Here is a 72,089-nt window from a genome sequence, read left to right as displayed (position 1 = left end):
GTGGTTCTGCACGTGGTAACCACAGACCACTTCTCAGTTCCTATGCTTCCTGGCTGATGTTTTGGTCACTTTTGAATGCTGGCAGTGCTTTCACTCTAGTGGTAGCATGAGACGGAGTCTACAACCCACACAAGTGGCTCAGGTAGTGCAGCTTATCCAGGATGGCACATCAATGCGAGCTGTGGCAAGAAGGTTTGCTGTGTCTGTCAGCGTAGTGTCCAGAGCATGGAGGCGCTACCAGGAGACAGGCCAGTACATCAGGAGACGTGGAGGAGGCCGTCGGAGGGCAACAACCCATCAGCAGTACCGCTACCTCAGCCTTTGTGCAAGGAGGAACAGGAGGAGCACTGCCAGAGCCCTGCAAAATGACCTCCAGCAGGCCACAAATGTGCATGTGTCTGCTCAAACGGTCAGAAACAGACTCCATGAGGGTGATATAAGGGCCCGACTTCCACAGGTGGGGGTTGTGCTTACAGCCCAACACCGTGCAGGACGTTTGGCATTTGCCAGAGAACACTAAGATTTGCAAATTCGCCACTGGCGCCCTGTGCTCTTCACAGATGAAAGCAGGTACACACTGAGCACATGTGACAGACGTGACAGAGTCTGGAGACGCCGTGGAGAACGTTCTGCTGCCTGCAACATCCTCCAGTATGACCAGTTTGGCATTTGGTCAGTAATGGTGTGGGGTAGCATTTCTTTGGAGGGCCGCACAGCCCTCTATGTGCTCGCCAGAGGTAGCCTGACTGCCATTAGGTACCGAGATGAGATCCTCAGACCCCTTGTGAGACCATATGCTGGTGCGGTTGGCCCTGGGTTCCTCGTAATGCAAGACAATGCTAGACCTCACGTGGCTGGAGTGTGTCAGCAGTTCCTGCAAGACAAAGGCATTGATGCTATGGACTGGCCCGCCCGTTCCCCAGACCTGAATCAAATTGAGCACATCTGGGACATCATGTCTCGCTCTATCCACCAACGTCACGTTGCACCACAGGAGTTGGCAGATGCTTTAGTCCAGGTCTGGGAGGAGATCCCTCAGGAGACCGTCCGCCACCTCATCAGGAGCATGCACAGGCATTGTAGGGAGGTCATACAGTCACGTGGAGGCCACACACACTACTGAGCCTCATTTTGACTTGTTTTAAGGACATTACATCAAAGTTGGATCAGCCTGTAGTGTGTTTTTCCACTTTAATTTTGAGTGTGACTCCAAATCCAGACCTCCATGGGTTGAAAAATTTGATTTCCATTTTTTTATTTTTGTGTGATTTTGTTGTCAGCACATTCAACTATGTAAAGAACAAAGTATTTCAGAAGAATATTTAATTAATTCAGATCTAGGATGTGTTATTTTTATGTTCCCTCTATTTTTTTGAGCAGTATATATAAATGATACTGTTAAAGCGGAGCTGTCACCTCTACTGAAATGTCTGTTTTAGCAGCTACTTGCATTCACCATATAATAACAATTCTGGAGCTTCGGTTCTCATGACTCTATGAAATGCAATTCCTTAATTATTCCTGCTAAAAGTTATGAATGAATTGCTAGCAGTTTGCAATAAAGGTCCAGATGAGTGTTACCAGTTGGGGGTGTCTGTGCACCATGTTACATTCAATCAGTGCTGCCATTGGCAGACTGCACAGGGACACACCTCAAACTGGTAACACCTTTAGTACAAACTGCAAGCAATTAATTTATAACTTCTAGCAGGAATAATAAAGGAATGGCACATCATAGAGGCAAAATAATAGATACTCAAGAATTTTTAATACATGGGGAATGCAAGTAGTTACTAAAACAGACACGTCAGGAGAGGTTAAAAGTAATCTTTAAGCAGAAATGATGAGATGAGACCAAAGTGGGTTTACCTCTTTAAAGGGGTTTGCAACAATCATGTGGAGTAGTCAAGGACATCATGGCGACAGTGCTGGAAATAAAGAGTGATAGGGAGCACCAGAGAAGTGGCGCTGGAACAACAGATCATCAGACAGGGGAGCAAGGCTTCTTTTGTTATGGCTCCCTGACTTAACCTATATTTTGGGGGTTCTCAGAAATCCCCTTTAATAATACTGACTCAGGGGCATTACTTTTCCTCCTTTCATTTTAATGCATCTTAATAAAATGAATTCTATTCCCCAGGTATGCTGGGTCAAACTGATCATCCTTACAAATACATGGCTGTGCATAATATAGTGTTTGAAAGTTTGTCAACCCTTCAGAATTTTCTATATTTTTGCATAAATTCGATCTAAAACTACATCAAATGTTCACACAAATCTAAAGAGTAGATAAAGATAAATCAAACAAATGAGTCCAAACTCTTAGACTTGAAATTTTATTTATTGAGGTAAATGGTCCATTATCACATGTCTTTGAATGGCAAAAGACTATAAACCTTTAGGACTGGCTGATAATTGAAGGTGAAATTAAAGTCAGGTGTTTTTTTTTTAAATTAAATTTCTTTATTGAGAAAATCAGTAAATCAGGACAATTTGGAGGATGCAACCTCCGGTCTGAAGCAACAAATAACAATGACGTCACAATATACAAATCTGAATGCATAAGCAAAGGTATCATCATATATTAGTACAGCCCAGTCCATAGGGCCGGGTAGCCAGAAAGAGATGGTAAGGTATGGGTGCGAAATGCAAACAAATAATGAGATGTGAAAATGGAGAGCAGAAACAAATAAAGGAAACCCAATGTGGTGGAGGAAAGTGTGGACCTCAACCCTTAGGTTATATTATATGGCAAAACGTTTAAATTCCTGAATGTTTTCCAGTCTTGCCATGTTCTTGTGAAAGTTTGGAAGTTTCTCATTTCCCAGGAGGAGATTTCCTCAAATCTATGGATTTGGTCAACTTTTGAGAGCCATTGATCTATAGGGGGGGTTTCTGTAGAAAGCCAAAGTCTCGGGATGAGGAATCTGGCTGCGGCTATCAGGTGTTTGAAGAGGCCCAGGTTAGAGATTTTATGTTTAGAAGGGGAAATGTTTAGAAGTGCTATCTCCGGAGAGGGGATAAAATCCGCTCCACAGATATGGTTGCAAAATTGGAATATTTTCTCCCACCATGATAGGAAGTTTGGACATTCCCACCAGATATGTAGATAGGAGCCTCTCTCGGCTAAGTCAGGTGTTTTTAATCAGTGAGATGACAATCAGATATGAGTGGGCAACCCGTAATATGTAAGGAACAGGAATCTATCAAAGTCTGATCTTAACAACACACATTTGTGGAAGTGTATCATGGTACGAACAAAAGAGATTTCTGAGGACCTCAGTGGAAGAGTTGTTGATGCTCATCAAGCTGTAAAGGGTTACAAAACCATCTCTAAAGAGTTTGGACTCTACCAATCAATAGTCAGTCAGATTGTGTACAAATGGAGGAAATGGAAGACCATTATTAGCCTCCCGAGGAGTGGTCACACCAAGAGGAAGGCGTGTAATAGTCCACAAGGTCACAAAGCAAACCAGGACAACCTCTAAGCAACTAAAAGCCTTTCTCACATTAGTTAATGTTAATGATCATGAGTCCACAATCAGGAGGGCACTGAACAAAATTATGTGCATGGCAGGATTGCAAAGAGTAAGCCATTGCTCTCCAAAAAGAACATTGCTGGTCATCTGCAGTTTGCTAAAGATCACCTGGATGAGCCAGAAGGCTATTGTAACAATGTTTTGTGGACGGATGAGACCAAAATGAGAAGCATTATCTTTGGAGATAAGAAAGCACTACACTCAAGCATAAAAACTTCATCCCATCTGTGAAACGTGGTGGTGGTAGTATCATGGTTTGGGCCTGTTTTGCTGCATCTGTGCCAGGACGGCTTGCCATCATTGATGGAACAATGAAGTCTGAATTATACCTCTAAACTCTAAAGGAAAATCTCAGGACATCTGTTTGTGAGCTGACTCTTTAGAGAACATGGGTCATACAGAAAGACAACGACCCTAAGCACACACGTTGTTTTACCAAAGAAATGTTAGAGAAGAATAGTATTAACGTCAAAGAGTCAAAGATCAGACCTTAATCCAATAGACATGTTGTGGAAGGACCTGAACGAGCAGTTCATGCAAGGAAACCCAGCAACATTACAAAGTTGAGGCTGTTCTGTACGCAGGAATAGGAAAATTCCTCCAAGCCAACGTGCAGGACTAATCAACCATTACTGAAAACATTTAGCTACAGATATTGCTGCACAAGAGGGTCACACCAGTTACTGAAAGCAAAAGTTCACATACTTTTGACACTCACAGACATGTGATATTGGATCATTTTGCTTAAAAAAATAAATGACCGAATCAATTATTTTTGGCTCATTTGTTTGAGTTGGTTATCTTTACCTACTTTTAGGACTTGTGTGAAAATCCGATGTAGTTTTAGGTCAAATTTATGCAGAAATATAGAACACTCTGAAGAGTTCACAAAATTCTTAATCACCACTTTCCTGTCATACGAGAAGCGTTCTTCCAAATCCTTATCCACCTTTAAGCACAGGGGACAGCACAGAGGAGAATGCTAAAAAGCTGGCATCAAGAGCAGTTCATATGAAAATGTGCCAATCGGTGGGTCAGTCTTTCACAGTGATAAAAATAACTGGTATGTGTGAGAGACTTGTATATCCTGAGCGCAGGGTACACGGTTCAGATTCTTGTCAAGAAAACCTCTACATGTCACTAAACTATTTATACTACTGCTCTAACTTCTGACCCACTGTAAACTATGATTAAGGGCATATCACAAGCTGGGTTATGGCCAGGCAAACAAACATAGTATCACTCCAAACTTCCGCTTTTTTCAGCACAAAATTGCTGACACAGGAAAAGGTCACTTTCATAATTCAAGCTGGAATCTCGTGGTTTCCCGTGGAAATGTATGATCTATAGATGAGCTCTTCTTCCACAGGCCAAAAAGGTCTTTGAAAGTGAAGGCCATTCCTTTTTACATGTCTGATAGGCTTTTTGGAAAATGGAAATGGTAAAAGGTTACAACTTTCATATACATTTAACATTTGATTATACTTCTGAGAGTCCAATATATATATGGCATGTTTGAAGTCTTATTTTAAAGAGGTTTTCTGGAAGTAAAATACTAATGACCTGTTTATTCATGACTTAGATGCTGATGACCTATCGTCAAGATTAGGGATGAGCGAACCTGAACTGCAAAGTTCAGGTTCATACCGAACTTTGTGAGTTTGGCTGCCTGGACCCGAACATGGACTTTTTCACTGAAGTCCAGGTTCGGTGTTCGGGTGATTTTATTATTTTCCTTTATAACATGGTTATATTGGAAAATAATAGCATTCTTAAGACAGAATGCAAAACAATATGGCCATTCAGGGGTTAAAACACCCCAAAAAACTATTCACCTCCTCCACTCGATTGGGCTGCAGCAGCGTCTTCTATCTTCACTGAACAGGACCTGCCAAAGGACCTGCGATGTGCGCGATGACGTCACCGCACTCACCATGTGGTGATGTCATCACGCACATCACATGTCCTTTGGCAGGTCCTGTTCAGTGAAGATAGAAGACGCTGCTGCAGCACGATCAAGTGGATGAGGTGAGTTGTTGTTGTTTTTTAACTCCTAAATAGCCATATTGTTTTGCATTCTGTCTTAAGAATGCTATTATGTTCCGATATAACCATGTTATAAGGGAAAATAATAAAGTGAGGTCCGGGTCCCCATTGACTTTAATGGGGTTCAGTTTTGGGGTCAAGTTTGGGTCTTGAAATACTCACCTGTCCTCTCCTCCTTCTGATGCTGCCACCCCTCTGGCTCTTCTCACAATACAGCGCTGTGTCCTGGTCCTGATGTCTCACAGCATCAGGTCATAGTGCAATCCTACATGCACTACTTCCTAATAAAGCTGTATGCTTTCAGGACATAGGGCAGTGCTGGGTGAAGAGGACCAAGGATTCACCGGTCCCTGGACCTCCTATCCTGTAGTATTGAGCACTTTTCCTATTATATATAGCTAAAATATTACATAAGATCGGTAATGAGTAAGGGAGTTGACTGTTGGGATCCCTACAATCCTCAAAATGACAGTGCCACAGGGCTAGTTGATCTCTGCTGCTCTTTCACGATAAGTTCCCAGGCACTGACTCTGCACTGATTGTGTATTTGCTGTGCAATCTAGCAGCAGAAATCCAAGTCGCATGTAGGTGACCGACAGAAACTTCTGTGTAAAAACGACATCAAACCTTATACTGTACATCAATCGTATGTTCAAACAGATTTCAAATCGGCATGGAAAAAATCAGTGGCCGTATGAATGAACGGCCCACCATATTTCCTTTGGAAACAATGGGGGCAGGAATTACACATGAATTACGGAGTGAAATCAGTGTGATATTTCTGCTGTGTGAAGATACCCCTAAGGCTCATGCATACTGTGGAGATTTGCTCTGGTAGACAGGCTTGCGGAGGCAGTACAGAGGCAATGACAACGTCTTTAAAGGGCTTCTGTCACCCCACTAAACTCTTTTTTTTTTTGGGGGTACTTATAATCCCTATACTGCGATATATCTATACATTATGTTATTAATCATTTTTGTTCTGTAGATAAGGCAAAAAACGTACTTTTATAATATGCTAATTACCTGTCTACCAGCAAGTAGGGTGTCTACTTGCTGGTAGCACTCGCAAAAAACCGCCCCCTCCTCCTGTTGATTGACAGGGCCAGCCGCGATCTCCTCCTCCGGCTGGTCCTGTCTGCATTTCCAAAATCGCGCGCCTGTCTTGATTCGGCGCAGGCGCTCTGAGATGAGGAGGCTCGCCTCCTCAGCACTCGCTCAGTGCGCCTGCGCCGATGATGTCACCGAAAGAGAAGACGTCATCGGCGCAGGTGCACTGAGGGAGTGCTGAGGAGGCGAGCCTCCTTCTCTCAGAGCGCCTGCGCCGAATCAAGACATGCGCACGATTTTTTGAATTGCAGACAGGACCAGCCAGAGGAGGAGATTGCAGCTGGCCCTGTCAATCAACAGGAGGAGGGGGCGGTTTTTTGCGGCTGCTACCAGCAATACATAATGTATAGATATATCGCAGTATAGGGATTATAAGTACCCCCAAAAAAAAAATATATGAGTTTAGTGGGGTGACAGAAGCCCTTTAACTTAAACAGTGCAGTGTTTTATTCACACATACGTAAAGTGACAACAAAAAAGGCAGTTTCAGGGAAAAACAGTCACCTTGATTCTGGTGTTTGTTCACACCAGGCTGCAGCACATAAGTCCTTGGGTGAAGCAGAAGTCCACGTGCTTTTTCCCAAACAATATAGCAGGCCTTAGTCCCGGCCCAAACTCTCAGGCTCCAACACCCAGACTGACAAAGCTCCACTATCAGATGGAGGATAATCCACCTAGCTAAGACTGCTGGCTGGTTATTTATTTTTATTTTTTATTGTCTATTTTATTTTATTAAAGTAGTATTGGTAAACAATTACATATTAGCATTGTCCATCATTGTTCACTTAATACAGGAGTCATGAGCAAAGAAGGAAGCTTTTGAACAATAGCATATTCAAACATTGGAAATAGGTAGTAACAATGCCAAAGACAGTATTAGCCTTAAGGTATGTACCCAGGTACACAGATAGCAAAGTTATATATTCCGTTAGCCATATATCAACTCCCCCTTGAAAAAAGAGGAAAAAAATAAATAAAAAAATAAGTAAATGGCAGGGGTATCAACACTGGACACGACACATAGGGGGAGGTAATCAGGGCTAGGTACCACAAACTCTACGAACTTGGCTCAAGGAAGTCGTCCCATAATTGCCAAGTTTTCTTAAACTTATCTATCTTGTTAGAGATACTAGCTGACAAATATTCAATTTTTCTGACCTCGACGATATTTGTAAAAAGGTCAAGTTGGGTAGGCGGGTTAGTTTTCCTCCAAAATCTCGCAATAAGGCGCCTAGCTGTTGTCAAAATGTGCAAGGTTAAGAGCAGAAAATGCTTCTTCAATGGCATCGGTGGCATGTTTAATAAATAAAGAAAAGGATCAAGTGGAAACCTGATATTGAGAAGATTGAAAAGAACCTCCTGCACCATTTTCCAAAAAGGCCAAATCAGAGGGCATTCCCAGAAAATATGTGTATGAGATCCTTCACCCGTGACACATCTCCAACATCTATCTGAGATATTAGAGTTAAGGTGTTTTAATAGTTGTGGGGTATAGTACCAGAACATTAACACCTTGTAGGAATCTGTGGATGGCACAGTTAAGGGGTGGGGGTCTGTGGATGGCACTGTTATGGGGTGGGGGGTCTGTGGATGGCACTGTTATGGGGTGGGGGGTCTGTGGATGGCACATACTGTATATAACACTGCCATCCACAGATCCCCCCCTGTAACAGTGCCAGCCACAGACCCCCCCCCCCTGTAACAGTGTCTGTCATCCACAGATCCCCCCATAAGTGTCCGTCATCCACAGATCCCCCCATAAGTGTCCGTCATCCACAGATCCCCCCATAAGTGTCCGTCATCCACAGATCCCCCCATAAGTGTCCGTCATCCACAGATCCCCCCATAAGTGTCCGTCATCCACAGATCCCCCCATAACAGTGTCCGTCATCCACAGATCCCCCCATAACAGTGTCCGTCATCCACAGATCCCCCCACAACAGTGTCTGTCATCCACAGATCCCCCCACAACAGTGTCCGTCATCCACAGATCCCCCCACAACAGTGTCCGTCATCCACAGATCCCCCCATAACAGTGTCCGTCATCCACAGATCCCCCCATAACAGTGTCCGTCATCCACAGATCCCCCCATAACAGTGTCCGTCATCCACAGATCCCCCCATAACAGTGTCCGTCATCCACAGATCCCCCCATAACAATGTCCGTCATCCACAGATCCCCCATAACAGTGTCCGTCATCCACAGATCCCCCCACAACAGTGTCTGTCATCCACAGATCCCCCCACAACAGTGTCCGTCATCCACAGATCCCCCCACAACAGTGTCCGTCATCCACAGATCCCCCCATAACAGTGTCCGTCATCCACAGATCCCCCCCATAACAGTGTCCGTCATCCACAGATCCCCCATAACAGTGTCCGTCATCCACAGATCCCCCCATTACAGTGTCCGTCATCCACAGATGTAAAAAAAAAAAAAAAAAATACTGTCTGTTACCAAAAATCTTTTTTCAATAAATTGTACAATAATTGTACATTTGAATATCTACTTGCCATTATTCTGACTATGTTTCTGCTTTCAGAGCTAGTTATTACTTACATTATTACAAAAAACAGTAATAATTGAATGCAGTGACAATAATTTATGATAATAAAGAGTGGACACATAGTCCTACAGATACAACTGGCCCTTTGAGGGTGACGAAACTGCTGATGCGGCCCCCGATGAATTTGAGTTTGACACCCCTGATATAGAGCATGCTGCAATTTTCACGCAACACATAAGTGATGCGGGAAAATCACCGCTCGTGTGCACAGCCCCATAGAAATGAATGGGTCAGGATTCAGTGCGGGTGCAATGCGTTCAACTCACGCATCGCATCCGCGCGGAATACTGGCCCGTGTGAAAGGGGCCTTAAGAGTCGTTTTCCACTTAGTCATATAGGAGTGTTTAATAGTTGAAGATGATAACATAGAATATATCTCTGATATGAGACCCTTGGTTGTGTTTTGATAGCTTACATAATTTCTTAAATTATGTGGGAGTAGAAATGCTTGAGGAGTTAAACAGGGTGGAGAACAAATGCCGTATTTGTAAGTATTGATATCTGGAAGATTCTGGTAGTTGGAAGGATGACTGTAGCCTATCAAATGGCAATATTCAAAGGGTTCTATGGTCTATTATGTCTGCAAAACGAAATAGTTTGTTGGAGAACCAGGGCCTAAAAAAAGGAATTTGCATACCCATCGGAAACAAGGGGTTAAATAAAAAAAGTCATGGAAGATTTTTCAGGGGCTAGGGAGAATTGACGGTTACATTTTTGCCAAATGTGATATGTAAGAGACATTGGTCCCAACAGTTCTGGTACTAGTGTAGTTGGTAGTGGAGACCATATAAGTGAGTTGGGATGAACAGGGGCTAAGCATAGTTTTTTAATTTCCAACCACCTGGAGTAGGCATATAGGTTGGCCCAAGCTGGTAGTCTCCTAAGATGTGTGGCCCAGTAATATCTCGTGATATCTGGAGCCGCACACGCTATTTGATGTCTCTTCCCATTCCATATGAATCTCAGCATACATCTTTGAAAGGCCTGCAACTCCTTTCCAGGTACAGGGACTGGAAGGGTCTCAAACAAGTATAGTAGTTTAGGCAAAATGGTCATTTTTACTGCTGCTATGCGACCTAATAAGGATATGGGAAGAGGCATCCATTTGTTCAAAAGGGCCCAAACTTCACGGAACGTGGTTGGGAAGTTTTGAACATACAAGGAGCCATAAGGGTTAAGTTTATCCCAAGATAGCGCAATGCTGTGTCCTGCCACCGAAAACGGAAGTTAGCTTTAAAGTTGTTTAAACTATCAGGGTGGTAATTAAGGGGGAGAGCTTCTGTTTTTGCGGTGTTAACTTTGTATCCCGACAACTTCCCATCTGTCTCCAGTAGGTGAAAAAGACTGGGAAGTGAGGTATGTGAGTTTTTCAATGTAAGCAGAATGTCGTCTGCAAACAAGGACAATTTAAACTCCACCTTATTAACCCTCACCCCATGAATGTCAGGATGGGCTCTAACGGCTGCTGCAAGGGTCTTGATACAGAGAACAAAAATTAATGGGGACAGCGGGCACCCCTGGCGTGTACCGTTATATATGGGAAAGAGTGGGCGTGGGACATTTTCACTGTAGCCGTGGGTTTGCGCATATAACACTTGCAAGGCAGTAAGGAATGGACCAGCAATGCCAAAGGCCTCCAGGGCGGAGAACATGAATGGCCAATTTAACCGCTTTACGTCCGCCCATAGGATATAAACGTCCTATGGGTGGACCTCTATTTCTGAAAGCACGTTTTAAAACGTCCTTTCAGAAATAGCAGCTGCACGCTAATCGTGCAGCTGCTGATCGGGTTGCCCGCTGTCAGTGACAGCAGGGCAACCCTAAGACAAGGCAGGGACAGTGCCCAGGTGTCCCTGCCTTCCGGATCGCTGCAGAAACAGCGCTCACCGAGCGCTGTGTATGCAGAGAAGGAAGCGCTGTGCGCTTCCTGTTCCGGCCCGGCGGTCATGTGACCGCCGGGACTGGAGAGTGCAGGAGCTGTGTGAGGTCTTTCAGAGACCTCGATCAGCCCTGCACTGAGGCTGTACAGCGCTGGATTGCTGCTGTACAGCCTCTCTAGGGGTGAATTTGTCCTGTAACTGGGGCTACTATGTGAGCCCCAGTTACAGGAGAAATCAACAGTGAAAAAAAAAAAAAAAAAGTGAAGTAAATGTCCCCCAGAGGTCTTGTATGACCTTATGGGGGACGAAAAGTGTAAAAAAAAAAATAATAATAAAAGGTTGAAAATAAAAAAATAAAAAAAAGTTTCACATGTAAAAAAAAAAAGTCCCCAAGTAAGGAATGAAAAAAAAAAGTTAAAAATAGAAAAAATAAAAAAAAGTATACATATTAGGTATTGCCGCGTCCGTAAAAACCAGCTCTATAAAAATATCACATGACCTAACCCCTCGGATGAACACCGTAAAAAAAAAAAGAAAACTGTGTCAAAACAAGCAATTTTTGTCACCTTGCATCACAAAAGGTGCAACACCAAGTGATCAAAAACGCGTATGTCCCACAAAATAGGTATCGCCACGTCCGTAACAATCTGCTCTATAAAAATGTCACTTGACGGAACCCCTCAGGTGAACGCTGTAAAAATAAATAAATAGAAACTGTGCTAAAACAACCAATTTTTTGGTCACCTTGCCCCATAAAGTGTTATAATGAATGATCAAAAAATCATATGTACCCAAAAATAGTACTAATAAAACTGGCACCTTATCCCCTAGTTTCCAAAATGGGGTCACTTCTTGGGAGTTTCTACTGTAAGGGTGCATCAGGGGGCTTCAAATGGGACATGGCATCTAAAAACCATGTGGAGTTCCTTTTCTTCTGCGCCCTGCCGTGTGCCCATACAGCAGTTTATGACCACATGTGGGGTGTTTCTGTAAACCGCAGAATCTGGGTAATAAATATTGAGTTTTGTTTGGCTGTTAACCATCGATGTGTTAAAGAAAAAAATTGATTAAAATGGAAAATCTGCCAAAAAAGTGAAATTTTAAAATTTGATCTCCATTTTCCTTTAATTCTTGTGGAACGCCTAAAGGGTTAACAAAGTTTGTAAAATCGGTTTTGAATACCTTGAGGGGTGTAGTTTCTACAATGGGGTCATTTATGGGGGGTATCCACTATGTAGGCCCCACAAAGTGACTTCAGACCTGAACTGGTCCTTAAAAAGTGGGTTTTGGCAATTTTCTTAAAAATTTGAAGAATTGCTTCTAAACTTCTAAGCCTTCTAACGTCCTAAAAAAATAAAATTACATTTCCAAAATGATGCCAACATAAAGTAGACATATGGGGAATGTTAAATAATAAATATTTTATGAGGTATCACTTTCTGTTTTAAAAGCAGAGAAATTGAAATTTAGAAAATTGCGAATTTTTCAAATTTTTGGGTAAATTTGGGATTTTTTCATAAATAAAGGTGAAATATTTTGACTCAAATTTATGACTATCATGAAGTACAATGTGTCACGAGAAAATAATCTCTGAATGACTTGGATAAATAAAGGCGTTCCAAAGTTATTACCACATAAAGTGAGATATGTCAGTTTTGCAAAATTTGGCCTGGTCAGGAAGGGGGCAAATGGCCCAGATGGCAGGTGGTTAAGCGATCAAGACTAAGCAGTAAGGCTGAGTCATTGGTCTTGTTAATAATCTCTATTAAATCAATAGTTCGTCTTGTATTGTCTCCTCCCTGTCGGTCTCTGACAAAGCCCACCTGATCTTTGTGTATTAAATAGGGAAGCCAGTTTGAGAGTCGATTGGCTAGAGTTTTGGTGAATATTTTTAGATCTGAATTAAGGAGAGCAATAGGTCTATAATTGGCACACTCTAATGGATCTTTTCCAGGTTTTGGAATTACTGGTATATAGGAGTGTGAGAGTGAAGAAGGTACTGGGGAACCCTGCAGGAAGGAGTTGTACAACAGTAACATATGAGGTCATAAGATATCAGAGAAAGTCTTATAAAATATATAGGGCATACCGTCAGGTCCAGGGGACTTGTTGGGGAGCTGTTTTAGCACCTCTTGCAATTCCTCCATTGTAATGTGAGCATTTAATGAGGAGAGAGCCTCATCTGATAACTTAGAGAGATTGCATTGAGATAGGAAGGAGTCAAAAAGGCGCTGACGCTTCTCCTGATCAGATGGTGTCTCTTGCGGGATAGAGTAAAGTGACTTATAAAACTCTTGATATAATTCCGAGATAGCTTCAGGGTCGTATACCAACGTACCGTCAGCTTTTCTCATAACCGTTGGATTTCCTGTTATGTTGGATTTGCGTAATTGACGCGCTAGAAGGGTGTGAGGTTTATTGCCCCATGCATAAAATCTCTGTCGCGAGTATAGTAAAAGCTTTTCAGTTTTTTGGCATGCTATTTCACGCAATCTAGCTCTAAGATTTACTATACGGCAGAGTAAATGTCGTGAATGACGTGACTCCAACTTATTTTCCAAATCCCTAAATTGGGCAGTAAGGGTAGCCTGTTTGTTACCATCTTTTTTTAACCTGGAACCCAGGGCTATACAATTACCCCTGAAAACCGCCTTGTGTGCCTCCCATAACGTGGAAATGGGGAGGACAGAAGATTCTACAAGACCATCTCGAACCTCCTGTCTAAGTGATAAACTATTTAGAAAGGTCTCGTTTAAACGCCAGTGACATATTTTCGTGTGATAACCCAAACTTCTAAGGGTAATAGTAATTGGAGCATGGTCCGACCATGTAATATGGCCTAAATCAGCATTATCTAACATTCGAAGAATTGGGACATTTCCAAAGAAATAATCAATGCGAGTATGAGTATTATGCGGGTGAGAAAAAAAAGTGTATGATTTTGCAGAGGGATAGTTTACTCTCCAAAGATCGTAAAACGCATATCGTCGAATGAGGCGCCGAAAGACACGCGAAATTCAGCATTGTTTGCGTGAGGGTGGAGAATTGTTTGGAGGCAGTCTGTCCATATGTTTAGAGAAGGAGATGTTGAAATCTCCCCCTACAATCATAGGGGCTGGGAGGTATTGTCACGGCGGGGAGTGGGGGAAACTGCCCACCGTGCAGTGTCAGAGGGTAAAGGGGATCAGCCTGGCCAAAAGGAGTAATAAGGGAGCAGGTCACCTCCTACCGCGTCCCTAATCCTCTCCCTGACTCCTCACCGTATGAGTGGACCCCGATGGTAGAACGACTCATACTCAGGATTCCTAGAAACCCTAAGTCGCCCTGGTAATCCCTCACCAAGGAGCAGGGAAGAGACGACCTGTTCATCCCAGTCATGGAGGAACAGGAGTCTCTATCTGAGGCCAGGCTGCAAGGAGAGGGGAACACATACAGCATATGGAGATGGCAGGTAAGTGAAACCAGTAACACACCTACCTGCCACAGACACACTGACTGGAACCCGTGCACAAGTGCTGATGTCCACACCAACATAAAAGGACACAGGACACAGCACACACCACAAACCACACAGGAACCCAGGACACCATAGCTGCAATAACGTGAGACACCACAAGAACATCTACTATCTTCTATGACCACAAGGGTGGCCCTCACTGGACAGATGGAATATGAAGACCAGGAGGATAGCTCCAGCATACACCATGGCTGGAGTACCCCCCAGCTTCAGGCATCCAGCAGAGGCTAAATAGCCCAAGCAGCCACACCCACACACACACAAACCCAGTGTTAACAAAAAACTAGGAAGGGAGTTAACCCTTCCAACACCAGACAAGGGAAGGAAGCCACTTAAAGGGGAAGTGCACACATAAGCATAGAAAGCTACACATTGCCGCAGGCAACAACCTGCGTGGCAACCATGTCACGGCAATCACCCAGAAGGCCGAGACACTGCCACTGCATGCACACACAGCAATATGTTACCGCGGGCAACTGCAAGTGTAGCAACAGTGTCACAGCGCACACCATAGGCCGTGACAGGTATTGGGACAATTTCAAAAACACTTTGTTTAAAAAGGGGATTTGGGCCGAGTTTGGTGAGTACAGATTACATAAAATAAGTGGGTGCCCATTAAGAGTAGCTTTGAGTATGACATACCTGCCCCCTATATCAGAAATGCAGGATTCTACTTGTAGCGGACATTTAGCGGCTAAAAGGATAGCTCAGGAATCCTCAAACTGCGGCCCTTCAGCTGTTGTAAAACTACAACTCCCACAATGCCCTGCTGTAGGCTGATACCTGTAGGCTGTTCTGGCATGCTGGGAGTTGTAGTTTTGCAACAGATGGAGGGCCGCAGTTTGAGGATGCCTGGGATAGCTACACCTGCAACTTTTTCCCCTGAAGTTGCAGAATATACTCGGGGAAAATGACCTCTGTGCAAATTTAACCACCTCCGGACCGCCTAACGCAGGATCGCGTTCCGGAGGTGGCAGCCCTGCGCAGAGTCACGCATATATGCGTCATCTCGCGATGGCCGAGATTTCCTGTGAACGCGCGCACACAGGCGCGCGCGCTCACAGGAACGGAAGGTAAGAGAGTTGATCTCCAGCCTGCCAGCGGCGATCGTTCGCTGGCAGGCTGGAGATGTGTTTTTTTTAACCCCTAACAGGTATATTAGACGCTGTTTTGATAACAGCGTCTAATATACCTGCTACCTGGTCCTCTGGTGGTCCCATTTGTTTGGATCGACCACCAGAGGACACAGGTAGCTCAGTAAAGTCCCACCAAGCACCACTACACTACACTACACCCCCCCCCCCCCGTCACTTATTAACCCCTTATTAGCCCCTGATCACCCCATATAGACTCCCTGATCACCCCCCTGTCATTGATCACCCCCCTGTCATTGATTACCCCCCTGTAAAGCTCCATTCAGATGTCCGCATGATTTTTACGGATCCACTGATAGATGGATCGGATCCGCAAAACGCATCCGGACGTCTGAATGAAGCCTTACAGGGGCGTGATCAATGACTGTGGTGATCACCCCATATAGACTCCCTGATCACCCCCCTGTCATTGATTACCCCCCTGTCATTGATTACCCCCCTGTAAAGCTCCATTCAGACGTCCGCATGATTTTTACGGATCCACTGATAGATGGATCGGATCCGCAAAACGCATCCGGACGTCTGAATGAAGCCTTACAGGGGCGTGATCAATGACTGTGGTGATCACCCCATATAGACTCCCTGATCACCCCCCCTGTCATTGATTACACCCCTGTCATTGATCACCCCCCTGTAAAGCTCCATTCAGATGTCCGCATGATTTTTACGGATGCACTGATAGATGGATCCGATCCGCAAAACGCATCCGGACGTCTGAATGAAGCCTTACAGGGGCATGATCAATGACTTTGGTGATCACCCCATATAGACTCCCTGATCACCCCCCTGTAAAGCTCCATTCAGATGTCCGCATGATTTTTACGGATGCACTGATAGATGGATCCGATCCGCAAAACGCATCCGGACGTCTGAATGAAGCCTTACAGGGGCATGATCAATGACTGTGGTGATCACCCCATATAGACTCCCTGATCACCCCCCTGTCATTGATTACCCCCCTGTCATTGATCACCCCCCTGTCATTGATTACCCCCCTGTAAAGCTCCATTCAGATGTCCGCATGATTTTTACGGATGCACTGATAGATGGATCGGATCCGCAAAACGCATCCGGACGTCTGAATGAAGCCTTACAGGGGCGTGATCAATGACTGTGGTGATCACCCCATATAGACTCCCTGATCACCCCCCTGTCATTGATTACCCCCCTGTCATTGATTACCCCCCTGTAATGCTCCATTCAGACGTCCGCATGATTTTTACGGATCCACTGATAGATGGATCGGATCCGCAAAACGCATCCGGACGTCTGAATGAAGCCTTACAGGGGCGTGATCAATGACTGTGGTGATCACCCCATATAGACTCCCTGATCACCCCCCTGTCATTGATCAACCCCCCTGTCATTGATCAACCCCCCTGTCATTGATCAACCCCCCTGTCATTGATCACCCCTCTGTAAGGCTCCATTCAGACATTTTTTTGGCCCAAGTTAGCGGAATTTATTTTTTTTTTTCTTACAAAGTCTCATATTCCACTAACTTGTGTCAAAAAATAAAATCTCACATGAACTCACCATACCCCTCACGGAATCCAAATGCGTAAAATTTTTTAGACATTTATATTCCAGACTTCTTCTCACGCTTTAGGGCCCCTAGAATGCCAGGGCAGTATAAATACCCCACATGTGACCCCATTTCGGAAAGAAGACACCCCCAGGTATTCCGTGAGGGGCATATTGAGTCCATGAAAGATTGAAATTTTTGTCCCAAGTTAGCGGAACGGGAGACTTTGTGAGAAAAAAATTAAAAATATCAATTTCCGCTAACTTGTGCCAAAAAAAAAAAATTTCTATGAACTCGCCATGCCCCTCATTGAATACCTTGGGGTGTCTTCTTTCCAAAATGGGGTCACATGTGGGGTATTTATACTGCCCTGGCATTCTAGGGGCCCCAAAGCGTGAGAAGAAGTCTGGTATCCAAATGTCTAAAAATGCCCTCCTAAAAGGAATTTGGGCACCTTTGCGCATCTAGGCTGCAAAAAAGTGTCACACATCTGGTATCGCCGTACTCAGGAGAAGTTGGGGAATGTGTTTTGGGGTGTCATTTTACATATACCCATGCTGGGTGAGAGAAATATCTTGGTCAAATGCCAACTTTGTATAAAAAAATGGGAAAAGTTGTCTTTTGCCAAGATATTTCTCTCACCCAGCATGGGTATATGTAAAATGACACCCCAAAACACATTCCCCAACTTCTCCTGAATACGGCGATACCACATGTGTGACACTTTTTTGCAGCCTAGGTGGGCAAAGGGGCCCATATTCCAAAGAGCACCTTTAGGATTTCACAGGTCATTTACCTACTTACCACACATTAGGGCCCCTGGAAAATGCCAGGGCAGTATAACTACCCCACAAGTGACCCCATTTTGGAAAGAAGACACCCCAAGGTATTCCGTGAGGGGCATGGCGAGTTCCTAGAATTTTTTATTTTTTGTCATAAGTTAGTGGAAAATGCTTATTTTTTTTTTATTTTTTTTTTCATACAAAGTCTCATATTCCACTAACTTGTGACAAAAAATAAAAAGTTCCATGAACTCACTATGCCCATCAGCGAATACCTTGGGGTCTCTTCTTTCCAAAATGGGGTCACTTGTGGGGTAGTTATACTGCCCTGGCATTCTAGGGGCCCAAATGTGTGGTAAGGTGTTTGAAATCAAATTCTGTAAAAAATGACCTGTGAAATCCGAAAGGTGCTCTTTTGAATATGGGCCCCTTTGCCCACCTAGGCTGCAAAAAAGTGTCACACATCTGGTATCTCCGTAATCGGGAGAAGTTGGGGAATGTGTTTTGGGGTGTCATTTTACATATACCCATGCTGGGTGAGAGAAATATCTTGGCAAAAGACAACTTTTCCCATTTTTTTATACAAAGTTGGCATTTGACCAAGATATTTATCTCACCCAGCATGGGTATATGTAAAAAGACACCCCAAAACACATTCCTCAACTTCTCCTGAATACAGAGATACTAGATGTGTGACACTTTTTTGCAGCCTAGGTGGGCAAAGGGGCCCACATTCCAAAGAGCACCTTTCGGATTTCACAGGTCATTTACCTACTTACCACACATTTGGGCCCCTAGAATGCCAGGGCAGTATAACTACCCCACAAGTGACCCCATTTTGGAAAGAAGAGACCCCAAGGTATTCGCTGATGGGCATAGTGAGTTCATGGAAGTTTTTATTTTTTGTCACAAGTTTGTGGAATATGAGACTTTGTATGGAAAAAAAAAAATCATCATTTTCCACTAACTTGTGACAAAAAATAAAAAATTCTAGGAACTCGCCATGCCCCTCACGGAATACCTTGGGGTGTCTTCTTTCCAAAATGGGGTCACTTGTGGGGTAGTTATACTGCCCTGGTATTCTAGGGGCCCAAATGTGTGGTAAGGAGTTTGAAATCAAATTCAGGAAAAAATGAGGAGTGAAATCCGAAAGGTGCTCTTTGGAATATGGGCCCCTTTGCCCACCTAGGCTGCAAAAAAGTGTCACACATCTGGTATCCCCGTACTCAGGAGAAGTTGAGGAATGTGTTTTGGGGTGTCTTTTTACATATACCCATGCTGGGTGAGATAAATATCTTGGTCAAATGACAACTTTGTATAAAAAAATGGGAAAAGTTGTCTTTTGCCAAGATATTTCTCTCACCCAGCATGGGTATATATAAAATGACACCCCAAAACACATTCCCCACCTTCTCCTGAGTACGGAGATACCAGATGTGTGACACTTTTTTGCAGCCTAGGTGGGCAAAGGGGCCCATATTCCAAAGAGCACCTTTCGGATTTCACAGGTCATTTTTTACAGAATTTGATTTCAAACTCCTTACCACACATTTGGGCCCCTAGAATGCCAGGGCAGTATAACTACCCCACAAGTGACCCCATTTTGGAAAGAAGAGACCCCAAGGTATTCGCTGATGGGCATAGTGAGTTCATAGAACTTTTTATTTTTTGTCACAAGTTAGTGGAATATGAGACTTTGTAAGAAAAAAAAAAAAAAAACATAATTTTCCGCTAACTTGTGACAAAAAATAAAAAGTTCTATGAACTCACTATGCCCATCAGCGAATACCTTAGGGTGTGTACTTTCAGAAATGGGGTCATTTGTGGGGTGTTTGTACTGTCTGGGCATTGTAGAACCTCAGGAAACATGACAGGTGCTCAGAAAGTCAGAGCTGCTTCAAAAAGCGGAAATTCACATTTTTGTACCATAGTTTGTAAACGCTATAACTTTTACCCAAACCATTTTTTTTTTACCCAAACATTTTTTTTTTATCAAAGACATGTAGAACTATAAATTTAGAGCAAAATTTCTATATGGATGTCGTTTTTTTTGCAAAATTTTACAACTGAAAGTGAAAAATGTAATTTTTTTGCAAAAAAATCGTTAAATTTCGATTAATAACAAAAAAAGTAAAAATGTCAGCAGCAATGAAATACCACCAAATGAAAGCTCTATTAGTGAGAAGAAAAGGAGGTAAAATTCATTTGGGTGGTAAGTTGCATGACCGAGCAATAAACGGTGAAAGTAGTGTAGGTCAGAAGTGTAAAAAGTGGCCTGGTCTTTCAGGGTGTTTAAGCACTGGGGGCTGAGGTGGTTAAAGGAACCTTGCTGGTCAAAATGAGTCTCCTGATGGAAGACTATGTCTGCTTTTTGAGATCTGCATTCATTAAGAGCCAACTGCCCTTTAGTGTTAGAATTAAGGCCTTTCACCTTTAACGACATACACTTGATCATTATAAGTGAGTGTGAGGAGAGATGCTTGCTATGTTCAGGTTTTTCAACAGGATTCCCAGAGCAAGGGTAACTTCTGCATTCCACAATAAAGACCCATAATACCTAGGTATAAAAAATATAAAGGGAAGACACATAGGGGACGGGGAGAGAAACACAAAAGACTTCACGACTAAAATCAGTAACCATAAAATTGTCATAACATTGGGCAGAATTGCCCAGATAGGGATCAGTGGCAAATATAATCAGCACCAGTTTGAAACCATCTCTCAATCCCAAGGAAGAAAAAGGATAGAGAGGGGGTCAAAATAATCACCCCTTGCATAGGGGTGTGACTGAGCGTCTTCAAAAACGCCACGTGTGGAGGACAGCTGAGTAATAAAAGAAGCAATAGCATCGGTAAAGAAACCAACAAATACCTAAGAGAACCAAACATGGTTTCTGGAAAATGAGAACGCAGCATAGTAGCGGAATTAAGAACAGGAGATGTGCGTTATAAAGCACTGTGCAGTACATTACTTAAGGGGGTGCATCATGAGACTCAAGGTTGGGCGGGACGTCCTGTGGGGGTGATCGTCTTCTTTTCTGTCTTGCTGTCTGCCAAACTGGATCCGGAACAGGATTCGGGTCTTGGATTTCCCAGTCTGCAATAGGAGGCACCTCAACGTCTAAGGCTGTGCAAAAATCTGGAAGGTCCGCATGCTGACGCAGGATGGATGTCCTGCCATTTTTTTTTTTAGCTATTAGGGCGAATGGGAATCCCTATCTATATGGTATTTTCTTTTCTCTCAGGAGATTCAGTAGAGGTTGTAGCACTATCCTTTTCTGTAGTGTCCACCAGGAGAGATATTGATATAATTGGACGGTCTTACCATGGAAATCAATAGACCACATGGATCTGGCCTTGGCCATTATACTTTATTTTAGCTGAAAATTATGCACACAGCAGATCACATCTCGCGGCTGCGCAGCAGAGGACTTGGGGCGCAGTGCTCTGTGGGTCCGGTCTAGTTTAATAGTTTGCGGCGTCTGAGTTCCCAATATAGCGTTGAAGAGATCTGACAATATGTCCTGCAATATGTCCTTTTCATCCGCGTCAGACTCAGGCAGGCCTCTAATGCGAATATTGTTTCTTCGTCCTCTCTTATCCAAATCTTCCAGATGACGAGTGCTTTCTCTAATAATTTGAGACTGAGAGGCTATGATAGATTGTAGGTGGGCGACACTTCTGCATGTGTCCTCATGTTCTGTTTCTATGGAGTCCATGCGACCAGACAACTGTTTAAAATCTTGCCTGAGGGAGGATATTTCAGACTTGCAAGCACTCCTGACCTCTGCTATTAACACTTTGAAGTCTGCTTTGGTGGGTAGGTGCTGCAGGGTCTGGTGGAGGAGTGCAGAGGTCTGTGTGGATGGTACGGATCCCTCTTCCCCTTCATCCATAGAATCTGATAGGTGATCCCAAGCAGCAGCATCACTCTTAACTCCTGCCCGGTGATGAGTCGGTTCAATAGGGTCACCAGGGGGCTCAGTCCAATCTCGGCACCGTTGGCACGGTGTAGCCGTCTGTCTAGTTTGCTTAGGCGCTGCTTTTGGCGGCATAATGGCGGCTTGATCGGCCACGCGGTCTGGCCTTAAGGTCGCTTCGACAATGCCCTCTGCAGGGCACCCAGGGGACCTGGGAGTAAATACCCACGCCGACGGGGATAGGGAGGTGGAGGTAAGTCCCTGGGAGCGCAGGAGGTCGGCGGAGATAAGCGTCAAGCGTAGAGTTTGCCCTGCTGGTGACCTGGGAGCTGTTGGGGTGCTTGAGGTGTAGTTTCTTCCCCATGAGCTGCACTAAGGAAGCATATAAGTCTCCTTTATGAGTTCAGGCGGCGGAGCTCGGCTTTCACGCTGCCATTCCTGCAGGCCACGCCCCCGCTGGCTGGGTTTTTATCCCAAACCAAAACCTGGCCTGGAACGTGGGGAACAGCCACCCACCCTGCACTTTGGCTGCTCCCAGTAAGAGCCAGTCCGGATCGGCTTTACAGCCACACTAAATAATCAATAGTGTCAGTCAGCACTAGCTGCAGCTGACACTTAATTACCGGCTCTTACCTCACCGAGGCCAGTAACCTCGGTGACACATATCTTCCGTCAATGACGGCCCCTTGCGCTTTCCTACAATACGACCGTATGTAAAAACGCAGAATGGACACTGAAACAAAATACGTTTGTGTGCATGAGACTAAGGGCAGGGGTCAGCAAGCTTCGGCACTCCAGCAGTTTTTGAAACTACAATTCCCAGCATGCTCCATTCATGAGACTTCTGAGCACGGTAGTTGTACTTCCACAACAGCTTGAGTGACGGAGGTTGCGTACCCCTGCATTAGTGCTCATGAACGTATTTTTTGTCCGTGTCCGTTCCATTTTTCTGCGGTCCATATGGGGAACCATTCATTTCAATAGGGCTGCAAAAAATGGAAATGACTCCGTGTGCATTCCGTATCCCTATGTCCGCAAGTCCGTTCCACAAAAAAATAGAACATGTCCTTTTTTTGTCCGTTTGGCAGACAAGGACAGGCATTGTTACAATGGATCCACAAAAAAAAAAAAAAAAAAACCTGATCCAACATGGGCATCACACGGATGTCGTCCGTCTTTTTGTCCGTGTTTTGCAGACCGTAAAATAGACACGGTCGTGTGTATGAGCCCTTAGGGTCTGTCTTTGTAGAAATCTATGCACATGCTGCAGAAATAACCCCCATTCAGATGCATGGAATTGATTTCTGCAACAAATCAGCCACGTGTGCGAAATCCAATTGTGGGTTCATTCCATATTCTGTTTTCAGCCGAGTTTACATCTCCTATTTGTAAAAGCAGAGCATACAATCCGCTGACGTTGTACATCTCCTCTTATGTCATCTGACTCTTTTACTTGTTTATTTCGTCTGGTGGTATGTCAAGTACATTTCATTTGGCAATTGTCCACAACTCCTGACAGTATTCTAACATTGTGAGGGCGTAGTGCAATAGTAATTATAGTCTGAGAGGTTCACTCTGGGGGTGGGTGTGAATCTTCCATAAGCGTTTTGCGTTTCACACATTTCAAACTCTGAGCAACCATGACGAATGTAAGAGCGAAGCAAATTGTACAGTCCACCAGCAGCTTGTGTCTTCAAGCCTAAGATGGTTCTACAGGCAGAGAAAAGTCTGAAAGCAGTGCAATGCTTGGCTTGAATATCAAAGGGGAGGCACAGCACTCTTGATGGTTAGTCTTTAGAAGATGTATGCAGCAGTAGCAATAATTGGCGACTTTTCACTTGTCACTTTTTAAAAGTGTTAAGAAAGTAAAACGGGGGTTAGTGGGAGGGGACGTAGCCTACCTCAGCCCGCCGGATTTGCTTTCATTTATGCCAGAAACTGGTGTAAATGATAGTTCAAACCTACGCTATCAAAATTTGGAATGGGGATCTACTCCACCATGAATATCATAAGCAGTTAATTGAGAATACACTACAGGGATAATACACACAGTGATGTCACAGTGCAGTGATAATAAACACAACGATGTCACAGTACAGGGATAACACATTGATGTTTTGATGTCGCAGTACAGAGATAGAAAACATAGTGATGTCACAGTACAGGGGTAATAATGACAGTGATGTCAAGGTACAGTGATAACAAACACAGTGATGTCACAGTACAGGGATAAATCATACAGTGATGTCCCAATACAGGGATAATATGCACAGTGATGTCACATTACAGGCATAATAAACACAATGATGTCATAGTACAGGGATATTAAACACAATGATGTCACAGTACAGGCATAATAAACACAGTGATGTCACAGTACAGTGATAATAAACACAGTGATGTCACAGTACAGGGATAGTAAACATAGTGATGTCACAGTACAGGGATAGTAAACATAGTGATGTTACAGTACAGGGACAATAAACACAGTGATGTCACAGTACAGTGATAATAAACACAGTGATGTCACAGTATAGGGATAAATCATACAGTGATGTCACAGTACAGGGATAAATCATACAGTGATGTCACAGTACAGGGATAAATCATACAGTGATGTCGCATTACAGAGATAATAAACACAATGATGTCATAGTACAGGGATATTAAACACAGTGATGTCACATTACAAAGATAATAAACACAATGATGTCACAGTACAGGCATAATAAACAGTGAAGTTACAGCACAGGCACAATAAACACAGTGATGTCATAGTACAGGGATATTAATCACAGTGATGTCACAGTACAGGCATAATAAACACAGTGATGTCACAGTACAGTGATAATAAAACACAGTGATGTCACAGTACAGAGATAATAAACACAGTGATGTCACAGTACAGGGATAGTAAACATAGTGATGTCACAGTACAGGGACAATAAACACAGTGATGTTACAGTATATGGATAATTAACAGAGATATCACAGTACAGAGATAATAAACACAGTGATGGCACAGTACAAGGATAATAAACACAGTTATATCAGTACAGGGGTAATACACACAGTGATGTCACAGTACAGGGGTAATACACACAGGGATGTCACAATACTGGGATTTACAAATAGTGATGTCACAGTTCAGGGATAATAAACACATTGATGTCACACTGTAGGGAGAACACAATAGTAATACTACACTACAAGGATAATATAATGTACAAAGCAGTGTCAATAGATAATGTGATATCACAATAATGGGATAAATAGCAAGCACATGATGTCATAATACCCAACTCTTGGACACACTAATAGTTATGCCCATATACTATATTCTTGAGCTTCCAGGGTTTTCTACGACCACTATGCCACTCCTCATTTCCAGAATCACCTCAGCTACATGCGTGTAACTTGCACACAGGACGGAAAGTGAACCCCTCTTTTCAAAATTCCAGTCCATAGTCTCTATATAGGACATTGCCTTTTTAACTTTAAATTAATAAAACAGGCAGATGGCCTCACAGGATGTTATGTAGTGATAATATATGTATGGGGAAGGAAAGTAGACTCTTGCTCTCATACCAAGACTCAGGATTAGGGCGGTTTTCTCACTTCAGCAAATTGCATCTCACTTCAGCAATTGGCATTTATCATGTAAAGAACGTTAATACAAGGCACTTACTAATGTATTGTGATTGTCCATATTGCCTCCTTTGCAGGCTGGATTCATTTTACCATCACATTATACACTGCTCGTTTCCAGGGCTTATGACCACCCTGCAGTCCAGCAGCGGTGGTCATGCATGCACATTATAGGAAAAAGCTGGTGTATGCACACTTCCACGGTTTCATCCACAAGAGACCAGCACTTTTTCCTGCAGTGTGCAAGCACGACCACCGCTGCTGGATTGTAGGGTGGTCATAACCCCTGGAAATCAGCAGTGTGTATTGTGATGAAAAAATAAATCAAGACAGAAAAAGAAGCAATATGGACAATCATAATACATTAGTAAGTGCCTTGTATTTACTTTGTCTACAGGATAAATGCAATTTACTGAGGTGAGACAACTCTTTTAAGCTGGCTTTGCTAGGTTGTCACGAATCATGTAAGATAGATATGCAAGACTAGCACTGCCTTATTTTTTCAAATCAACAGTAGAAAGAATCCAAAAGTATTGATGGTTTTATGTTTATTGGTCTCATACAGTACAGACCAAAAGTTTGGACACAGCTTCTCATTCAAAGAGTTTTCTTTATTTTCATGACTATGAAAATTGCAGATTCACACTGAAGGCATCAAAACTATGAATTAACACATGTGGAATTATATACATAACAAACAAGTGTGAAACAACTGAAAATATGTCATATTCTAGGTTCTTCAAAGTAGCCACCTTTTGCTTTGATTACTGCTTTGCACACTCTTGGCATTCTCTTGATGAGCTTCAAGCGGTAGTCCCCTGAAATGGTTTTCACTTCACAGGTGTGCCCTGTCAGGTTTAATAAAGTGGGATTTCTTGCCTTATAAATGGGGTTGGGACCATCAGTGGCGTTGAGGAGAAGTCAGGTGGATACACAGCTGATAGTCCTACTGAATAGACTGTTAGAATTTGTATTATGGCAAGAAAAAAGCAGCTAAGTAAAGAAAAACGAGTGGCCATCGTTACTTTAAGAAATTAAGGTCAGTCAGTCAGCCGAAAAATTGGGAAAACTTTGAAAGTAAGGGCTATTTGACCATGAAGGAGAGTGATGGGGTGCTGCGCCAGATGACCTGGCCTCCACAGTCACCGGACCTGAACCCAATCGAGATGGTTTGGGGTGAGCTGGACCGCAGAGCGAAGGCAAAAGGGCCAACAAGTGCTAAGCATCTCTGGGAACTCCTTCAAGACTGTTGGAAGACCATTTCAGGGGACTACCGCTTGAAGCTCATCAAGAGAATGCCAAGAGTGTGCAAAGCAGTAATCAAAGAAAAAGGTGGCTACTTTAAAGAACCTAGAATATGACATATTTTCAGTTGTTTCACACTTCTTTGTTATGAATATAATTCCACATGTGTTAATTCATAGTTTTGATGCCTTCATAGTCATGAAAATAAAGAAAACTCTTTGAATGAGAAGGTGTGTCCAAACTTTTGGTCTGTACTGTATATACTGAGCTTCAAGCCGTCCAGCCCCTTCTTCATGTATAGTGTCTCACGATACCTGATAAAGGGCTCTATGCCTTGAAATGCGTTTTTGAGATACTGCTGTAATAATGCAAATGTCCCAATGATGAAAAATATTGCAATATTGCTATTGGCAATTAATACATCTAAAATCTGTTTATCATAAATAGCTGATCCTGACATTCTTAAGTGAAAGCAGCTAATACATTATAAAGCTAATTATGGAAAGACTACTAGAAAGGTTGGGAGTGAACGTAAGCCACCAAGTGTTCTTTTTATGGCCATAGAGATACCCTCTCCATCTATGAAGCTCTAATTTAGGTTCCTACTTAATAGAAACCCATAACGTCACATAGAAGAACTTCCAATTATACGAAGCATGTTGTCATTTCTAAACTGGATATAGGATTGTGGCATGTGTCCAGCTCTTCCTCTCCTGTGTATTCTGGCAGAGCCTCAAAAATGTCAATGACACTTCACCAACTAAAAAAAGCCATGGCATGTGCGGCTGTTAAGCGCTCACTATTTACATGGCATGGCTATCCAAAAAGACTTAATCCCATCCCTAATTAAAAAGGAGATTGACGTAATGTGAGAGCCTACACTGGTTCACTTGAGTTGGGTTTACTCAAGAGTTGGACCCCAGTCAAACCAGTGCCCTGTTATAATTAGTTACAGGATCTCCTTTTGACAATCCGTTAAAGGCGAAAAATAATTTCGACCTTAAAGGGGTTATCCCATGACTAATGTAAACAATGAAGATGAGACATCATATCGTATGTGACAATCTCTTTCTAACAAAGCTAGAACCGGCCCTGTACCTGATCCAGAGATCTCCCCATTCATTGCTCCAGTTGCTCTGCTAGATTTATATCAAAGATTTATATCAAGGAGAGTGTCCTTTCTGCTGCAGCTCTCTCCCTATAACAGCTCAGGAGGCAGTTGAAAATGATACTTTACATGGTGCACAATGAAATCAGTCTGTGTAATGTATGGATGTTCCAAGTCCTCTGATGAGAGAGTGATGCTCTTTGTAGCCCTCTCTCCAGTACTGACCGTCTTCATAAACGACTCTGACCCGTCTCTCTCTTAGTCTTACTCTATGGAGATTCTGCTGTCTGAACTCTCACTGTTGGTGACACTTGGAAACTTCTCAGAGGACACAGCTCTTGCTCATACCTAACTAGTTTTGGTGCCACTAACTACCCCTCCCATATAACACCAAGGTGAAACAACTAAGCGACTGCCCATCACACACAATCGCTAGGGGTACCCTTGCAATGAGCCCTCTTAAAGTGACAATCACCACCATCTTATCAAATTATTTGCACCAAAATTTTGCTAAAAAATCTAAGCCAACCACTAGTTTGTGTAAAGCTAGACAAGCAACTCAGAAATGTGTCTAGCCCCGGTCCAAATTTTCCATCCGGTATGAGCCTCTGGGATGAATTTGGCGCATCTTAAAGGGATTGTCCAGATTCAGAGCTGAACCCGGATATATCCCTGTGTTCACCCAGGCAGCCCCTCTGATGCTCTCCTTTGCCCTGTGCTAAATCACGCAGGGCAAAGGCTTTCTCTGGAGATCCGGTGACGTACCAGGACCTCCATGGGTAAGTTAGGCGGAGGCTTCTATCTAGCAGTGAGCCCAGTGACGTCACCGGTACTAATGGGCGAGCTTTAGCCATTTTACAGACTAGGGCAGCGCTAAAGCCCGCCCATTAGTGCCGGTGACGCCACCGGGAACACTGCTAGGCAGATGCCCCCGCCTAGCAGTCTAAAAATTTAAACAAAAAAGCCCTTGCCATATCAGAGGGGCTGCCTGGGTGAAAATGGTGATATGTCTGGGTTCAGCCCCAACAACTGTCTGCTCTTCAGTACAGGTGAAGAGTTGCATTTCCATGCAGCAATCACCTCCACTGTATGAGGACGAGTGATGGCTACTGCTGTCAATTGTCCTCATACAGATTCATTCTTTCTGGGCAGCAGATCAATAATCACACAGCATGATCTACTGCCCAGAAACGATGATGGAACTGTCTGCACCAACAATGATTTTACCCTACGTACGCCATCTACAGGATTAGTCCATCTGTCCCCATGTGCTGTACATAACTTGATAACTCGATATACACAAACCATATGGTATAATGGATATGCAGTCATTTGTTGCTACATTGTTTTTTAAGTAATTTGGGCAAAAAAACCATTGTGTGCAAATTCAAAGGGTAAATTATAAAAACCTGCATATGTAGCCACATAGTCCACATGCGCCTCTTCTCTAGCATTCTGTCCTCTAACCGATACAACAGGGTAGCGATGTGCAGAGCATCTATTTCACTCTCGTTTTCACATTCTGTTCCCCTCTGCTGCTTCCCACTGGTGAAAACATGTTATCATGCAGAGAAAGAGCGAGTCTGCACAAAAGGTTTTTGCTTTAGTCGATGGCTGTTTTCATCAAAATGATGCTATAAAGCCTCGGTTCAGGAACAGGTTCAGGATTTTATCTTAATGCTACTTTACGTGAAGGAACATAGTCCAGCTTTTTTGCAGTTTTGCTATTTTAAAGTGTCTTTTGGAGCATTCCAGTCCAGAGGATAGATGATGATGATTAAATCAGTGGGGGTCCTACTGCTAGGACCCCCAATGATCATGAGAACCAGGCCCCCTTACCTCACAGGGCACCCCTAAATGAATAAAGAAGCTGGTCAAGCATGTGCACTGCTGCTTCATTCATCTCTATGGGACCGCCTGGAGATTGCTGAGCTCTATACTTGGCTATCTCTGGCGGTCTCATAGAGCTTAGCTTTAATGAGTGTTTATGAGGTTAGGAGATCAGAGATAAGGCTTCACATGAGCCATCAGCTGCTGAGACTCAGAAGTGATAGTCTACAAACAGACTCATTTTTAGCCCTGTATCTCAAAAACTGCTGAAAATTTTTATTTTTAGTCCAAAATTAGTAAAAGGCAATCATTTTAAAAAAATTGTCCAAAAGTGTATATAGCCTTTAAGGTCCTCACACAACTGTAGTGTATTAGATTATTAGTGCTGAGAATGGTGGGTTTGGCAACAATTGGATGTGTATGAGGAGCCCCTAACTCTTCTGATATGGGAAATGAAGAATTTTTTCGCCCAATCCTTTTTTTCTCTTAGGAGATAAGCCACCACCAGAAATGTCTGGTAGCAGCTTTCTCCTCTCTCCCCACACTGGACCCCTCTCTCTCAACTGAACCGAACGTGTATGTGTATGGGGAGTCGGGAGATATATCTGTTGGTCCAATGATTGTCCAGCTAACACTGAATGTGTATGACCAGTTTCACACTGTAAAGTCCCCTTTACATGGGCTGACTGTGCAGGCAATTATCAGGCATGAACCATTCATTCCTGATAATTGCCTCCTCATCAGAGGAGGTGAAAGCTGCATTTACATCCCTCAATTACCTCATCAGTATATGGAGGCATGATCACTTCTCTAGTCACTTGTCCACATACAGATTCGTTGTTTCTGGGCAGCAGATCCCTGTTTACACAGCACAATCTACTGCCCAGAAACAATGATTTTGGTGTCCATAACATTGATATTCTCACCCGGTGAACAAGCATTTGCTCATTCATCGTGTGATCAGCAGCAACTTTACACAGAGCAATTATCAGGAATGAGCGTTTGTACGAACATTCATTCCTGATAATTGGTCTGTTAAAAGGGCCCTTAAAGGGGTTGTCTCATCTCAGACAATGGGGGCTAGGATATGCTCCCATTGTCTGATAGGTGTGGGTCCCACCACTGGGACCCGCACCTATTTCCGAGACAAAACCTTGCAAAGTGGTGGCTGGAGGACTAAGGTCCGGGTCCACCACCAAGTGTGCTCCCCATAGAGGTAAATGGGAAGACACCACGCATGACCTGCCACCGCTCCCATTCACTTCTATGGGCCTGACGGAAATAGCTGAGCCAGTGCTCGGATATTTTTTGAGGCCCCATAGAAATGAATGGAGGGCGGATGCACAAATGTGCAGTGCGCCCTTCAGCACTTTCGGGTCTCCGTTCTCAATATAGTAGAAGATAGACCACCGCACTCTGTTGCTGATGTATCAAATATATTTCTTTATTAGTTGAACATATGTTCATACAAGGCCGTGATCAAGGTCTAGTTTTGACCGAAACGTTGGCCAGTAACTTTGTATTCACCTTCTGGACAAATGCTATAATGATCAACTTCCGTTCTCAATATAGGTGTGGGTCCCAGCGGTGGGACCTGAAACTATCAGAAAATGGGGGCACATCCTAGCCCCATTGTCTGAGATGAGACAACCCCTTTAAGTCAACAAGATAAATAATATAAAGTATTTGCAATGCTTTTACATAGATTATATCTAGTTATGAACTATTAAACAGGTTGTCCAGGATTTTGATATTGATTAAAAGTGATGTCATATTCATTGGTCACGTCACCTGGGTGCAGCTCAGTTTTATTCCTGTGAATGGGCCTGGGCTGCAATACCAAGCACAGCCACTATACAATGAATGGCGCTGTGCATCTTATGTTGTGAGGAGGCCATATTGGAACGCTGTGATTTCTTCAAACAGTTGATCAACAGGGGTCACGGATGTCAGACCCCCACCAATTACATACTGATGACCTATCGTGAGGTTAGGCCACCAATATTAAAATCCCAGGCAACCCCTTTAGGCTACATTCACACGAACGTATTTTGTTTCCGTGTCCGTTACGTTTTTTTTTTCCGTGCAGATTGAATGAGGACCCATTCATTTCAATGGGTCCACAAAAAATGCGACAGCACACCGTTTGCTGTCTGCATCCATATGTCCGTTCCTTAGCCCTGCACGAAATATAGAGCATGTTCTATTCTTGTCCTTTTTGCGGACAAGGATAGGCATTGCTACAATAAATCTGCAAAAAACATGGATGTTACGCGGATGTCATCCGTATTTTTTGTGGACCCGCATATTGCGGACCTCAAAATACATACGGTCGTGTGAATGTAGCCTTAAACAGTGTTCATCAGAACCAATGCTTTCAATAAGATTATCTAAAGTAATCATAATAAATCCTCCACCCCCCCCCCCATTAATGTACCCACCTAAACCAGCAATTTCGGCTAAACACTAATTAAAGCACACTAGGTAACGCAAAATCTTCTAATGAACATAATGGGTCTGATACTTGGAGGGTAACTGTAGCAACAAGTCACTTTAAACTTTACGTGATTATTAAGCTTGCCGTCACTGATAAGTGACTCATCCATAGTATTTGCAGGCACTTAGAGCTTTTCTACCTGTTTTGCTTTGAGATGAATATCATTTTAGTAATATGAAGTATTTATTACTGGTACATTGGGGAGTTTTGAAGCATGGAGCGTGAAGGTTTTGCACTTGGTTAATGGCAAAGTGAAGATATTTATCTCAAGCTCATAAAGTAAATATAAAAGCCAAAGCTGTCACGTAATCCTTACATGAATAGCGCTGCACTCTTGAATTTCTTAAATATCCAAACAACATAAGAATCTTGTGTTTGCCTTTTTGTTTGTATTTTGATAAATTCTGATAAATTCTACATATAAAAATATACAGCTGGACACTGGAGGAAAATGAATGTAAAATTAAATGGGTTTTCTAGAATTTGCATATTGATGACTTATCCATAGGATAATTTCGGGTATAATGGTACCGCACACCCATCTTTTGGAAGGTGCTCGCCGAAGGACTCTACAGTCTGTAACTCATGCAGAAAAATCACGGCACGTTCCTTTGCAAGTATTAAGGCAAAGATGGCTTTATTGTACAGGGTGGGCCATTTATATGGATACACCTTAATAAAATGGGAATGGTTGGTGATATTAACTTCCTGTTTGTGGCACATTAGTATATGTGAGGGGGGAAACTTTTCAAGATGGGTGGTGACCATGGCGGCCATTTTGATGTCGGCCATTTTGAATCCAACTTTTGTTTTTTCAATAGGAAGAGGGTCATTTGACACATCAAACTTATTGGGAATTTCACAAGAAAAACAATTGTGTGCTTGGTTTTAACGTAACTTTATTCTTTCATGAGTTATTTACAAGTTTCTGACCACTTACAAAATGTGTTTAATGTGCTGCCCATTGTGTTGGATTGTCAATGCAACCCTCTTCTCCCACTCTTCACGCACTGATAGCAACACCGCAGGAGAAATGCTAGCACAGGCTTCCAGTATCCGTAGTTTCAGGTGCTGCACATCTCGTATCATCTGAAGGCAATCGTCTATGCTGTGAAGATAGTTAGAGAGGTGAAAAAGAATCCAAGGATCACCACCAAGGCCATCCTGGTGAATCTGGGCTCTGCTGGTGGCAATGTCTCAAGGCAGACAATCGAACGGACACTGCACAATGCAGACCAAGGAGGACGCCACTTCTCCAGATAAGGCTACTTTCACACTTGCGTTCAGAGCGGATCCGTCTGGGGTCTGCCCAGACGGATCCGCTCATATAATGCAGACTTTGGATCCGTTCAGAATGGATCTGTCTGCATTATATTGTAGAAAAAATTCTAAGTGTGAAAATAGCAGACGGATCCGACGGATCCGTCCAGACTTTACATTGAAAGTCAATGGGGGACGGATCAGTTTGAAAATTGAGCCATATAGTGTCAAATTCAAACGGATCCGTCCCCATTGACTTACATTGTAAGTCTGGACGGATCCGTTTGCTTCCGCACGGTCAGGCGGACACCCGAACGCTGCAAGCAGCGTTCAGGTGTCCGCTTGCTGAGCGGAGCGGAGGCTGAACGCTGCCAGACTGATGCATTCTGAGCGGATCCGCATCCACTCAGAATGCATTAGTAGCTGGACGGATGCGTTCGGGGCCGCTTGTGAGACTCTTCAAACGGAGCTCACAAGCGGAGCCCCGACGCTAGTGTGAAAGTAGCCTAAGGCACACAAAAGCTCGCTTGGCCTTTGCAAAAGCTCATCTGGACAAAGAAGAAGACTTCTGGTCTTTTGTGTTATGGTCAGATGAAACAAAAATTGAATTGTTTGGTCACAATGATGTTTCCTTCAAAAAAAAGGAGAAGCCTTCAACCCAAAGAACACCATCCCCACTGTTAAACATGGTGGTGGGAACCCTCATGCTTTGGGGGTGTTTTTCAGCCAATGGACCAGGGAACCTAATCACAGTAAACGGCACCATGAGAAAAGAGCAATACATCAGGCAGTCTGCAGAGAAACTTGGCCTTGGGCACCAGTGGACATTTCAGCATGACAATGACCCAAAACACACAGCAAAAGTGGTGAAGAAATGGTTAGCAGATAACAACATTAACGTTTTGGAGTGGCCCAGCCAGAGTCCAGACTTGAATCCAATTGAGAATCTGTGGAGGGAGCTAAAGATCAGGGTGATGGCAAGAAGACCCTCCAAACTGAAAGATTTGGAGCTCATTGCTAAAGATAAATGGGAAAAAATACCTGTGGAGACCTGCAAAAAGCTGGTCTGCAATTATAGGAAGCGTTTGATTGAAACAAAATCACAGAAATGGTTAGATTAGAAATGTTGTAGGAGTATATATTGTTTCACTGAGTTATTATCCTACTAAAACGTAACTTTTATAATATTCAATTTTAAAATAAGTCCCACATATACAATATTAATAGACTGCGTATGATGCATCAGGCTGTAATAAATTGTATATATAGATACATGTACGAGGTACTAGATGCTGGGTGAGGATGCTGTTGGGTTACACCTTATGTTTGTAACTCACGGTTTGTTGCATACAGGGTAAATCGTCCTTCTTTCCGGGTATCCAGGCAAGTAGATGGCTCTATACGATCCCCAGAGGTGGCTTGGAATGCTGGAAAGTAACGTTAGTGTTTGTTAGGTGCCACACGTTCTGGGTCCTGGGACACTAGAGGAGGAGAGGTATCCCTATTCAGCTAGTGTGGCCCTGCCTGAAAGCGGAGAGGTCTCCCGCCTAATTGCGGGAGAATCACCCCAGAAGGAGCGACCCCACTTATCGGTGGCTCTCCCTATTCTTCTCACCCTACAGAGGAGTCCTCCAGTATCAACAGCTAGATGTCGTTTTTCTCTTTTAGGTCCCGACGCGTTTCCTCTGACAGGGGATACTGTCAGATTCATCAGGGGGTAAATACTGATAAAGTTGCGGCTAGGTAACCGTCAAGCGCAATCACTTTCTTTTCTTGGATAAGCCCACTGGGTAGATGCAGTCCAGAACGAGTGTCTGAAACTGTCCCCTTAAATACCCTTTAAAATTAACCTTGATTCGATAGCGGTGTGTCGCTTACCGCATATTGTGGCGTGCGTTCCAGCTTGTATATCCGCGTGTTATGGCGTGCGTTCCAGCTCGTGTGTCCGGAAGCGGAACTGCCTTGACCGCGCATGCGCAGAGGCCAGCGAGGTCTGCTGTGGAACGCACCGAGTGAGATCATGTGCTCCACCTTGCGCATTCTCAGTGGCACATCCGGAGATGGATGTGTTTTGTTCGCGCATGCGCATAGGTCAGGGGGAGGGGTCCATTGTGAAGCGCATGAGGATAGGTCCTGCGCTTCAGGCGGCGCATGATTAGATGTATTATATTAGTGCCAGATATGTTGAGAGACTTCAACCCAATGTTCAAGGCAACTTAATAAAAAACCTGCGCAAGGTATGAAATACTTCAGCGGCAAAGGATCCCCCAGGCTTACAGATACTAGGATTTACTAATGGGTTCTCTGTACTTTCTATTTGGTTCATTGCAGAATATATCCCAATGAATTAGTGATTTTTATTATTTTAGGGTAATATCTCAAGTAGGGAGATGACTAGTACCAATATAAGGCAAGTAAAGGTAAATTCTATTTAGGGCTCAGTGGTTTATATAGGTAGGACATAGTGAACAGACACTAAATAGGGTGTTTTTATTGTAGAGATATCCAGATAAACCCCATTAAATATATTGCTGTACACATATAGATATCAAAAATCTGACCTATCACGGTCAATATATTATATTCCTGCTTGGTCCATTTTACACATATATATATTTTATCTTGATCAGTGGTCAATGAGTCATTTCAGACACAACCGGAATTAAATGAAGCATGCGTATGACAACATTTCATTGAGGCCCAGTGGACTCACAGTTTTTAACCTGTGAGTCCACTCTGCCTCCTTTTGTAGGATCCTTTTATTGAGGTCCCCACCTCTAGCGGATGGGCGGATTACCTCAATTACACAAAATCTCAGTGACATGCTATTCCCATCATGGAAATTCTGTATGTGTCTAGCTATAGGGGTATCACGTTTATGTCGCACGTCACCGAGATGATCCCCGATCCTCCTTCTAAGTTCTCTCTTGGTCTTACCCACATATTGTAGGTTACATGAGCAAGTACACAAATACACAACCCCTGTGGTTTTGCAGTTTGCAAAATCCCTAATGGTGTATATTTTCTTAGTAGTATTGCTTGTAAATGTTTTTGTTTGGACAATATGTGGGCAGGCAATACATGAGCCGCATCTAAAGGTACCAAGAGGCCTTCTATCAAGCCACGTGCCTGTTTTTTTGACAGGGGTATAGTGGCTGTGAACAAACCTATCACCCAGTGACCGTCCCCTACGATATGTTATAGCCGGGTATGTGGGGAGGATGTCTTTCACATCATTATCCGTCAAGAGCATGTCCCAGTACTTTTGAAATATCTCCCTCACTTCTCTGCTCTGATTATCATAGGTTCCTATAATACGGAAGATGGGGTCTGTTTCTAACTCTGTCCCTTGTTTTGAGGACAGGAGTTCCCTTCTTTCCCTAAGAGTATAAAATCACCTCCCCCAATGGAAACCAACACCATAGATCTCTTCCTGAACATGGTCACCATGGAACTTGAGAAACTAGAACAAAAAGTAGCTAAAGAAAAACCAAATCTTAAAAAAGAGGAAATAGAGGCCATGATCAAAATTCAGGAAGACCACAATATAATATTAAAGCCTTCAGACAAAGGAGGGAATTTAGTGGTCATGGACCATAAGATCTATAAACATATGTGTCTATCTATCCTGAATGATAAAAACTGTTATCAGACGCTGGGAAGGGACCCTACACCCGAATTTAATAAAGATCTAGAGGCCCTACTTTTAGAGGCCTTTGAAAATAGACTAATATCAGGTGATGAATTCAAATTCATGCTTACCCCCTATCCTCAAACGGCCACGTTCTACACCATCCCGAAAGTCCACAAAGGGTTTACACCTCTTAAGGGACGCCCCATAGTTTCGGGGATCAACTCCTTAACTCAAAACATAGGCATATATATTGATAAGATACTAAGGACCTATGTCTCGGCATTACCCTCATTTATCAGGGACACGTCGGACCTACTTACCAAAATTGATGGTCTACAACTTGAAGATGGTATTTTGCTGGCCTCCATAGATGTGGAGGCTCTATATAGCAACATACCACATAATCTTGGACTACATGCAATTGAACACTTCTTAAAAACGAGAGGTGTTCAATTCATAGCCCACAACGTGTTCATTCTCAAATTAACCGAGTTTGTCTTGAGGCATAACTATTTTCTTTTCGACTCCAGGTACTTCCACCAGCTCAGGGGGACGGCAATGGGGAGCCCCTGTGCCCCCACCTATGCTAACCTGTTCCTGGGCTGGTGGGAGGATACATTGGTCTTCACGGAGGAGAATGCCTGGTCATCGCGAATTGTCTTCTGGGGCCGCTATATCGATGATATTTTAATATTTTGGAGCGGCTCCAGAAGACAATTCTCGGATTTTGTTGCATATCTCAACAATAACGAGATAGGTATGCATTTTACTTCAGAGATTGATGAGTGCAGCCTGGCTTTCCTAGACCTATATATTACTCTGAATAACGGTGTAATAACTACAAAAACGTACAGGAAGCCAACAGCTGCAAACAATTTACTTAGATGGGAGAGTCACCACCCAGTGAACCTCAAGTGTGGAATCCCAAAGGGACAATATCTTAGGGTCCGCAGAAACTGTAGTAACAACTCAGACTTTTATAAACAGGCCAGAGACCTAAAGAACAGATTTAATGAAAGAGGTTACCCTGACCGTCCACTACAGAATGCCTTTAAATCGGCCCTAAATACTGAAAGAAGGGAACTCCTGTCCTCAAAACAAGGGACAGAGTTAGAAACAGACCCCATCTTCCGTATTATAGGAACCTATGATAATCAGAGCAGAGAAGTGAGGGAGATATTTCAAAAGTACTGGGACATGCTCTTGACGGATAATGATGTGAAAGACATCCTCCCCACATACCCGGCTATAACATATCGTAGGGGACGGTCACTGGGTGATAGGTTTGTTCACAGCCACTATACCCCTGTCAAAAAACAGGCACGTGGCTTGATAGAAGGCCTCTTGGTACCTTTAGATGCGGCTCATGTATTGCCTGCCCACATATTGTCCAAACAAAAACATTTACAAGCAATACTACTAAGAAAATATACACCATTAGGGATTTTGCAAACTGCAAAACCACAGGGGTTGTGTATTTGTGTACTTGCTCATGTAACCTACAATATGTGGGTAAGACCAAGAGAGAACTTAGAAGGAGGATCGGGGATCATCTCGGTGACGTGCGACATAAACGTGATACCCCTATAGCTAGACACATACAGAATTTCCATGATGGGAATAGCATGTCACTGAGATTTTGTGTAATTGAGGTAATCCGCCCATCCGCTAGAGGTGGGGACCTCAATAAAAGGATCCTACAAAAGGAGGCAGAGTGGACTCACAGGTTAAAAACTGTGAGTCCACTGGGCCTCAATGAAATGTTGTCATACGCATGCTTCATTTAATTCCGGTTGTGTCTGAAATGACTCATTGACCACTGATCAAGATAAAATATATATATGTGTAAAATGGACCAAGCAGGAATATAATATATTGACCGTGATAGGTCAGATTTTTGATATCTATATGTGTACAGCAATATATTTAATGGGGTTTATCTGGATATCTCTACAATAAAAACACCCTATTTAGTGTCTGTTCACTATGTCCTACCTATATAAACCACTGAGCCCTAAATAGAATTTACCTTTACTTGCCTTATATTGGTACTAGTCATCTCCCTACTTGAGATATTACCCTAAAATAATAAAAATCACTAATTCATTGGGATATATTCTGCAATGAACCAAATAGAAAGTACAGAGAACCCATTAGTAAATCCTAGTATCTGTAAGCCTGGGGGATCCTTTGCCGCTGAAGTATTTCATACCTTGCGCAGGTTTTTTATTAAGTTGCCTTGAACATTGGGTTGAAGTCTCTCAACATATCTGGCACTAATATAATACATCTAATCATGCGCCGCCTGAAGCGCAGGACCTATCCTCATGCGCTTCACAATGGACCCCTCCCCCTGACCTATGCGCATGCGCGAACAAAACACATCCATCTCCGGATGTGCCACTGAGAATGCGCAAGGTGGAGCACATGATCTCACTCGGTGCGTTCCACAGCAGACCTCGCTGGCCTCTGCGCATGCGCGGTCAAGGCAGTTCCGCTTCCGGACACACGAGCTGGAACGCACGCCATAACACGCGGATATACAAGCTGGAACGCACGCCACAATATGCGGTAAGCGACACACCGCTATCGAATCAAGGTTAATTTTAAAGGGTATTTAAGGGGACAGTTTCAGACACTCGTTCTGGACTGCATCTACCCAGTGGGCTTATCCAAGAAAAGAAAGTGATTGCGCTTGACGGTTACCTAGCCGCAACTTTATCAGTATTTACCCCCTGATGAATCTGACAGTATCCCCTGTCAGAGGAAACGCGTCGGGACCTAAAAGAGAAAAACGACATCTAGCTGTTGATACTGGAGGACTCCTCTGTAGGGTGAGAAAAATAGGGAGAGCCACCGATAAGTGGGGTCGCTCCTTCTGGGGTGATTCTCCCGCAATTAGGCGGGAGACCTCTCCGCTTTCAGGCAGGGCCACACTAGCTGAATAGGGATACCTCTCCTCCTCTAGTGTCCCAGGACCCAGAACGTGTGGCACCTAACAAACACTAACGTTACTTTCCAGCATTCCAAGCCACCTCTGGGGATCGTATAGAGCCATCTACTTGCCTGGATACCCGGAAAGAAGGACGATTTACCCTGTATGCAACAAACCGTGAGTTACAAACATAAGGTGTAACCCAACAGCATCCTCACCCAGCATCTAGTACCTCGTACATGTATCTATATATACAATTTATTACAGCCTGATGCATCATACGCAGTCTATTAATATTGTATATGTGGGACTTATTTTAAAATTGAATATTATAAAAGTTACGTTTTAGTAGGATAATAACTCAGTGAAACGAAGCGTTTGATTGCTGTAATAGCCAATAAAGGCTTTTCTATTGATTATTGAGAAGGGTATGAATAATTTTGGAGTGGACACTTTTTGCTTAAATGTAAATAAAAACTGAGAAATGTTTTTTTTTTCACAATAATGCCTCTTGTACATCATCTTATTATCTTTTGGGAAACACCTATGTCATTTCCCGTCAAAAAATTACCGTACTTGCTGGTTGAATAAAAGTAACTTTGTCAAAATTTGCCAGGGTTATGAATAATTATGGTCAGCACTGTACATAATTCCGCATAGAGGTGTAGCTTGATGCATATGGTTCCTGGTGCAAAGTCCACCCATGACTAGTAGTGCATCATTTATGTGAAAATAATTTAGTATATAATATATACATAATATTTTATGATTCTATAGAACCCCTTATCTGGCAGGGGTACCTATGGACCAACGCTGTGTTGGGGCCGGTGACTAATGCTACCCCTACAGCTATGGCACTGTACATAGTGTAAGCCGTGATCATAACTGTTCAGTGTGTGCACGGTAATTAACCCAGCATGGGATTTTGATTATACTAACAAGAGGCTTTTGTACGGCACGTACACATTTCTAAGATCTTCGGTGGCCGCTGTTTGTGACAATACTGTTGATATCAGTGCACACTATGGTTCTCAATTTAATTTTAACTCATGAATGGTTTTAAATTAAATTAGCATTCTAAGGTACTAATAAAAGTTCACTTTCATATGGTAATTGGTATGCCGCATGCTAGTACGTTCACAGTGCCTCATAACGTTAATTGCCTAATAGTCTTTCTCAGTGAATGAGTATTCGGGAAAGGTATGGGACGTACGTACTCTAGGAGCAGACCCAGCAGTTGCACAGTGGTCCTGTAGGGCCAAGGAGCCCACCTCCATCTTAAAAAGTTACAAAGATTCCTATTATTTACTAGATTGCATGTGTCACCACATAATGCAGCCCAGGCAGAATGTTATAAAGCAGAAAAAGCTGAGCAGATTCATATACAGTATGGAGTTATGGGAAAAGATTCCTTAAAACTTGTAATTTATTCATCTGCTAGGGGTATTTGAACATTTTGCACCTTTGGTAGCCAGGACAATTTTCACAGTTTTGACATGTACAAATAAAACCTAAATTACAAAGTAAAAAAAAAATCATACTACCCCCCCCCCCCCCCCCCCCCAATGCCATTCTGCACTTTATATACACAGATACCTTCATGCAACTTTGTGTCAAGTTATAATTTTTCATAAAAGTTGCAAATAAATTGATATTAGAAGGTAAAAGTGTGACCCAAGCAGAAAGTTATATGGACCACACCTCATAAAAATAACACTTAGGTCTAAAGTTAAATGCATATATCATCATAGAATCACCAGAACTGAAAAGACAAAAAAATCTGGTTTTAAACTGTAAATTTTATAAAAAAAAGTAGCAACCTATAAAATAAAGGGATTACAGTCCTTGAAATGTTAATGCACCCCCAAAACCTATATATTTACTGAAGGCAGATAACCTGATGATTGCAGTTGCCTTACTGTTCACAACCATTCCCACCTTCCGGTACCCTTGTGAAAAACGGGATTTATAAAATAAAAAAAAATGCATCAAAACAAACACTTGGACCTAAAATGCACATCTAAGCAGAGATTTTACTCATAAAACATTGTACATGTAATATATTGAAGTGTCTAAAGCTCTTAAATGCCACAAGCATATACATCGACAAGAGCTTGTGCTCTTAAAGGGGTTGTCTGGGTTCAGAGCTGAACCCGGACATACCCATAATTTCACCCAGGCAGCCCCCCTGATGGATCGCACAGGGTAAGGGCTCTTTTATTTACAATAACACACTGCCGGGTGGAGTCTTCCGCTCAGCAGTGTGTTCGGTGACGCCACCGGCTCTAATGGGCGGGCTTTAGTGCTGCCCTAGCCGTTTTACAGGCTAGGCAGCGCTAAAGCCTGCCCATCAGTGCCGGTGATGTCACCGGGCTCACTGCTGGGCGGAAGCCTGGCAGCCCTATGGAGAGCCCGGTTTGTCACTGGAACTCCAGAAAATGCCTTTGTCCTGCGCGATTTAGTGCAGGGCAAAGGAGAGCATCGGAGCATGAACTGCTCCGATGCTCGAGTCAGGGGTGCTGTCTGGGTGAAAATGGTGATATGTCCGGGTTCAGCTCTGAACCTGGACAACCCCTTTAAAAACACTGGACCAGAGGCCATTTAATATATGGCCATCATCCACGTTCGTTAAAAATGTATACTGCACACAGAAATCTGCTTCTATGTTACCAAAATCTAAATAGAGTGAAAAAATTAGTGTCTAAAAATATAACCTTATAATTAATGCACACAACCACATTCATGCAACTTTGCAGCAAACAATGATTATTAGCAAAAATTGGACAAAAATTCACATTTGCGACTATAATGCCCACTCTAGCAGAGTCCTTATGGAAACAAAATATAGTCTTCAACAAACTGTAAGATGTGAGGAGTTCATACATACATGTCTACATTCAATTCTGTGTATGGAAGAGAAATGCAAAAACGCAGAAATGTACCAACCAACTATTGCATGCTAGTACTGAGAATTATGTAGTATATAAATTCCATTCCCCTATACAAACTGTAAACCTAATTAACAATGATGAATCCCTAAAACATATATTGCATTACCTAAGGTCACTTTCAGACGGATATTTTATCACTCCCATATTATAGACAGAAAACCTGAACCTTCTGTAGTTCATCAAAAAAAATTGTTAGATCACCATACCTCTGCTTCTGATGAACCATGGGAGGTCTGGGTGTTGTATCCATAATATGAGCACAAAAAAAACCCAACTCTATTACACCTGTCTGAAAAGCGGCTGAATACTGTAGTTAACAAAAAAATAAAAAATACATTAATTGAGACAAATGTTTCTGGCGAACATGTTGATGAAATACTTTTCCACTGGCAGAAAAATATATTAGATTCCTCTCTAGTGATAATCGTTATCAATATTAGTGCATCGTCTAACAGGTATTCGCTAGAGAAACGATCTGTATATTTTACTCTATAGATTCGGAGTGGACAGTGTAAAATGTACATTTTATTGATGTTTGTGGTGTGTTTGACATTTGGATGACAGTTCAGCCAGTTGAATTGAAGAAGGCTGCTTTCTGCTATTATATCTCAGGCTGTGTAACAGCTAGCGTTTCATGCAAGTCTTGTACAGCTTTATATATTTTTTTTTAATTAGAATATTTTTATTTTTCCTTTTCATCGTATAAAAAATAGGCAAGAATCAAATAAACATAAGCGATGATATTTCCTAAATATACACAGGTATTTGTTGCACAGTTATTCTTAATAGTCAAGAATCTATCCTTATCCTACTTCTTTCTCATATCATATATACACTGCGTGCAGAATTATTAGGCAAATGAGTATTTTGACCACATCATCCTCTTTATGCATGTTGTCTTACTCCAAGCTGTATAGGCTCGAAAGCCTACTACCAATTAAGCATATTAGGTGATGTGCATCTCTGTAATGAGAAGGGGTGTGGTCTAATGACATCAACACCCTATATTAGGTGTGCATAATTATTAGGCAACTTCCTTTCCTTTGGCAAAATGGGTCAAAAGAAGGACTTGACAGGCTCAGAAAAGTCAAAAATAGTGAGATATCTTGCAGAGGGATGCAGCACTCTTAAAATTGCAAAGCTTCTGAAGCGTGATCATCGAACAATTAAGCGTTTAATTCAAAATAGTCAACAGGGTCGCAAGAAGCGTGTGGAAAAACCAAGGCGCAAAATAACTGCCCATGAACTGAGAAAAGTCAAGCGTGCAGCTGCCAAGATGCCACTTGCCACCAGTTTGGCCATATTTCAGAGCTGCAACATCACTGGAGTGCCCAAAAGCACAAGGTGTGCAATACTCAGAGACATGGCCAAGGTAAGAAAGGCTGAAAGACGACCACCACTGAACAAGACACACAAGCTGAAACGTCAAGACTGGGCCAAGAAATATCTCAAGACTGATTTTTCTAAGGTTTTATGGACTGATGAAATGAGAGTGAGTCTTGATGGGCCAGATGGATGGGCCCGTGGCTGGATTGGTAAAGGGCAGAGAGCTCCAGTCCGACTCAGACGCCAGCAAGGTGGAGGTGGAGTACTGGTTTGGGCTGGTATCATCAAAGATGAGCTTGTGGGGCCTTTTCGGGTTGAGGATGGAGTCAAGCTCAACTCCCAGTCCTACTGCCAGTTTCTGGAAGACACCTTCTTCAAGCAGTGGTACAGGAAGAAGTCGGCATCCTTCAAGAAAAATATGATTCTCATGCAGGACAATGCTCCATCACACGCGTCCAAGTACTCCACAGCGTGGCTGGCAAGAAAGGGTATAAAAGAAGAAAATCTAATGACATGGCCTCCTTGTTCACCTGATCTGAACCCCATTGAGAACCTGTGGTCCATCATCAAATGTGAGATTTACAAGGAGGGAAAACAGTACACCTCTCTGAACAGTGTCTGGGAGGCTGTGGTTGCTGCTGCACGCAATGTTGATGGTGAACAGATCAAAACACTGACAGAATCCATGGATGGCAGGCTTTTGAGTGTCCTTGCAAAGAAAGGTGGCTATATTGGTCACTGATTTGTTTTTGTTTTGTTTTTGAATGTCAGAAATGTATATTTGTGAATGTTGAGATGTTATATTGGTTTCACTGGTAAAAATAAATAATTGAAATGGGTATATATTTGTTTTTTGTTAAGTTGCCTAATAATTATGTACAGTAATAGTCACCTGCACACACAGATATCCCCCTAAAATAGCTAAAACTAAAAACAAACTAAAAACTACTTCCAAAAATATTCAGCTTTGATATTAATGAGTTTTTTGGGTTCATTGAGAACATGGTTGTTGTTCAATAATAAAATTAATCCTCAAAAATACAACTTGCCTAATAATTCTGCACTCCCTGTATATAAAGGCAAATTATAACCCCCCCCCCCCTCCCTTGGTTATCTTGATGGTTTCTGCAGAAAAAGAAAGAATTGACTTCATGATCTCATATCGGGGATTTCACTCGTCTCTCATTCATTTGATAGCCACTTCCTTCCTACTCCTTATCTCCCCACTTTCCTCCTATTCATTGATTTTTCTCTGTTTATTTTTGCCTACAGGCATGTTCATATCTATGCACCCTCCCACATAAGTTCTTCCATTCTTCAATGCTTGGTGGCGTGTCCGCCCCCCACTCTCTAGCCACTACAACCCGAGCCAGGATTAATCCTTTAGCCCATTTCATTTCATTTTCTCTGTCAAGGCCTATTTTCCTGATATATCCAAGCACCGCTATAGAGATCTCCAATGGCACGGAGCACCCAGTTGATCTGGTTAGCTCCCGAAAGACCTGAGTCCAATAATCCTGAATAAGGGGACAATACCAGACCAAATGGGTAAAATCCGCACTATCCGCACTACACTTCCAGCATCTAGAGTCCCTTCTTTTATACATCCTACTCAACATCCAGGGAGTGATGTAGGTACGATGGATGATAAAGAACTGTATCAGCCGGAAGTTACTTGATACTGTGCTTCTTTTTATACTTTTATAAATGCATCCCCAATCTAGAGTATTAGGTTCCACTTCTAGTGCCCATTTTTGTTCGCTATTAAACTTAATCACTCCCCCTAAACCCCTTTTGATTTTTTTTATATATCTGTGATATTGATATTTTAGTCCTATTACTGTGACAACAAAATTCAACAAATTCTGAATATTTAGTGTTTCAATACTCTTTATTCTCAGTGGCGTCAAATGCGTGCTTTAACCGAAAATATCTAAAACGTGTAAGGGTGTCTAGTTTTATACTAAGCCCTAATTCTTCTAGTGTCCTAAACTTTCCATTCCTCTCAATCTGTGAAATAAACTTAATACCATTTCTTTCCCAGAATACATAATCATCTAACCTCTGGAACTCACCTAGGTGTATATTCCCCCTATATAGGGGTGATCTTTAATGAATAATTTATGCCCAATATTTTTTTAACATTCACCCATATTAAATGGATCATATTACTAATTGGGCACTTCCTACCCTTTATTTTTAATATCCCGGCTTCCAGGACACTAAAAATATTATATTGGAGACCTTCAATCTCGCCCGCCAGGAAATGGCGCAGTCTGTCATCCTCTATCATCAACCACTGAAGCTGGGATGCATAATAATATCCTCTAAAGCAGGGAACAGACAAGCCACCATCTTCCTCATCTAGCCATAAATATTTTTGTTTAAGCCTAACCCTTTTTTTTCCCCATATGAGATCATTTATCAATCCTTCCAATACATTGAAGAAGTGATCGCCTATCCACACGGGGCAGGAAGATGTAACATATAGGATCTGCGGCAGCAGAATCATCTTAATAATGGCAATTCGATCTGCCTGTCTTATCAATAGTTTTTGCCAGGTGCTTATTTTATTTTTAACCCTTTTAAGCAGAGGGGCAATATTGAGTTCTATGTACTCCTGGATCCTCGCACTAATTTTTATTCCAAGATATTCCATCGATTCTGTAGGTTTTAATATTTTTACATTAATATCCGATAGCTCAGTTTCATACCCAATTGGGAGCAACACCGATTTCATCCAATTCACCCTAAGGCCAGAAATTTGGCCAAACTGGTTTACAATTCCCATCAGGTATGGAACCATTGTCGCCCCCCCCTTCTAAAAAGAACAAGATATCGTCTGCATATAAACATATTTTGTCTGATGCACCCCTTCCCCCAAATCCCCTGATATTTTCATCCGCTCGCACCTTACATGCCAGCGGTTCAACAAATATGGCAAACAATAGGGGGGAGAGAAGGCACCCCTGCCTAGTTCCCCTTTGTAATGTTACTGAATCAGATATCTCCCCATTCATTTTAATCCTTACTTTCGATTGATGGTAAAGCAATTGTACCCATCTAATACATTTTTCCCCCAAATTTAGCTCGTGCATTATTTTCCAGAGGTATGCCCACTCCACCCTGTCAAACGCTTTTTCTGCGTCCAATGACAGGATGGAGTGAGCACCCTCGCCACTCATCTGAATATTAAGCAGGGCCCGTCGGATATTCATTTGAGCCTGACGTTTCGGTATAAACCCCGACTGGTCTGGGTGTATTATTTTGCCTATAACTCTTTTTAAGCGATTTGCCAACAATTTAGCGCATATTTTAAAATCGGTGTTGAGAAGAGAGATGGGGCTAGTCTTGTACAGCTTTAAAATAGGACCAAGTTCTATGCTCTAGCAATGATAAGTTGCAAGTTAGAGTGCTTAGAAATTGGGTTGGGAATGAAAGCTGCAGGTATATGCAATTTTCACTGAGACCTGTTTATAAGGGCTCTAACATGCAATATATTGCGATTAGAGCCTCAATTTTATTATCAGCTTTGAAACAAGACCTGACTTGAATCTCTAGCTGTTACTCAGCCTGAGATCCAGCCATCAGTAGCAAAGAGATATGTTCTTGGTAGGAAAAAAGGTTCCTTCTATGCTCAGGAGTGATATGGGGGGGTTCTATCAGTGACTGACAGCTAAAGGCATGCCTAAGCATACAGGGAAGGCTGTCACTCAATGAGTAGGACCACCCACTAGACTCCTAAGCATAGAAAAAGCAGAGGTTTAGATGAATAAATTACTAGTTCTACTGAAAAAAACTGCATACTGTACATCCTGCTTATTTGGCAATTATAGACCAAAAGGCCACCCTTTGGCATACATTTGGTCTGTATACCTACAGTATGTGTACATCCCAGGATATACCATACTTAAATGCTTTTTTTCTTATCCCAATGTATACTACATTGACCATAAGTGGGGTGTACATAAAGAGTAAGACAAATAAATGGCGATCCCTATGGAGACAGATTTCGGTGGATTGAGGCAGTAGAGTCCTGTGGTTAGTGTCGCATAAATTATGAAGAAAACGTTATAATCAAGTTTTTTCTCATTTCAATTATGAGTATTTAGTGAGATTAACAGATACCAATTGCTAAATTAATCCATCTCGATTGCATGATGTAAGGAACCTTCAAGTCATAATTTACCTTTCATCTGTGAACATACAAAATGTTTTTTTGTCTTTTTTTTCAAAAAGTCAAAACCCAATTTGTACAGGCAGAAGAACTTCTTGACTTCTCAACACATGCTGTCCCCATGAGAAATGGTAATAGGCATTGTCACTGCAAAACCAGATTCTTGACTTGTTATATTTTTGCCTTTCTCTTTTTATTATGTATAATCTACGGCCTGTTGATCCAGATCTTTGTCACTGAATTATACCTTTTGTGTGCTGTAAATTTCAATACTCTTTATACCTGTGGGCACCATATATTAAAAAGTAGTAGGTTATAGATGCAGCAGGAGAATGCATTGCTGATTCAGCGCTTGGATCGTGGCATCTTCTGCTGTTTCTTAACCGCTTCACGTCCGCCCATAGGATATAAACGTCCTATGGGTGGACGTCTATTTCTGAAAGCACGTTTTAGAACGTCCTTTCAGAAATAGCAGCTGCACGCTAATCGTGCAGCTGCTGATCGGGTTGCCCGCTGTCAGTGACAGCAGGGCAACCCTAAGACAAGGCAGGGACAGTGCCCAGGTGTCCCTGCCTTCTAGATCGCTGCAGACACAGCGCTCACCGAGCGCTGTGTCTGCAGAGAAGGAACCGTTTTGCGCTTCCTGTTCCAGACCGGCGGTCATGTGACCGCCGTGACCGGAGTGTGCAGGAGCTGTGTGAGGTCTCTCAGAGACCTCGATCAGCCCTGCTCTGAGGCTGTACAGCGCTGGATTGCTGCTGTACAGCCTCTATAGGGGTGCATTTGTCCTGTAACTGGGGCTACTATGTCAGCCCCAGTTACAGGAGAAATCAACTGTGAAAAAAAAAAAAAAAGTGAAGTAAATGTCCCCCAGAGGTCTTGCATGACCTTATGGGGGACGAAAAGTGTAAAATAAAAAAAATAAAAAATAAAAGGTTGAAAATAAAAAAATAAAAAAAAGTTTCACATGTAAAAAAAAAAAAGTCCCCAAGTAAGGAATGAAAAAAAAAAAAATTAAAAATAGAAAAAATAAAAAAAAGTATACATATTAGGTATTGCCGCGTCCGTAAAAACCAGCTCTATAAAAATATCACATGACCTAACCCCTCGGATGAACAACGTAAAAAAGAAAAAAAAAAAACTGTGTCAAAACAAGCAATTTTTGTCACCTTGCACCACAAAAAGTGCAACACCAAGTGATCAAAAACGCGTATGTCCCACAAAATAGTACCAATAAAACAGTCACCTCATCCCGCAAAAAATGAGCCCCTACATAAGAAAATCTCAAAAAAAATAAAAAAACTATAGCTCTTAGAACATGGAGACACTAAAACACCTTGAAGGCAATTGTCTATGCTGTGAAGATACGAGATGTGCAGCACCTGAAACTACGGATACTGGAAGCCTGTGCTAGCATTTCTCCTGCCGTGTTGCTATCAGTGTGTGAAGAGTGGGAGAAGAGGGTTGCATTGACAATCCAACACAATGGGCAGCACATTGAACACATTTTATAAGTGGACAGAAACTTGTAAATAACTCATGAAAGAATAAAGTTACGTTAAAACCAAGCACACCATTGTTTTTCTTGTGAAATTCCCAATAAGTTTGATGTGTCACATGACCCTCTTCCTATTGAGAAAACAAAAGTTGGATTCAAAATGGCTGACTTCAAAATGGCCACCATGGTCACCACCCATCTTGAAAAGTTTCCCCCCTCACATATACTAATGTGCCACAAACAGGAAGTTAATATCACCAACCATTCCCATTTTATTAAGGTGTATCCATATAAATGGCCCACCCTGTATTTAGGGTTTGTGCGGGCGTGTCTCTCCTCCCTATGTGAGGCAGCATGCTCATGCCTCCTATCTTCCCCAGGCTATGGGTGGTCTGCAGGAGGTATTTAAAGGTGCCTCCTTTTACAGGAAGGTGCCTGAGCAACTTTGGTTCCTAGCTTTGTCTAGTTCCTGTAAGAGAAGGTGTTTCCATGATTTCTGCCATTACTGTGTACCGGACCCCGCATCTTGTATAACGGACCTTGCCTTACTGCCCCCTGCATTGACCTTGTATCTTGTCTTACGAATTTTGATATCTTGCTGCCTGTCCTGACCTCGGACCTCGTTTACGGACTTTGCCATATTGCCGCCTGCCTTGACCTCGGACTCTGTATCCAGACCTTGCCTTGCCTCTGTCTGATCAGCCTCTGGCCACCTTGCAACCTCTGGATGTCCCATACCTTTTGCAGGCCAGTCCAGTGGGTCCAAATCCAGGTTTCTCGTTTCTTCATGTTCCAACCCCCCGCACCCATCCTCAGAGGCAGGGACTCGGGAAAGTCTATCCTCACTATCAGAGGTATTGTGAAAAACAAGGGTTACACTTACTCATCCCCCTCTGAGGAAGTTGATCATGTGGGACAGCGGGTTCGCATCTGCTGACCATTACAAGCCACATTGGCCATAGACAGAATGGGCAGGATCAGGTGCATCATTGACTTCTATCGGAAAGCTTTCTAGGCATGCTCTGTGACCTGTAAAGAGATGAGGAGGGAGTAGATAAGCTGTGATATCACCTATTGTAAATGGTGGATCCTCTGTTGTATATATAAAGGTGATATGTATCATTGTAATTCTGCCTGTAATGATAATGCAGTGACTACTGAAAAGTTACCTGTGCAGAAGAAAAGTATTGAGTCTATTGACATATTATTAGGCCTAGTGGCCAGTGAGAAAATGGCACAATTTGAGGTATTTTTTAAAATATAAATAGATATGGAAAATGAAAACATAAATCACCAAAAATTCTAAAAAATATATGTTTAGCATAAAAATGTGATTTGAACAATAGGTCGTTGCTAAATAAAACATATGTATCTGCTGAATCCTGCTGCTTTTGGCCAATGTGATGTTCTAGTTTTTAGAACAAGGCTAGCAATGTAATGCCCCCAGCTAAGGGCTTATAAAACATATTGCATGTGACCAGTCTTTTCAGTATACATTTGTTGTATGCTCTGAACCCTATGTAATGACTTGCAGAGGCCTAGAGATTTCAGCTTGTGACCCTCACACATCCACAGATCCTCTGACTGGCTGGTTGTTTGTTAAGCAGCCAAAAACCCAGAGCCCCTCACCCCATACTACTTGCAACTTCTTAAAGGGGTTGTCAGTGCTTTTTCTATTGATGACCTCTCCTATTGATGGCCAATCAGCTGTACAGGGAGATGCGCACGTGCCATCTACCTTCTCTCTTCCTGTCCCATAGACATACAGCAGCGATCAGGAAGAGAGAAAGGAGACGGCACTTGTGCACTGCGTGTGCCGTCTCCTCAAATAGCTGATTGGGGGTTCTGGGTGTCGGATATCCCCCCCCCCCCCACGATCTGATATTGATGACCTATCCTGAGGGACCCCGTCGATTAGCTGTTTTCCTGCGAGCGCTGCTGCCTTCTCACAACTTACCATGCACAGCGCCATACATGATATAGCAGTTGTGCTTGGCATCGCAGCTCAGGCCCATTCACTTGAATTGGGCTGAGCTGCTCCTAGGCCATGTGACAGTTGAACGTGTCATCACTTGGCCTAGGAAAAGCAGTAAGAAGGCCGCGGTGCTACTGCTAGCGCTGCTGCCTTCTCGAACAGCTGATCGGCCGTGGTCCTGGGTGTTGGACCCCCACCTGAGGATAGATCATCAGTAAAAAATATCTCGGAAAACCCCTTTAAGGACCACTTTCTTAGAGGCAGCTGAGCACATACAATGCTGTCTTGACACCTTTTTCTGGGAGGTCATTATCACCTACTGACTCCAATTAAGATAATGGAATCAACACCTTTGACCCCATGCTGGGTATAATGACCTCTGACCCCATGCTGGGCCTAATTACCAGAATTTTGGCGGTGTCAAATTTTGGACTACAACTTTGCACAACTTTGATTGGACTATATCGGACTTTGGACTATATTGAACTTTGATTGGACTATGTTATATTGGACTTTAATTGGACTATATTCGACCTCTGATTGGAGTTTAATTGGACTATATACGACCTTTGATTGGAGTTTAATTGGACTATGTTGGACTATATTCGATTTTGATTGGACTATATTTACACATTTCAAATACTCATTTAGGAAATTCTAATTTAATAAATGGGGATCTCCATTCTACCCTCTCATAAAAGGGTCTCCTGCTTTGGTGTATCCGGTATGTCTGTGCATTTCAAAGACAGCTTATTGAGTGGGAGCTGTGTAATGCTCTGTTATGCCTGTAGTGGCACTGCAGGCAGACCAGAAAGGTTTCCTCACCTATTACAGAAGGTTCCCAGGAGTGGGGCTGTCTGTGATCAGCTTGGCATGGGGGGGTTTGCTTTTGCCAAAAAGGGACTGTCCGAAGAGGACAAGCACATTTAAGGGGTTATCCCATTATTAATGAAAAAAAAATCAGCTCTCCTATAGTACACAACAATCTATTTCTACCAAAGCTAGAACCAGCCCTGTACCGCACATCACAGCTCAGGGGGCAGTTGAAAGATGAAACTGAGCATGTGCGGCCATCTCAGTGAGCAGGTCAGAGAAATGAGAAGAGAAAAAAACAGCAGGTGGCGCTATACAGATACATTTTATTGAATAACTTACTGCCCATGCTAAATTTTTTATTACATGCAATTACAAAATTATTCAGATCCAGGGGCTCCAGTTTTTTTTTTTGTGGGACAACCCCTTTAAAGGGACAAAGCAGTTGTTTTAAGAGAAAGTGTCAGTGTTGTCAATAGCAAGCAATCAGATTATGTGTGAGGTCCAAATACTTTCCCACACACCGTGTCTAATGTAATAAAAGGCTTCAGTTTCTTATCAGCCCATGATAAATTCGGGTGTGCATTGTAAAAGTCTGTGCTAGGGAAGTGATATATTGTAGCCATCTGCCATGATAAAACAGTCTTACCTAAAAGGAAACACAGAATATAAAACATATCACATTGGTTTAGTCTTGGGAAAACATAGACTTTTGCTTTCCACACGCTTACTAGAGATTCCCTATCTTTTTGGCTTTTACCAAGGTCTTCATATCAATGAGCATTATTCACTTTTGTTGCCGTTTATTGCAACATAACTCGGCTATTGTTTGTGCATTTCATATGGTTGTATACACAAAGGGGTTTTCTGCTATATTCATTGCATGTTGTAACTGTACAACGTAAGAGCAAGGCACTGACTTGTAATGAATGCATTATAACATAAATCTGCATATAAAATCACCAAGGACAGCACCATGCAAAATGAACACGTAGATGAAAATCTATTACTGCGGGTGATCTATTCCCAACATATCAACACAGACTTCAAAAGTTTCCTATGTAGGCCTAGGTTTAGCAGAGCGTAGATGAGGACAGATGATCTGGTGGCTGAAATGGAGCTAAAAATGATCGTTTCTACCATTTGCTGATATCAAGGGCGACAATGCAACAGTGCACCCTTATGTAGAGAGGCTTGGTGGCCCCTTGCCAGGTTGAACATGAGCTTAGGTAAATAGTGCCATTCAGTGCTCAAATAGTCTTATAGAGCACCCATACTGTGCCTACATTCGTAAATTCAGTGGTAGAACACTGTCATTCAGAATCCATATAGTACCATACAGTACAGATTCTAGGCATCTGGAAACTATCATACATTCAGTCCTTCCTATTAAATTAACAGTAGGTGTCACACAGAGAAGTATAGATGGGGAAGAAGGGGTCTGGCACAAGGCTAGGATGACGAGTAGGCAAAGGGCACCCTCTCACTACCCATGGTGGATTTCAGGTCTAAATGTTACTGAATGAACACTTCAATTGTGGAATCGTTCATTAGTATAAGAGGACCAGAAAGCAGCGAGTGTAGCTCCGCTATTGCTGGTATTACTCACCACTCCCTGGTCCTCCAGGTGTCCATGCTGCACTATGTCCTGACAGGTGCATACAATGACCTACGTTGTGTAAAATGAGGACCCAGTACACAGCGAGTACTCAGACAGTGCTGCACGGAGAGCGCAGTGGAGTGGACCTGAAGTGGTGTAATCGCCTGGAGCAGAAGAGGAGAGGGTTTTTTTTTCTGATCTGAGGTCCTTATTTAGAGGATGGAGGGGTGGAAGATTTACGCCGTGAGAAGTCTCTGAATTAACTTGGCATAGGATCTGTGGACTGAATAAATTTGGGGCCCAATCTGGGGGCTCTACAAATTTGGTGGCTTATTTAGGGTCTGATCTGGGAACTCTGTATGACTTTGGGGTCTCAACAAACTTAGGGGCTGAAATGGGGTTTATATGAGTTTGGGGTCCCATCTGAGGTCTGTACAAATTTGGGGTCTGATCTGAGGTCTTTATAAATTTGGGGGTTGATCTGAGGTCTGTACAAATTCGGGGTCTGATATGGGTGTATACTGTATATGAATTTGTATACTAATGTGAGGGTTGATTTGGGTTCTCACTGACAAGGAATAATAAGAGGGGATTTAGGTCTCAATAATTAATTAGCTGACGGAGGGATGAGGGCGTTAAAATTGATAACTTTTATTAATAATCAATTAAAATAGGGGGACATGTATCATAAATCCTCGAACATCTTAATGTGTGTCTATCCCCCTATTTATGCCCGTGCTTTGTGCGGCCATCATAGTGCCGGAGATGCTGTCACACATCACTAGTGTGTTTCCCATCCTGCTCCTGATGATTCAATATGATGAAATGCTTCGAGCTGTTATGTAGACGCATTGAATGGGAGTTTTAGGTTGAACCAGGGAGGTAGTTAGGTGCTGAATTTGTATACTCCAGGGCTGGTTACTATTATCTGTGACTGGGAGCCCGCTGGAATTTGTTGCAGGACTGTCAGTTCCCCTAAAGCTGGTTTCCCTGGGGGGGGGGGGATTATGGATCAAATGTAATTATTTTTCATTTGCATTATTTTGTCCTGATCTGGGATGAACAGTTGTTTTGATGCTGCCAGGGTTTGCAGTGGGTGAGTCTACCAATGTAAAGGACTACAGATTCCATGATTTATCTTCCTTCTCACATGCATTGTCTCTATTTACAGCTGCCTGCATGTCGCTCTATTGCAATTTATAAGATAGAGCTCTAATTATTCTCATGTTTTTTGACCAGCACCTTGATACATTTATAAAGATTACCAGTTACCTGGTTGAATTTTTTGGCCACACCAGATGACAGTGAAATTGTAGCAACAAACAGCCACACACGGGTTCACCAGACAATACTTGTGTACCTGTGCGGTTTCTGATACAGGTTGGCTGATACAATACGAGAGGGTCTTGTTGAGAAGGAACTGGCTCAATTGCTGTAGCCTCTAATCCTTCCACTTGTCGCCCCTTACGCCTACCTGTTATCAGTTGTGCTTTTTTGTTAATACACACATTAAGATTATTGAGGATTTATGATACTTGTCCCCCAATTTTAATTGATTATTAATAAAAGTTATCAATTTTAATGCCCTCATCCATCCGTCAGATTGATTTGGGGTCTGTATGAATTTGTGGGCTGATCTAGGGTCTCTATTAATTTTGGAGTTTGTCTGGAGGTCTCTAGCAATTTTTGGGTCTAGGATTCTGTATGACTTTTGGGGTCTCATCTGGGGGTCTGTATTAAGCAGGGATTATCCAGCCCTGTAAACTTTATTTTTGAAAATACATTAAAATGTCATGAAATAAAATTAAAATAAAGTTAATACAGATCTCCGGATCGGACACCAAGATAAATACAGACACCAGATCAACCCCCACATTAGTGCAGAGCAACGAGGGCATTGCTGTTACACCTAGTGGCTCTGCTCTCTCTGCAACTGCTGCTCCCTCTGCACTTTGACAGAGCCAGGGTGTGATGATGTTTTCACTTCCTGTCAATCAAACTGCAGAGGACACAGCAGTTGCAGAGAGAGCAGAGCCTCTAGGAGTAACAGCAACGCCCCCATTGCTCCTAGAGGATCATTTGCATGTATTAAAACTTCAATGTTTTTACCAGTACAGGCACATATGAACATGGGAACACAGATGCTTTCAGCTGCCAAGTGCACATGTAACAGGTCAGCTGGTGTCATAGTTAAAGGGGTTATCCCATCTTAGACAATGGGGGCATATCACTAGGATATGCCCCCATTGTCTGATAGGTGCGGGTCCCACCTCTGGGACCCGCACCTACAAGTAGAATGGAGCGGAGAAAGTTGAGGAGGGCGCACTGCGCATGCGCAGCCGCCCTCCATTCATTTCTATGGAGCCCCCGAAAATAGCTGGCTCGGCTATTTCCGTCAGCCCCATAGAAATTAATGGGAGCATGTGCGGTGCGCTCCCATTCACTTCAATGGAAGAGGTGGGGAGCTTTTCCTGGTGGTGGACGCACCCCGGGAAACCCGGGGTCCTCCAGCCACAACTCTCCCCGGCTCCGTTCTGCTTGTAGGTGCGGGTCCCAGAGGTGGCAGATGCCCTCTAAGAAACTCCTGGGTGTATCCTCAGAAGTGTGGTATTTCAGGAACATTGCAGGGGCCAGCTAGAGAGTGGGAACCAACATACCCTAATTTCTAATAAATTATGGTATCACCTGAAACAGGAATCTTATCGTGCCTCTTGGAGGGAACAGTCCTAACTATAAGTACCTTTCAGCCAGGGTTTGCATAGAAGTCAGTACACGACTGGACTCTTGAGACACCTACAAGAAATAATGGAATATGTTCCATTACAGCCACTTTAACTGTTCTTTCCCTACCTCGTTCTTTGTGTTTTCTCTGTCATATCCTTTCTGAGTATACAGTGCATTAGTTTTTGCTTCATAAATGACAATAAGATGTTTTCTAGTAGAGTAAGAAGAATTGTTGAAGATCTTAGACAGGAGCTGTGTTCACATGGGAGAAAAAATATCCCCAAAAGATATAGGTCTTGTGCACCCTACCATGAAACAGCACCCATAGGAGTCTATGGTCCCTAATGTATAGCCATAACCCATAAGCCTCTGAATTGGTATCATTGCAACATAACGTCGTGCACTATAAAATCAACTTAAAATCATCTTATTTTCTCCTGCATAGTGAGCACTTTTAAAAAGACACACAAAAACTAAAGCCTAGACCACTAGGGATACTGACAATAACCTGCACTGTCCTAGACTACCAGGGATTAAGACAACTGGAATTAACTCCCTCACTCTCCTACACCAGCAGGTATACTGACATTAACACCTTCACTACCCTAGATCACTGGGAATACTGACAATAACCTGCACTCTCCTAGACTACCAGGGATGAAGGCAATAACTGTCACTGCGGTAGACCTGGATGCTGTATAATACTATTTTCCTGGATGTGTCCTTGTATATCTGGCTGCTTTATAGCTACACTTTAGTCCATTGTAAATTAATATTTATTTAATACAGTTCTGTATTGCTTGGCTTAGAAGGACCAGTGCCCAGGTCCCCAACTGCCCTTTTTTCAAGCTAAGGCTGAGTAAGAACAAACATTGTTGGACAAAATATCTTAAAATGAAATTCCACCTTTTAGTGCTGTCCGCATCCGCACTTAGAACGCAGGCACGGACAAGAAAAGGCATTTCTATTTAAAGTGCCGGCCATGTGCAGTCCGCAAAATGCGGAACGCACATGGCCTGTGTCCGTGTTTTGCGGATACGCAAATAGCGGACCGCAAAACACTTGCGGACGTGTGAATGGACCCTTAATATCATGTTTGTTTCTAGGTCCAACATTTTGTATTTCAGAACTATTGGATTAACTTCCTAACAAATCTATATAGCTTTTACAGTTCTAATTCTGTTATACAAAAACCAGATACCCTGCATAGATATAACATTAGATCATATTAGAATTCTGTTTGTCTGCAGTCACCACTAGGGGGAGCTTAGAGCTTACAGCATACTGCTGAAATACCTCTGTAAGTTAGTCTTACACGCAGTCACATGATCTTGCCCCTGATGGGAATAACTAGAGCTCTATCCTATAAATTGAAATAGAGCGACATGCAGGCAGCTGTAAATAAAGACAATGCGTGTGAGAAGGCAGTTGGACTACAGATTCCATGATTCTTCACATTGGTAGACTCACCCACTGCAAACCCTGGCAGCATCAAAACAACTGTTCATCACAGATCAAGGCAAGATAATGCATTTGAAAAATAATTACACTTGATCCATGGTGCCATAATCTGGTGAGCATTCAGACACATATTGGTATTTTTTAGTCCTGAAAATCTATTCAAACTGAATAATGAAACAGCATAGAGTTAACCTCAAAGCTCTTTCTAGTGGGTGATACAAGCAGACAGGATTTTAGCTGACTTGTACTGATGATTTAGAGTTCCATAACAAAAAACTGATCTCTCCAGAAAAATTCAGCTCAGGATTTAAAAAAAATAAAATGTTGTTCAAGGGTGAGTGAAATGTATCACATCTATTTTTCCTTACTAAATAAAACTAAATTGTAATGCCTATAGGTTAGGGACAGACAATGACAGTGAGTCCTAAACTAGAACCCAGCCCTCTTTCTCTATCTACTTGCAGTATAAGCCCTAAATGGCAGAACCGTAACTTGTCGGTGGGTAATAATTCAATTAAGAATTATTAATTATGGTCATAAAAATTATTAATCATAAAAAAATAAAATTTATAAAATTTGTCATAAATTCTTAAAATCATGACCTGGTGAATTGTAGACAACCTAATTGATACAATTCACATCTGAGTCCGACTATTTCCTCAGATAAATAAGTTCTTTTTGACGTGAGATGATGTTAATGATAAAATGTAGTTCTGCATTATACAATAATACACAGGTATTATAAAAATATGCAGATTTATTGGTTACAAGGTTATAAACATATATAAGTAAATAAACATAAAGATACATGCAAATGAATATATATAGCGTTAATATAAAGCATTACAAGCTTAACAATACATGTGAGTGGAAATAACTTGTCACATTATACACAAGCTATTATTAGGTTAGGATATCAAAGTAGGAACATAAGTTATATACATTACATCTGTTCAGAGAAAACCTCATGATATCAGGATGGGCATGTCTAATCCTAGACATCAATATAGAATGCTAAATACATTCCGCCCCCCCTAACCAACTACACATCACATGACTTCAAGATGGGCAAATCCATTCAAGGATATAACTTAGAAGAGATAACTGTATCCTTCCGCCCCATCCTGGACTATTTTCAAATACATGACTTTGGTAAGACTATTAAGACAAATAACAGGGATCTAGGATTTTGCTAGACCATATCTTAAATGGGAAGGACTTGAAATAAGTCCTTCTTGTGGGAATCCATCACTTAGCTTGGCGAAGAATGTTCTATCAATAAATAAATATATATATATATATATATATATATATATATAAGCAATTATTTAATGCTTTACTAGATTATGAGTCTAGATTCTTCTGCAGGTAGAATGAAGCCTCACAATATCCTAAAACTACATCTCAATATGGAGATGATCAATTAATTTAATTATTTATTTATTCGCCAATCTAGATGGTATAATTTCACCCACACTATCAAATTAGTCTTAATAAAATAAAATATCATTTTCTGTGTCTCTTACCAAGTCCTAGTAGGAATCTCACTTCTGCTCCTAGGAAAGCTGGGTGGTCCATCATAGCACATCTCACCATGGCTTTCATCTTGATAGACCTCAACTTCTCCTCTCCTTCCTTCTTTCTCCTTCCTTCTCACTTTCTCTTACTTTCTCTCTATGGCTTATGATCCCAAACTTATCAGTTAGACACCTTCCTAGTTTGGGAACTTTCCAATCATTGTCGGATGGGCGTGACCATTGATAAAATGTGACATCATAACCCTACCCAGAATGCATTTTTGCTACAGTTGTAATGTCACCTACTGACACATAGGTGGCACTGCTGTATAAGCTATTTGCATCATAGTATAAAGGGTTAACTTATATAAGTCCAAATATACATTTTGACCTTAGAAGCTTTAATTCAAAGCCATAGGGATTAATTCTGACACTTGTAGCAATTAGAGACAGACCTCTAGGCGTCTCACTTAGTGTTTCTCACACTGTTTATTTGTGGATCGTAAATTCCCTTGTTTTCTCACAGAGATATCAGTACCTCCTCTGTCATACCAAAGATGTGATTAACGGTTACAAAATACACATCTTCACAGACACTCTTCTTGAGACAGATATTCCCCTAATGAGAAATATATATATACTGGATACATGTTGTCTTCGTAACATATAACAATATAATATAAACAAATATATATATGTCCTACTGATTGTCTTATGCTAAGGACTAACTAAGGCTCATTAAATGAATAGATACATATTATATATTTTGCTTCATTAATAAATGCCTAATTGTATAGGTAATTATCACCAGCTGCACAAAGCTTATCTTTTACTCCCGTCATAAATTTAAGTAAGTAAACAAGGATGCCTCTTCTCAGACTGGTATACTCATGGGAAGGATAACACTGAAAAGTATAAACCTTTGTGTGACCTTAAATTGGCCTACTCAAGACATACAAAATTGCAACTATAGTCGAGCATGGCTCTTAAAGGAAATGAACATCCATTTTGACAATAATGAATTGGATATCAATGCATTTACCTATAAAAAGGCCCAACAAATCCCCCCTTTTCAGCATATTCAATTTCGTTATTAGAAGGTTGAATAGGCTGAAATGCAATAAAGGGCTAAATGCTCCAAATCATTAGGGATTGGGGAATGCAGGTTTTACCTTGGAATAAATTAATCACAATTTTGTGTGTACTTTTACGACACAAACTTAACACACAAACTTTACGATTAGTTTAACAACAAGTAGGTTATGTTCCTTTTATAAGTGATAAACGCATAGAACGCATATTATACAATTGTTTCGTTCTTTTCTTTTATGACCACTGTAGAGAGAAAGACGTTTCGGTCGTTTTCTGGACTTTCTGGAAACGTGTCTCTAGTTAAGATCTTTCTTTGGTCCTCTAACTTAATAACGTTGCTGCTAAAATGAAAAACTGGAAGTAATAGCTTCCTGGCTTGTCAGCAACTTGGCAACTTGATTTAGCGAGCGGTGCTTGGCATCATATCTTCATATCTGCGATCTCGAATACTTTGTCATGTTGCACTGGTGTGATGTACTTTTGCAGCGGCTGTCGAATCTCCTGGGGCTCTGCCCACTTGTCCCTCCTGGATACATCTTGGATACATCTGGGTTGGCTCCGACTGGACGTCTCTTGCGTCACGGATAGCCTTGACCTCAGGTTCTCTTGGTTCCGGATACAAAGACTTTTAGGATTCTGCCATCTGTCCGTCCATCTACACGTGATCCCATCTTGGGTCATCATCTAAGCTTAAGAAAACAACAGACAGTATGAGAAACAACGCAGCAAAAACTTTATCAAACATATACCTGCCTATTTTAGGCCTTTGACATATGCCATACTTTAGCCAGCAGCAAGTTGAGGACTTTTATGTTTATTCCCAAAGAAAAACAAACTACAGGGTACCATGAATAGATATAACTATTCTTCCTCTGCTAGGCTAATGTAGCCTTAGGTGTTATGCCTATTTAGGATAATAACCCAATCAATACTTTGAGACTACCTCGAAACAGAGTAATATATATGCGTCCATATATCTGCATGGAATACAGTGACGACAAGTTAGTCACAATTGATAGACAAACAATATGGTTAGTATAACTGTTCAGTATCTTTTCAGTCATACAATACCACCACCAATCATATGAAATTTATGATGTGTCTCCATCTTCAAATTTTGGATTTTTCAATCTCAGTTCAGCTCTTGGCGTTTTTAGCACTGAAATAAAACTCTACACAAACATTATGTTAATGATCCTGTGGAAAAAATTGATTAGTAATCAATATCAATCATTTATTGATTTGCTATAATTATTAATTTAATGAAGCGGTTTGCTTCGTTTACTGGACATTCCTATGTCAGCGAAGTATTAAACAACTTTTCCTTTACTCTTTATTTACTTCATGAGATAAAGAATTTACATTCAATGGAGTTGGGAGAATCTTACTCTTCCTTTCCATTAGGCTGACTTAAGAAATCAGCTCGCAGCGCAGCTCTGCGACCTCTGACCTTTTCACTGACATGTATCTAAACTTAGGGAATGTACTCCTCACCCCTCCCTTAGGAGACTTTTTAAGGCAATTAGGGTTAGTTAACAGAGCTATTTGAATACAGTTTTGCGCTCTTTACTACTAAAACAAATTAGCAGGTTCTAGGTACTCTGCTAAAAAAATAATAATTCACAAACAGATAAAAAAAAAAAAAATCTGAAACGATTAATCAGAGATATATAAAAACTATTCCCCCTTAGGGGATTATCATATCTGTAACAATAGTAAATTGTACATTAGGATCCTATAAGAAAGCATGGTTACATTAGCATACATAGCAATTAACCTGTTTAAAACTGTTCTCTTATAGATTCTATTTATCAATAACATTGGGTCAGACTTTATATATAAAGTTCCTCTATTTTCCTGTAACGCCCTGAGCTACTAAACTCAACCTCCCTGTATATGGGGGTAAATCTCCAACTATGGGAGTTAACTGGCCAGGAATTAATAGGAAGGTTCCTGAGTCAAACAAAGGACTAGAACCGGACCCTGTACCGCCTAGGCTAATGAGACCTACATCTGTTCCTTATCTTGTGACAATTTACTATTAATTTCTGGCGATACAAAAACATCAATTGTGTTTAGCATAGACAAACTACTCCTGAGTTGATTTACATGTCATGCACTGGTTGCATTCGTGTAATAACACTTTACTGCAACAACTCATCTGCGGTTCTGGTATGGGCTTAACCCCTTCAGTACCAGGACATTAATATTAAATATGTATAGACCACGCCCTTCTAAGGGTTGTAAACGTGATCTGGCTGTAGCATTCTAATGCCAGCAACAATATACATGACAATTTATCATTAATATGTCATCTCATCAATCATATCTCGGTGGGACCTCCATTTATGTCGGTGGGTAATAATTCAATTAAGAATTATTAATTATGGTCATAAAAATTATTAATCATAAAAAAATAAAATTTATAAAATTTGTCATAAATTCTTAAAATCATGACCTGGTGAATTGTAGACAACCTAATTGATACAATTCACATCTGAGTCCGACTATTTCCTCAGATAAATAAGTTCTTTTTGACGTGAGATGATGTTAATGATAAAATGTAGTTCTGCATTATACAATAATACACAGGTATTATAAAAATATGCAGATTTATTGGTTACAAGGTTATAAACATATATAAGTAAATAAACATAAAGATACATGCAAATGAATATATATAGCGTTAATATAAAGCATTACAAGCTTAACAATACATGTGAGTGGAAATAACTTGTCACATTATACACAAGCTATTATTAGGTTAGGATATCAAAGTAGGAACATAAGTTATATACATTACTTCTGTTCAGAGAAAACCTCATGATATCAGGATGGGCATGTCTAATCCTAGACATCAATATAGAATGCTAAATACATTCCGCCCCCCCTAACCAACTACACATCACATGACTTCAAGATGGGCAAATCCATTCAAGGATATAACTTAGAAGAGATAACTGTATCCTTCCGCCCCATCCTGGACTATTTTCAAATACATGACTTTGGTAAGACTATTAAGACAAATAACAGGGATCTAGGATTTTGCTAGACCATATCTTAAATGGGAAGGACTTGAAATAAGTCCTTCTTGTGGGAATCCATCACTTAGCTTGGCGAAGAATGTTCTATCAATAAATAAATATATATATATATATATATATATATATATATATATATATATATATATGAGCAATTATTTAATGCTTTACTAGATTATGAGTCTAGATTCTTCTGCAGGTAGAATGAAGCCTCACAATATCCTAAAACTACATCTCAATATGGAGATGATCAATTAATTTAATTATTTATTTATTCGCCAATCTAGATGGTATAATTTCACCCACACTATCAAATTAGTCTTAATAAAATAAAATATCATTTTCTGTGTCTCTTACCAAGTCCTAGTAGGAATCTCACTTCTGCTCCTAGGAAAGCTGGGTGGTCCATCATAGCACATCTCACCATGGCTTTCATCTTGATAGACCTCAACTTCTCCTCTCCTTCCTTCTTTCTCCTTCCTTCTCACTTTCTCTTACTTTCTCTCTATGGCTTATGATCCCAAACTTATCAGTTAGACACCTTCCTAGTTTGGGAACTTTCCAATCATTGTCGGATGGGCGTGACCATTGATAAAATGTGACATCATAACCCTACCCAGAATGCATTTTTGCTACAGTTGTAATGTCACCTACTGACACATAGGTGGCACTGCTGTATAAGCTATTTGCATCATAGTATAAAGGGTTAACTTATATAAGTCCAAATATACATTTTGACCTTAGAAGCTTTAATTCAAAGCCATAGGGATTAATTCTGACACTTGTAGCAATTAGAGACAGACCTCTAGGCGTCTCACTTAGTGTTTCTCACACTGTTTATTTGTGGATCGTAAATTCCCTTGTTTTCTCACAGAGATATCAGTACCTCCTCTGTCATACCAAAGATGTGATTAACGGTTACAAAATACACATCTTCACAGACACTCTTCTTGAGACAGATATTCCCCTAATGAGAAATATATATATACTGGATACATGTTGTCTTCGTAACATATAACAATATAATATAAACAAATATATATATGTCCTACTGATTGTCTTATGCTAAGGACTAACTAAGGCTCATTAAATGAATAGATACATATTATATATTTTGCTTCATTAATAAATGCCTAATTGTATAGGTAATTATCACCAGCTGCACAAAGCTTATCTTTTACTCCCGTCATAAATTTAAGTAAGTAAACAAGGATGCCTCTTCTCAGACTGGTATACTCATGGGAAGGATAACACTGAAAAGTATAAACCTTTGTGTGACCTTAAATTGGCCTACTCAAGACATACAAAATTGCAACTATAGTCGAGCATGGCTCTTAAAGGAAATGAACATCCATTTTGACAATAATGAATTGGATATCAATGCATTTACCTATAAAAAGGCCCAACAAACTGGAAGATGGTACTAAAAAGCAGAGACAGACAAACACAAATAGACAAACAAACACAATAGAAGCATCATATAAAAATGGGTTAGAACTAGACGGGCAACGAGGTAAGCGAGAGACAAAGGATGGTCGAGAGGCAATCCAGGGTCAGAAGCACAAGGTATCAAACAGCAATCAGGAACAGGAACCAAGAACAAGCTAGTGAGCCCAAGGATTTTCATTGGCAATGGTTCCATTACAATAGAGAGCTAGGTCCCCGCACTAGAACCTGATTGGTCTGGTGACCTGACTCTCCATAAGTCAACGACAGATGGGCTGTCATTTGGCTCGCTGTCTATCTCCCCCAGCACATGCGCACTGCAAAAGCAGAGCATTGCGCTCTGTAAAAGAGATGAGCGAATTTTAAAAGAATTTGATTTGGCCAGTTTGCCGAATTTTAAAAAAAAATCTGGTTCGATCCAAATTTATTTGCAGCAAATTTCGTTAAAAAACTACTACTTCCTGGCTGCAGAGAGCCTTTATAGTGGTGTAGAACACTGTGCCTTGCAGTAACACGCATAGTGAGTCTGCTCTGGTAGTGAAATAATACTGTGAGTCAGTATGACATGCAGATGACAGGCGTGGCTCTTAGATTCACTGCACACTTCACTTATTTGGGCAGTCACACTGACCAAATAACTCAAGTATGAACTTAGCCTTACAGGTCGATGTTAGCGCCAAGAAGAAGCGCACTCCTTTTACACCGTCGTCAGCTGATTCCACATAGATGTCTACAGAACCTGATCCATTAAACACTTATACAAGTACAGCCCCCCGACAGAGTGGAGAGGGTGTCAGCAGTAAGTTTGTGTTGACGTCGCTGATTATTTTGCCCTTCCTCTGATCCGTCAGACCAATAACCCCCAAAAAAGGATCCTGTCTGTGGAGCATCTGCCTTCACTCGGTCAGCATTTGGTCAGTAATCCATCAGTATTGCTAATGCCCAAAAAAACGGTAGTGGATCAAAAACAGAGATGACACGTGAATGCAACATTTGCATGTCTTCTGTGTTTTGTACCCACTCCTGCTTTTGGCTACCAAATCACAAGCCAATTCTGATGGGACAATACAGGCTTTACAGCTGCTACACAGACAGGATCCGTTGTGCCTCTAATTTTTCCTTCCTTCTGACAGATCAGAAGAAGGGTCAAATAAATGATGATGTCAGCCAGGCCAAAAGGCAAAATAGTGGCCCAGTCATGAAGTGGGGAGGGTGGGAACAGAATGAGAAGTCCACAGAGTGGCCCTATGACATAATGGTGAGGTGGCAGCAGCATGAGGAGGCCACAGAGTGGCACAATGACACCGTGGAGGTGGCAGCAGCAGCATCAGGAGGCCACAGAGTGGCACAATGACAGAGTGTGGAGGTGGCGGCATCATCATCAGGAGTAGGCCACAGAGTGGCACAATAACTGTTTGGAGGTGGCAGCAGCATGAGGAGGCCACAGAGTGGCAAGGTGACATAGTGTGGAGATGGCAGCAGCATGAGGAGACCACAGAGTTGTGAGGTGGCAGCAGCATGAGGAGACCACAGAGTGGCAAGGTGACATAGTGTGGAGGTGGCAGCAGCATCAGGAGGCCACAGAGTGGCAAGGTCACATAGTGTGGAGGTGGCAGCAGCATCAGGAGGCAACAGAGTGGCAAGGTGACATAGTGTGGAGGTGGCAGCAGCATCAAGAGGCCACAGAGTGGCAAGGGGACATAGTGTAGAGGTGGCAGCAGCATCAGGAGACCACAAAGTGGCAAGGTGACATAGTGTGGAGGTGGCAGCAGCATCAGGAGACCACAGAGTGACCAGGTGAAAGAGTGGAGAGGTGGGTGTCAATAACAGTACCCGCTGATGATGGTGGGTGTAAGAAGGAGCACTTGGCATCAGATGTGTGGCATCAGGCTGGTGGCAGCATCAGAATAGTAGCTGAGGCAGGTAGCCAGAAGAAACCTGTCTCTTTTATCAAAGTGTAAAAAAAATGGGTTAAGCAGCACTCCAGGTCCCAATCTAGAGACAGTTGCCAATAGAAAAATAGATAAGTTGGTGCTCGCGGATAGGGATCCTGGCTGGGGGTCCCATAGGTATACAAATAAATAGAAAATCCACAGCACTTCTCAGTTCTGATGAAAAAGCCGGTTACTTTATTGGTAACAGCAGCATAAGGATAGCAATGTTTCAACCATCTCTGGTCTTTCTCAAGCTATAGCTTGAGAAAGACCAGAGATGGTTGAAACATTGCTATCCTTATGCTGCTGTTACCAATAAAGTAACCGGCTTTTTCATCAGAACTGAGAAGTGCTGTGGATTTTCTATTTATTTTTATCAAAGTGTGGCACCTGCTGGTTCAGATCTTGCTCTATGTCTAGCTACTGGTGAATAGTTTCTTCACTATGCGGGTGAAGGAAGCTGCTCATCAGCCACTCTAGACTCAGGCTGCTGCTGATGTAGCTGGTACTGCTCCTGCCACCCCAGCCCTCCCCAGCAGCCATGGCAGTGGAATGTGAGCACAGAGGGCCCTCCCGGTCAGACCTGCAAGAGGATGGACGATGGTGCAGATAGGCAGCGGTCAACTGACTACATAGGAGGTGTCTATAGTAGTTCAGTTTGTCCTCCCTCTCAGCGGGTATAGAAAAGGCTCCCATTTTAGACCGGTAGCGAGGGTCCAACAAAGTGGAAAGCCAGAAGTCATCCTTCTGCCGAATGGTGACAATTCGGCTGTCACTACGCAAGAAAGTGAGCATTCATCGGGCCATTTGTGCAAGTGACTCGGAGGGACTCCCTCCCTCCATCTCCACTGCATACTGCCATGGTGTGTCTGGGTCCTATGCCTCCTCTTCCTCATCGCCCTGTAGCTCCTCTGGCTGCTCCTGCTCCTCCTCTCCTGTCATCTGTGTATAAAAACCACCCATTTCGCTACACATTGCTTGTGCTCCAATGTCCTCCTGCTCCTCCAGTTCAGCCCCCACAGGGCTCATGTGGCCGTGAGATGTAGGTGCCACGTCTCCAGTCCCCTGACCAACCAGATTTACCAGCATCTGTTCCAGGACATGAAGCAGTGGAATGATATAGTTCATCCTGTAGTCCTGGCGACTGACAAATAACGTGGCCTCCTCAAAGGGCCTGAGCAAACGGCAGGTGTCACGCATGAGCTGCCACTGGCTGACATCAAAGTTACACAGGGGAGAACTCCTGTCCGCTTGGATCATCAAGAAATCGTTCATTGCCTTTCTCTGTTCTTATAGTCGGTCCAACATATAGAGGGTGGAATTCCAACGGGTGGAAACGTTGCATATCAACCTATTTTGGGGGATGCCATTCTGCCGCTGCAGCTCAAGGAGGGTGTGCTTTGTGGTGTACGAGTGGCTGAAGTGCATGCAAAGTTTTCTGGCCATTTTTAGGATGTCTTTCAGATGGGTGGAAGACTTCAGGAACCGCTTGACAACCAGATTGAACACGTGGGCCATGCAGGGCACATGGCTCAGCCCTCCTTGACGCAGCGCGACACCATGCTCTTCCCGCTGTCGGTCACCATGGTTTCGATTTTCAGTTGTCGCGGAGAAAGCCCGGATTTGATTTCTTGATGAAGGACACAGAGCCGTTCCTCCCCTGTGTGACTCCGTTCACCCAGGCAAACAAGGTACAGAGCAGTGTGAGACCGCCGTGCCCTGCACATGTGGTATGCTGGAGGGGCACTGTAAATTGTCCCTGCAGTGGAGGCTGAGGACATGGTGGAGGATGAAGAAGCAGAGGCAGACATTGTTGCAGGACCAACGGCGTGAGAACATGGAGGCGGAAGTGGCATCACCTGGCCAAGTTGCTGGTGTGGCTGTGCAGGAACCACATTCACCCAGTGGGCCGAAAAGGACATGTATTGTCCCTGACCGTAGTTACAGCTCCACACGGCGGCGCTGCCGTGCACTTTGGCAGACACCGACAGGCTCAAGGACTGCCCCACCTTCTGTTCTACATGTGTGTGCAGGGCTGGTACTGCCTTTTTGGCAAAGAAATTACGGCTTGGGACTCTCCACCTCAGCTCGGCACAAGCCATCAGTTCTCTGAAAGATGTAGAGTCCACCACTTGGAAAGGGAGGGACTGCAGCACCAGCAACTTGGACAGGAGCACGTTCAGCTTCTGCGTCGTTGGATGAGTGCACGCATACTGTTATCTCTTGGCAATTGCTTCGGTGATCAATTGCTGACGGAATGACTGATGAGGATTAGGAGGAGGAGCAGGAGCATCAGGACCAGCAGATGATGGGAAGGACAGACAGCTCCCTTCGGCTGAGGTGGTGGAGCCTTGACTGCCTGAAATCGGGTGTGTTCCACTGGGTGATGCAGCTTTTTATGCGGCAGCCTGGACCACCACATCGGAGCCACGGTTCTCCCAGGCCACTTGATGGTGACGCTGCATATGTTGATGCAGGGCCGTGGTGCCAACATTGGCACCCTGACCACGCTTCACCTTCTGCCCACAGATTCCACAGTCGTGGCCAAATGTTTTGAGAATGACACAAATATTAGTTTTCACAAAGTTTACTGCTAAACTGCTTTTAGATCTTTGTTTCAGTTTTTTCAGTGATGTAGTGAAATATAATTACACGCACTTCATACGTTTCAAAGGCTTTTATCGACAATTACATGACATTTATGCAAAGAGTCAGTATTTGCAGTGTTGGCCCTTCTTTTTCAGGACCTCTGCAATTCGACTGGGCATGCTCTCAATCAACTTCTGGGCCAATTCCTGACTGATAGCAGCCCATTCTTTCATAATCACTTCTTGGAGTTTGTCAGAATTAGTGAGTTTTCGTTTGTCCACCCGCCTCTTGAGGATTGACCACAAGTTCTGAATGTGATTAAGATCTGGGGAGTTTCCAGGCCATGGACCCAAAATGTCAACGTTTTGGTCCCCGAACCAATTAATTATCACTTTTGCCTTATGGCACGGTGCTCCATCGTCCTGGAAAATGCATTGTTCTTCACCAAACTGTTGTTGGATTGTTGGAAGAAGTTGCTGTTGGAGGGTGTTTTGATACCATTCTTTATTCATGGCTGTGTTTTTGGGCAAAATTGTGAGTGAGCCTACTCCCTTGGATGAGAAGCAACCCCACACATGAATGGTCTCAGGATGCTTTACTGTTGGCATGGCACAGGACTGATGGTAGAGCTCACCTTTTCTTCTCCAGACAAGCCTTTTTCCAGATGCCCCAAACAATCGGAAAGAGGCTTCATCGGAGAATATGACTTTGCCCCAGTCCTCAGCAGTCCATTCACCATACTTTCTGCAGAAGATCAATCTGTCCCTGATGGGTTTTTTTTGGAGAGAAGTGGCTTCTTTGCTGCCCTTCTTGACACCAGGCCATGTTCCAAAAGTCTTCGCCTCACTGTGCGTGCAGATGCGCTCACACCTGCCGGCTGCCATTCCTGAGCAAGCTCTGCACTGGTGGCACTCCGATCCTGCAGCTGAATCCTCTTTAGGAGACGATCCTGGCGCTTGCTGGACTTTCTTGGACGCCCTGAAGCCTTCTTAACAAGAATTGAACCTCTTTCCTTGAAGTTCTTGATGATCCTATAAATTGTTGATTGAGGTGCAATCTTAGTAGCCACAATATCCTTGCCTGTGAAGCCATTTTTATGCAACGCAATGATGGCTGCACGCATTTCTTTGCAGGTCACCATGGTTAACAATAGAAGAACAATGATTTCAAGCATCACCCTCCTTTTAACATGTCAAGTCTGCCATTTTAACCCAATCAGCCTGACATAATGATCTCCAGCCTTGTGCTCGTCAACATTCTCACCTGAGTTAACAAGACGATTACTGAAATGATCTCAGTAGGTCCTTTAATGACAGCAATGAAATGCAGTGGAAAGTTGTTTTTGGGATTAAGTTAATTTTCATGGCAAAGAAGGACTATGCAATTCATCTGATCACTCTTCATAACATTCTGGAGTATATGCAAATTGCTATTATAAAAACTTAAGCAGCAACTTTTCCAATTTCCAATATTTATGCAATTCTCAAAACTTTTGGCCACGACTGTACATATGGCCATGTTCACCTCCTCTGGCGGCTTAACAAAAAACTGCCACACCGCTGAGTAGGCAATTTTACCCCCAACACTACGCACTGACTGACTGCTACCGCTGCTGCCTCTGTGAACCCATGCACCACTACTTCCCGGGCAGGTAGGCTCCTGGTCTGCCACGGGCATGTTTGGCTCCCGACCCCCAACTGCTGCCACCCTGCTGACTCCCAGCCACGCTAGCGAATTGCTGGCTCCACC

The sequence above is a fragment of the Bufo bufo genome, chromosome 8 (genome assembly GCF_905171765.1).
Source record: "Bufo bufo chromosome 8, aBufBuf1.1, whole genome shotgun sequence".
Lineage (NCBI taxonomy): Eukaryota > Metazoa > Chordata > Amphibia > Anura > Bufonidae > Bufo > Bufo bufo.
The sequence above is the reverse complement of the archived record's forward strand: the minus strand, read 5'-3'. Positions refer to the sequence as shown.